Here is a 72,089-nt window from a genome sequence, read left to right as displayed (position 1 = left end):
CTCCACAACCCTCACAAGATTACATATTCTGCCACTGTGCTGATCACAAATTTTGCTAAAATTTTTAATCTGTGTATACAGTGGCGCTGACAACATCTTGATTCTTGAATATAATTATAGCTTCATCTGTCAAGATTCCAGCAAGACTAGCAAAAACAGTCAGCTCCCTCCATCACAATATGTGCAGGATATACATATCAGTCACACAAATAACATCTGAAACACAGCGCTGCATGTTATCCAAACCACTCAGCACAATACATCACACGAACAGAACTGGCAGTACTCTTGATGTAAGATGAGGGTATAAAATATACGACAAACCCAAAGCAACTTCCTGGGGTACTTGAGTACACTGTGGGCCAGACTGCGGCCAGAATGAAGGAGAGGCTGGGCCTGAGGAGGAGCAGGAGGAAGGCAAGTCGAGCCCAGGAAATAACAGAAGAATCAGTGGGGAGGGTCTGAGTCATCCAGATGGAGTCTCAGCGGGCAGAACAGAGAAGCAGCTCACACTCTGCCTCCCACAGAGACCACCTCCCACGGCTTACAAAGCCAAAGGGCATCCAGGGTTTCGCAGTGACAAGTCTTCACAGACGGCGAAGCACGACGGCCCGTAGGCTGCTACAACTTGGGTTATAAGGCTTGGAAGGAGAAGGAGGTGCAAGCGGTAACGTTTCTTTTCCCTTTTCTTGTTTCTGACTTTCCAAATGAATTATCCAGTAGAGACATTGAGTGCTTCCTGCTGCCTCAGCTTATTTCCTGAAGGAGCAAGAACATCCATGTGTCTCTGGAACTAAACACTAGACCGCTCTTTTAAGTTCGTCCTTGTTTAAAGCAGACAACTTAGGCAACAAACAGTAGAGACAGGGTATCACAGTGATGAATGATTAGTTCCGCTGGCAGAGCGGAGCGATAGAATTTATTAGTAATTCCATGTTACAAGCGTAACATGAAATCATTAAACTCCTCCAGTTCTGCCGGCTGAATTAAAAATTCCTCCCAACCCTTTTAATAATCATAATTTTTAGAATTGGGTGGGTTTGCGTCACTCCTCCATAATTTGCATTTTTCAAACCTAGATGACAGAACATTGAGATATATACTATCTTGGGTCCCTCTGGGGCAAAAGATTGAAGAGCTGTTTGCAATGCATTTAACTGAATTGTGTCTTTCCTTCCACAACAGATTAATTATGGTGTGCTGCGCAGCACCTGAGGAATATTGCTGTTGTTTTGTGTAGTGTTTGTCTTCGTCACACCTTTCCCTAAAACATCTTTCCCATCCATTCATCGAACCCCTAACCCTCTTCCCTCAGGCTGTGTGGATTATTGCGGAGTGACTTAATTTTGCTATTATTAACACTAAAGTATCACTTGAATATGAGGGACTCAAAGTAAAAGAGAAAGTTGCTTGCTACACCAGTACACTACACCTATAGTTGTGGGAAAGGAAAAAATAAATTTTCTTATATATAATCCTCACCCACTCTAATCGTGGCATGCTTTATCATCAGGTTCACCCTGACTCCTAAAGGTCAGGGTGGGCTCAACCATCTTCCAAGGAGCTCTTCTCAGTTGATTAGACAGAGTGCATTACCTTAAGATAAAAATTCCTGATGATAGGACGTGACCAAGATGGTGGCTAGTGCAGGTGCCTAAAGTGAAGCTCTGCATCGAGCGCAGCAAATATCCTACTTATATCCACCCACCCCGCCCCCCCATCATCGCCCAAAAGTGCCCCTGTGCACCCAACAATGTATTGCCATCCAACAATGCTCTTGTTTCCCGACTGGGAGCGAGGAGTGTTGTTCGCTGTTACAGCCAATGATTGGCCGGCTGCTGAGGCCGCAACGTCAGTCAAGAAACTTTAACAGGTGGTCTAAGCTTCAGACATCAACTGCAGCGCCCACCAGGGATACGTGCCCGCTGCCGGGTAACCATGGCCCAAAGTCAGGACTGCTTGGCAGCACATCGGGAGGGGCATGCTTCACTGCAAAGAAAATGGGGGCCGCAGCAAGCTGTTTGTGACCTAGGCCCATGCATGAAGCCCCCTTGACTCAACAAACTCTGCAACACTTAAGGTGAGCGGGTGCCGGGGGGCACCAAAGAGAGGCGTTTGAATGGTTTGCCTGCTCTCTGGGTGGGCACACCTGGCTGTGAGTCGCGAGAGATCCACACTGCGCTGATTGGGTGCAGAGCCTCCCTTGTGGATTCCAAACTCTGCTGTGACAGAAGATTACCCTGGAAGTCCCTAGGCTGCAATAACACTGCAGCCAAACACAAACCTGTAAATTGCATGCTACAATGTGACTGTGCTCCAATCAGGCCTTTTTCTTCATTCACTCCTTCATGAAACTTTAATCATTGGAGCTCGCTATATTCAGCAACACTGGCATTCATGGCTTTCATTAAGTCAATTGAAATGGGACAGTTGAAGTCCTGGGACCCCAACTGTCTGTCATTGCTTTCCCCTGTTACAGCATGATCCCATGATTATACTTGATTTCCTCGTAGCCACCAAACTATGCTAGAGGCCCCCTTATAGGCAAATAATACAGATCATTGGATCTCTCTCCAGGGGAAGACACGGGTCCCAGTGCCCGCTCTATGAAACAAGACCTGGATAAATTAGCGTACACGCCACTCACAAAACACTGCTGTGGAACCTAAACCCTAATTGAGGGGCTCAGAGGGGAATTGTGTAGCCAAAATTCCTCCTGTTGTGAACTCTCCCACCCAAGGCTTGCAATATTAATTACTGACACTCCATTCTCACCATAATGAGTTCAGGACTGTTCTACCCACGTGGGGTAGTCCTGTGCAGATAATTGTCGCAGTTCAAAATGGTGAAGCCAAACAACACAAACCCCTCTATGCCCATGACAAAGTTTCTGGTGTCCTAGTCTACATCCTCCTATGACACCGCCTCAGCCCTCCAGCAACTGGATGCCACTCTCCATACATACTCCACCTAATTCAAGGGTATTATAGTCTATTGTGGACAATAAAACTTCCCTGGAAGTGAAAATCGATGCAGTGATACAAGACATCAACCTCTTACGAGCAGATCACCAAAAGCTGTCGGACAGAGTGGAGGAGATTGAATCATCTCTTGTCACCATGTGCCTACTGTCCAAAAACTGCAAATACAAATTAAACAATTGAGCGAAGATGAGACCTCACTATGCCACAGGGTGGAGGATGTGGATGGGTGCTCAAGGTGCAATAATGTCTGCTTTACAGAATTTCCTGAGGGAATGCAGGGCCCTAGTAAGGAACTCTTTTTTGAGAAGTGGCTGGGAGACAATGTACTTGAAGACATAATGCCAAAATTATTCTCGATTGAAAGGGCTCATAGGATCATGGGCAGACCACCTCCACCCAGCGTCCCTCCAAGACCACTTATAGCCCGCTTCTTCAATTATCGGGTCCACGATCTGATAATCCGTAGCTTCCGTGCCAAGAGACCTTGGAAATTTGAGCATGCCTCCATCACAGCTTATCCCAACTTTACAGCAGAGGTATTGAAGCTGCAGATTTCTTAAATTAATGTTAAACACCAACTCTGTGACCACAAAATAAAGTATGTGCTACTGTTCCCTGCAAAACTTTGTGTGGAAGATGGTGAAATAACCCACATCTTCACTACGCTAGAAGACGTCTCGACATGGCTACGTGCCAAAGGCATAGCCCAGCTGTTGCAGGAAGAAGTCGCGGCTGAAGGGTGGCTGACTCTTTGCCCCAGGTGGAAACATTGCAACATACTTAGAGCAAAACCATCTAGGGCCCAGGCTGACGAAGGTCAAGCTAAAGCCTTGCTGGATACCACCCACTTCATGGCGAACTCCTAAATGGTGATCCAAGATGAACACATCGGACCCTGAATCTAATGTGGCGGAATCCAGTAATTCAATTACTGATTCCACGAAAGGGTGAGCGCTCACTCCGCGTACCGCCATCGACCTTTGAGAATTTTTCACATGTGTCTGCTCTGTCTGCAACTTTTGGCGTAAACATCTCACCCCTCTCCTGCCATCAGATGCCTCCCAACTCACAGACTGACATACTACGCTAGGCTGCTGTGCCCTGACAGCCAGGAGGTGGTGGCAACTTTGGGAGCGTCTCTCCTGGTACCTGTGCATGGTTGAAGATTGTCACAAGTCCGTGACAGAGACTAAGTTCTCCTGATCCACCTGCTCCTGCAAATCTACCACCGACAGGAGGTAACCAATAATTATGAGGGCACTGGTTGTGGTAATATAGCCCAAGCTAAGGGCCAAAGCTATGAAGTGAAACATTTCCAGAGAATCCACACCCCACCAAGAGACTTTCACATAGTCAAGTTTAACACCACATATGGATGTAGTTATGAAAAATGTTACTCAGGGGTAACTGGCGACAGGCCTGTTTGCCATCAGCCTGGGGAGATAATTATTAGAACTGTTTTACGTATTATTATATGTTTAGTATTGCAGACTTGGGGTAGGTTGGCAGGGGATGCGGGAGGCTGGGTGAAAATGGCGTCATCAAGCCTACACAGCGAAGATGGAGGGTGAGATGGGGTATACGAGGAGTGCGTCATCCTCTATATAACCTATTGTTCCCATGTGAAGTATCATGGGCACCCGAACTATCACAACTGCCCTGCAGTATGATATTCTAACATGGAATGTGAGAGGCATAGTGATTCATATTAAAAGCTATTGGGTTCAGGCTTATCTTCTTAAGCGCCGCCATACAGACATAGCAGTATTACAGGAAGCTACCTCACAGATACAGAGATCTGGAAACTCAGGGCTAAATTAAGGGGTCAGGTATAAGGCACTACTGCATCAGCGTTTGCCCGAGGTGTACTGATCTGGAAAGCCCCATGAGTCTCATATTCAATGACATGATCTTCTGCAGATGTTGGAGGTCGATATGTGATCCTAGAAGGCTATTTAGATGGGATGCCTTTATCACTGGCAGATATATATGCACCTAATGCAGGGCACAGTGAATTCTTTGCAGCACTTACATTTGCACTCTTCTATGACCCAACAGCTGCTTGTCTTTGGGGGGGAGACTTCAATTGTGCACCAGACACAAACATGGATGGGTCCCAACCATTATTACCTGTAGCATTAAGCAGGAAAGTCACCAAGGGGTTCGGCTCTTGAATGACAGACAGGGTACTTCACGATCTGTGGTGCCTCAAACATCCTACAGAGCACGAATATTCCTTTTATCCTCCAGTACACGACTTATACCCCAGAATAGATCTGTTCCAAGGATCAACACCCCTAGCCCAGTCGGTCATGAGAGCGGAATATCTAGCTCGCACCCTGTCGGATCACTGCCCACTACAGGGTGCCTACAAACCGATGCACTGTCTGATCCGCCGTTTCAACAGGAACTAGCAGAGTGCATAACCCAATACTTCGACCACAATAATGGAACCAATCCCCTTCGTGCCACAGAATGAAATGCCAAAAAAGTTGCAATATGGGGGCCATTGCCTTTCGGCATCATAGGGAGACAGGCGCACATTGTTTCGCAAGCTGATCTCATTGCAGTCCGACCTATGCAGGTTTGAAAATAAGGTGGCATTGCTGACGCCCAATCCTGACAGCCTACAGGAACTCAGAAAAAACATAGAGACACAGACACATGGTTATGCAAACACGACTACAGGCACCACCTGAGCAGGCAACAAGCTGAGGGTGACCATCCAGGCAGACTGCTGGTGTGGTTGGCTCACAATAAATACCACTGTACCCCGGTTGGGCCTATCAGGCTAGCCTCTGGCAATTTGGTTAATACACAGAATGCCATCAATGATGCCTTTCGAGATTACTACCAATCATTATATATGGCCGGGCCTGCACACCCACCACTGAGCAAATGGCTGACTTCATGAATGATCTCCCTCTGACTCGTCTTACCTCACTGCAGAGGAATGAACTTGACAAACTGATTTGTTTCAAAGGAATTCAGACAGCACTGGGTCAGATTGCTCAAAACAAGACATCAAGTATTGATGGACTCCTGGCAGATTACTATTACACCTATTCTGCCCATCTTACCCAACCATTGCTAGAAGTGTTCAATGAGGCAAGAGCTTGTGGCCAACTTCTGTACTTTCAATGTGAGGCGCTCATAGTGGTCCTACCAAAACCTGGTTGAGACCCACTCGACGTACACTCCTACAGGCCTCTATCTCTACTCAACTTAGATTGCAAAGTGTTAGGCAAAATACTCGCAAACAGCGTCTTCCCGCTGATATACCAATTGGTTCATGAGGGCCAATCAGGCTTTATTCCTGGACAGAGTACCTTTCTAAACATAAGATGTCTCCGACACTTCCTCCACAATACCCCAACATTGGACTACAATAGGGTGGCAGTTTTCTTAGATATAGATATAACATGACTCCATGAACGGTAGTTACCTTAACAGTGGTCAGTGGCTTTTTTTAGGGACAGATCCTTATTATCTTACAACAACATAATGGAAACTTACACTATAGGCCCTGGGCAGTTTTTAACATATTGTGGAATCTGACAGTTGATACACGATATATGGAAAGTGGGAGTTGCTGAGCCGCCCTTGTCACCCATTCTTAATACATTACTATTGGGAATAGGCCCCAAGAAAGCTATTTCCCTGTTATACGAAACAATAAATGCAAGTGCCACTACATGCATGGAGAGAGCCCTCGCCCGTTGGAATACAGTCCTCCCCAGCCGGCTATGGCAGCAGTCTGGTCCTCCTGCAAAACAAACAGGCACTGGTACTTCATACGGAACAGCTGCCTTATTTCTTGATCCAAGCAATTATCCATTCATCTTTTCATTGTTCAGTTCACCCTTTGATACCCAGAATTAAAGCTTTACATTCTCTCTCATCCAATCTTCACCATTCCAATCCATCTATTCATATATCCACCCATCCAGCCATACACTCACCTATTCACTCTTTCAACCATCTTTTCGCCCATACATCCATCCATGTATCTGTACCATCCACTCATCTTTTAACCCGCACCAGCATCCTTTTAGCCATCCACCCTTCACCAACCCAGGCATTCTTTCACCCATATAGACTTTCATCCATCATTTCACTCACTCATGCATCTCCTATCACCCACTTTTGTGTCCTTTCACCCACCCACACATCATTTCACTGATATACCATTTCACCTATCCTTTCCTTGAACCATCCATCCTTCTTTCCATTTTTCATCAACCCATCATTTTTAGCGTTTGTAATGAGCTTCTGTCTGCTGAGTTGCAGATAAAAGAGACCATTAAGAACTCAGACCCAACTGTAGCTGCTAAAGCAAGGGGTTCACAAGCAATGCCCTTGCAGTGAGTATACTAGTAATTGTCAATAAGCAAGCAATAAGGCTTACCAATGCCTGTTCCTGCTGCTGGTTCTCTCCCTCCGCCCGCAGCCATGTCTGGAGCACTGGTGCTGTTGCTGGCCTGGAACTAGTGGTCTGAGTGGCTGAAAAATACATTATACATTTTAAATGACTGATACTCCTCCCTTTTTATTTTCTAAGTATTCATTCAACAAAATAGAACCACAATAGATCACTACAGTTCTATCTTCTTCTATCTTTCACTTTAGGTATTTTGTTGTTTAACTATGTTAGAAAAGCCAGGTTGTCAAGTCAAGTCAACTGCAAACGTTTTGTAATGGAGGGGCAGAGCTGAGTCAATGAAGCGCAATGAAGGGCTTCAATAATTGGTCAATCAAGGACAAATAGGCCCTCATTATGACCCTGGCGGTCAGTGGTAATTTGGGGAAAGGTATTGCCACAGGCTGGCAGTACCTTTTCCCAAATTCTGACATTGGCGGTTTGGCTCAAGCCACCTGATAGGGGCACTGATAGGGGTCTCCCCCGCCCCTCTCTCCCCGCCAGAGACCTCCTCCACCTTTTCCCTCCCTCTCCTGCCAACCGCACATTTACACACCCACATGCGCACACATACACACTCATACACACATGCATACCCATATCCACCCACGCATGCACACATACATACCCACACACCGCAACACACACCAACATTCATTGTCGCATTCACAACACACAACATACACGTACACTCACATTCAGTCATTCACGCACTCATTCAACGTGATTCACACCCACATGCACGCATACAAAAACAGACACATACCCCCACACACACACAACACCACCACACACACCACCCCCCTCTCCTATCGGAGTACCCGACTTACCTGTTTGCAGGGGGTCCTCCTGCAGGAGACGGGATGCTGCGCTGCTGCTGGCAGCAGCGCCTGCCAGCAAAACACTGCCAGGCCATATCATTGCTCATGGTACGGGCGGCGGTGTTTTGATGGCGTGGCCCTGCTGCTGACAGCAGCGCCACCTTACCACAGTCCACCGCCATGACCACCGACGGTATTCCGCCAGCCTTCTGGTGGACTTCTGTCTACGGTTATAATGACGGTGGGTGGCTGGTAGCCACAGCGACGGTATGTTGGCTGCTGTCACCGTGGTGGTAGGTGGTCAATACCGCCAATGTTATAATGAGGGCCATACTGAGGTCTTGCTTCACAATTGCAATGGGACAGTCCTCAAACTACTATTCAGTCATGCTGCACTGTTATCAAAAGTGCTTATATGGTATACTACTGTATAAATTATTAATACATACACAGAAAATTGGGGGGGTCCACCATGACCATGGCCACTCTCGTGTTTTACTGTTTGTTCATAAGCAAGGAAAAGAAAGTCTTCTCAGCAAAGATGCTGACTTGGGCATGCAATCTTCTTGATAGAGTACCTGTCCTAAAATCTGTTGTATTAGTCTTACTGTACCAGTCCACTAAATATATGAGGGGAGAAGGGAAAGCCAAGCGTACTAACAAAGCAGATGAAAGCTTCACACTAGTACAGACAGGAGGCCATTAGTTACATAAAGATGAAATATGGAAAAAAACAGGAAAATGGAGGAATAACACAAACTTAACAAAGTTTAAATTGGACGAAGATGAGTAGGGAAAAAAGTAGACAGGCACAGTAAAAACAAAAGCAAAATTATTTTAAATGGGTAGAAAAGAAAGTAAGGGAAACTATAATAATATAACAAGAGGACATCCTGGGGCCAGCAGATCATCCAGCTGCCATACTGGTGGTTGCACTCTAGTATCCCTGACCTGCCACAGGACTTGCCCTCTTCTTCCCCTTGTGTGCTGAAGTAAGAAATAAAGAAGATTAAAAAAAATAGATGGGTAGTACAGTTAATCTCCCCCGAAATATTCTGACACAGTAACATTGTACTTTTCTAAATCAGATCGCCTATAGTAGATCGCCTATAGTATTAGTTTCAAGTTGACCTATTAATTTCCAAAAACCTAAGCCCTATTAAAAATGTCCTACACCTAAACTACATTTGCAACTACTAATGCATTGCAACGAATGATCTTTGCTTCTCAAACACCTTTGATGGACCATCTCAGTCTCCCTTTTAAAGGCATAGATGCATACTACCCATCACTGGGAGATTATGATTGGGACTGTATAAGCTACATAAAAAGAGGCACAGAGAAGAGAATGCTAACTCACTGATATTACTTACTACTACTACAACTATCTTAGTGAGAGAACAGAGGGGTCTCAGTCTGTATGGCTTCTTAAGTAATCGGCCCAAACAAGCGCTGACAAGTACAATTAAAGAAACTCTGAGCACCTGGCTAGCTCAAATTGTATACCATAATATTCATCGAAACGTAAACTTAACTTACCTCCGAGAGTCAGCACTGCTATTTGAAACAAATTAGCATTATGAAACATACGCAACAAATATATAATTATTTACTCACTGAGCCCCGATGTTTCAGTGCCGAGCAGGTCAAGTTGGTCCAGATCACGGTCTAAAATGTCTCCTCAGCAGTGCGTTAACTACTGCTGGGTGCCCTGGATTCCACTGTGCCAACGCACACACTGGCTCACCCTCCTCCAAAGCATTCAATGCTCCGTCAGGGCAAAAAATGCTCCTAGGCCTGCTGCCTGCAGCCAGCATGGAGGGGAGGTGGAGCTGCAAAAAAATCACAATTGCTGCCACCTCCCTCTCGGGTCAAGGCTGCACTCCATGGTGGAGCTGATGACTTCAAGGTGTGCGACTAGCAGCCACACTTGCGGCACCACTCCATTTGCCGCCCTGCTCTTTCATGTGGGTTGGATGAAAAAAAGGCAAAAAAGAAGAAAAAATGAAAAAAGAAAATATAATGAAATGAAGAAGTAAAGGGAAAAGCTAAAAAGTATCAAAAGTCATGAAAAACCTAATAGAAATGTAAAAAATGTAAAAATGCACAAAGACGCACACTGATACAATAAAGGAAAATTAGTGGTGGTTGAATTAGATAATGGTGGGATTGAAAAGATTAAGGTTGGAGCACCATGCAAAGAGAAACAGAAGAAAACAAAATGTCTGCACACACCTCCCTCCTCGCTGCTCATCACCAGAAGCCCTCCCCCACACTGCCTGACCTCTTCTAGCCTTCAAGGCCACTCCTTGTACTTGCGAGTGGCCCTGATTTCCTACCTGGGCTGTCTGATGCCCCCTGGCTCTAAGACTTAGCAGGGAGCCTGGCAACAATTCAGCGGCTACCCTGACTGATGTGCGCCACCCCAGTTGAACTGGCATTGAAGCCGCATCTCCCACCAACAAGTCTAGGCACTCAGCTTCACTCAGCAAGCGGAGCGCCTGTTGAACTCTGTCATCTGCCATCCTGAAGAGAGGAAAAGGAACTGACCCACTGCACTGGGAGCTGTGTATATAATGTTGGGCTCCACCCTTTAATGAATGTAGCCCAAACAGAGCACAGATCTTTGGACTGCTCCATTTCCACAATAACCCTGGCAGACAAACGTCCCTCTGGTCAGTTGTCCCCCAAACGCCTGTTCCAGAGCTTGTTTCCTACAACAATGTGCTCAAATGTATAAGGTTGAGCTGGTAAAATTCATGGTATAGCGAAAAAAGTGATAAAAATAGGGGTAGTCTTGGAAGGACCATGTAGGTTGTGTGTGTATAAAGTGTCCTTACACTTGCTTTTGGGCTACTTAGTATTATTACTCAAATACATTGTAAGTGACTATGGGGGTCATTCCGACCCTGGCGGTTTTCCGCCAGGGCCGTGACCGACGGAAAGCACCGCCAACAGGCTGGCGGTGCTTTCCTGCCCATTCTGACCGCAGCGGTAAAGCCGCGGTCAGAAAAGGGGATCCGGCGGTTTCCTGCCGGATTTCCCCTGGCTGGGCTGAACTTCCATGGCGGCGCTGCAAGCAGCGCCGCCATGGAGATTCCGACCCCCTTCCCGCCAGCCTGTTCCTGGCGGTTTTTACCGCCAGGATGGCGGGAACGGGTGTCGTGGGGCCCCTGGGGGCCCCTGCTCTGCCCATGCCACTGGCATGGGCAGTGCAGGGGCCCCCTAACAGGGCCCCTGCATGATTTTCACTGTCTTCCTAGCAGACAGTGAAAATCGCGACTGGTGCAACTGCACCTGTCGCGCCCCTGCAACACAGCCAGCTCCATTCGGAGCTGGCTTCTGTGTTGCAGGGCCTTTCCCGCTGGGCCGGCGGGCGCTCCCATGGCGGGCGCCCGCCGGCCCAGCGGGAAAGTCTGAATGGCCTCCGCGGTCTTCTGACCGCGGAGCGGCAATTGGCGGTTTCCGCTTGGCGGGCGGCACCCGCCGCCCGCCAATATTGGAATGACCCCCTATGTCTTCAAGAGAACAGGCACTGTGTATGTGATATATTGCGTACAGAAGGTTTCCAGTAAGTTGTAGTAAACTTTTGTAGACAAACATTTGTTTATGGTGTAGAAAACAAGCAAAGAAAAACTGGTGCTCTGGACTGGAAGTCAAGGGATGGTAGTTCAAAGCTGTAGAAAACTTCATGTTAAAACTTCACCTTCAGTCTGTAAGTCAAAAAATATAAATACTGCTGTAATGGCTTGCCTTGTAATGTACGTGGTTCAAATCAGGGGTACATTAACATAGCAGTCTCCTAAATATGCTATCACAAAAACTGATTTGTTGTCTGACTTGTGTCATGTGATTGGATATTGGAATTTTGTAAAAATTTGGGTGCCTACAGGGAGTGCAGAATTATTAGGCAAATGAGTATTTTGACCACATCATCCTCTTTATGCATGTTGTCTTACTCCAAGCTGTATAGGCTCGAAAGCCTACTACCAATTAAGCATATTAGGTGATGTGCATCTCTGTAATGAGAAGGGGTGTGGTCTAATGACATCAACACCCTATATCAGGTGTGCATAATTATTAGGCAACTTCCTTTCCTTTGGCAAAATGGGTCAAAAGAAGGACTTGACAGGCTCAGAAAAGTCAAAAATAGTGAGATATCTTGCAGAGGGATGCAGCACTCTTAAAATTGCAAAGCTTCTGAAGCGTGATCATCGAACAATCAAGCGTTTCATTCAAAATAGTCAACAGGGTCGCAAGAAGCGTGTGGAAAAACCAAGGCGCAAAATAACTGCCCATGAACTGAGAAAAGTCAAGCGTGCAGCTGCCACGATGCCACTTGCCACCAGTTTGGCCATATTTCAGAGCTGCAACATCACTGGAGTGCCCAAAAGCACAAGGTGTGCAATACTCAGAGACATGGCCAAGGTAAGAAAGGCTGAAAGACGACCACCACTGAACAAGACACACAAGCTGAAACGTCAAGACTGGGCAAAGAAATATCTCAAGACTGATTTTTCTAAGGTTTTATGGACTGATTAAATGAGAGTGAGTCTTGATGGGCCAGATGGATGGGCCCGTGGCTGGATTGGTAAAGGGCAGAGAGCTCCAGTCCGACTCAGACGCCAGCAAGGTGGAGGTGGAGTACTGGTTTGGGCTGGTATCATCAAAGATGAGCTTGTGGGGCCTTTTCGGGTTGAGGATGGAGTCAAGCTCAACTCCCAGTCCTACTGCCAGTTCCTGGAAGACACCTTCTTCAAGCAGTGGTACAGGAAGAAGTCTGCATCCTTCAAGAAAAACATGATTTTCATGCAGGACAATGCTCCATCACACGCGTCCAAGTACTCCACAGCGTGGCTGGCAAGAAAGGGTATAAAAGAAGGAAATCTAATGACATGGCCTCCTTGTTCACCTGATCTGAACCCCATTGAGAACCTGTGGTCCATCATCAAATGTGAGATTTACAAGGAGGGAAAACAGTACACCTCTCTGAACAGTGTCTGGGAGGCTGTGGTTGCTGCTGCACGCAATGTTGATGGTGAACAGATCAAAACACTGACAGAATCCATGGATGGCAGGCTTTTGAGTGTCCTTGCAAAGAAAGGTGGCTATATTGGTCACTGATTTGTTTTTGTTTTGTTTTTGAATGTCAGAAATGTATATTTGTGAATGTTGAGATGTTATATTGGTTTCACTGGTAATAATTAATAATTGAAATGGGTATATATTTTTTTTTGTTAAGTTGCCTAATAATTATGCACAGTAATAGTCACCTGCACACACAGATATCCCCCTAACATAGCTAATACTAAAAACAAACTAAAAACTACTTCCAAAAATATTCAGCTTTGATATTAATGAGTTTTTTGGGTTCATTGAGAAAATGGTTGTTGTTCAATAATAAAATTAATCCTCAAAAATACAACTTGCCTAATAATTCTGCACTCCCTGTATTTATCCTCAGGTCTATGGTAAGTTGCACTGCATGTGAGGCAGCGGTGCAAGGATCATGTTAAGTTGTAATGTTTTATGATGCGCTGGTTGTTTTCTGCACTTGTCCAGGACATGAAGTCGAGTTCTGTGGCATTGCACATGGTGTCAGTGCTAAATGCTGGATGTAGATATGAACTATTACGACACCTGATGACTGATAATAATAGCATCAAACAAATAGATGGGTGTTTTGTAGGTGATGGAGCTCTCTGTTTCTCACCAAGATCAAACACAGACTGTATATATTCGGTGCTCCTGGAAGAGGAGATCCACCCTACTCCCTCAAATTTCCCCTCTAAAAGGAGTTGACAATTTGAATGAAATCCAAGGCACATGTTCAAAGTCAAATTAAAGTAAATGTCATCAAAATTACCTATACAATCATACTTATGTAAGCAGTCTTCTCCTTTGTCTTATTTACTTGTCAATGTGAGTGACCTCTATCGAATCTCAAAAGTTTATTCCCCCAGAAAGAATTCAAGTTTGTGGTTGATGATTGATTTGATTTTAAGGAGTTAAGAATATGGACCGTACTAAGATAGCGGAGGAGCTATTCAGTAGCCTAGAAAAAAGGTAATGATATGAATGCAAAAGGTTGGAATGGGAACCAGAAACCCAAGGATGGTTTGAGGGATAAATTAATCAAGGTGGAAAAACTAAAAAAGAATGAAATATCGATATGGTGGGATGGAGCTACTTTACGACAATATGTTAAACCTAACAGAATGCAGAGGGGACTAAGATCATGGATCTTTCCCACATTTGACGATTTAGACGATGACCTTTTGGGCACATGGGAAAAATAACTTACATCAAGCTCTATTAGATATGGATTTTCTGACTGAGAATGCAGGCAGAAAGGTCTCTAGCCTACAAACAGAGATTTTGACCTTAGAAAATGAGATAAAAGAATTGGATTTAGAGGAAGCAATTAGTAAGAATTATGCAATACTGGATGAAATAGTCAGAAGACATCAGGATGAGATTCCAGAAAGGAAAGCAAAGAAACTAAAACTGGATGAAATAGATTATAAAAGTGGTAGAATATTTACTTTCTCTAAAAGATGTGATCATCTTATAAGGGGTATAACAAAATACAGTCAGCAGAGACAGGATCTCAAAGTTCTGAAATGACCTCTCTAAGTGCTCCACCAACTAGCGAAAGTGACTCTGATATGGGGGAGGGAACATCGGCTCACACAGAGGTCACAAAAGATAATTCTCAGTCTTTTTTAAGGGAGGTACAGACAATCAAACAGGGACACCGAGAACAAACTTGGAGAAAGGATATCCCTTCAAAACACAGAGAGGAAAAAGAGGAGGGAACATTAGGTGAAAAGAAAAGAATGAGAACAAGGTCATGGGACAAAAGGAAATAGAAAGTGTTCCGGTGGAAACATTAACTATGGTAAGCTTGTCAAATAGTACTTTGTCTCAGGGCACCATGTCTCTAGTAAATATAGGCTTAGGATTCTGCCCAGAAAATGCAGGTGAAATATACTGATCAAAGATTGATTTATTTAAGTTTATTAGGCGTTTGAAACTGAAAAAATACCTTGAAATTAATATTACAACTAAGAAAGACAATACTTCTAGTAAAACCAGAATGGAATATAGTCCACTCACTATACAAGACATATATGATACTGCCACCCTGATTTCCAAGACTTGATTACAATTCCTCAGGTGCTCTCGGAATTGGATATACATTCCGATACGGTTGCCGGTGGTTTGAAAACAAAATCGAAATGGACACCAAACCTAATAAGTGGGAACACATTTGCCGTTTCATAAATTGGTCTATAGGGACCTAGCTAAAGGGGAATGAAAAATCAAGACACAAAATCATGGCCATAGTAGAAATCTTAGTCATGAGAAGTGAACTGCCCTCAAGGATCTACAACAAAACGGTGATGTGATCATAAAGGATGCAGACCAAGAGGGAAATATTGTAGTCATGGATAGGTCAGACTATGAACGGGAGGTCTACACATAGTTATGAGATCCTACATGTTATGAGAAACTACTTTCCAATACGATACTAGATCTGATGAGCAATATTATTAAATCATTAAAGGGCTGGTTTGAGGAAGGCCTCTTAGATGGAGATGACTATATGTACTTGTGGGTGACACAACCTAGATATCCATGCTTATACACTCTTCCCAAGATTCATAAGAACCTACCCTTTCCACCAGGCAGCTCTATAGTTTCGGGCATAGGAGGCCCTACAGAAAGAGTGTCTGAATTTGTGGGCGTATTTCTACAACCATAGGTACGGAATCTTCCATCATATATAAAGGACACCAAACATATTTTGAGTATTCTTGCAGATATTCAATGGGAACCAGGGATGACTTTAGTTACATTAGATGTCATCTCATTGTACACAAGCATTAAACATGATTTTGGTATTTCAACATTAAGACATTTCTTGAACCAAGTCTATGGGGATATACAGAAATGCTATTGACCATGACCAAATTGATTCTATACAATAATTACTTTTTATTCAATAATGAGTGGTATAAACAGAAACAAGGAGTAGCCATGAGATCAAGACTCTCTCCTTCCTATACAAATGAATTCGTGGGACACTTGGAAAAGGAACTCATTTGGGGTTTGGAAGGTGCACAATGGAACACCTCCATATTATACTGGGAACGATACATTAATGATTGCCTCATGATTTGGACTGCAGTATATCGGAATTAGACACATTTTGTGAATATTTGAACTCTAACTTGGCCAATTTAAGGTTTACATGTCAACATAGTCCAACTAAAACAGTTTTACGAGATGTCGAAATGTTTATGGCGAACCACCAGATACACAGCAGATTGCATCGTAAGAGTACTTCATGGAACTCAGTACTGCATGATACCAGTGCACTCCCAAGACATCAAATATGGCCATACCATTTGGGAAGATGATGCGGACTAGACGAAGCTGTAGTAAGGATTTGGATTTCCAGCTTTGTTTTAAGGACATGGGAACATGTTTTGCACAACAAGGTTATGACCAACATACCTTTAGAAAAGCCTGTGAAAAAGTAATGAAAATGCCTAGGGGAGATACACTGAAACACACTAAGAAAAGTAAAATTGAGAAAGTTCGATGTATTGTGGACTTTACTCAGATGTCCGGTTTGTTATTGAAACTTATGGGCAAATATTTGGCATGTATTATAGGCAGATATCAGTTTGAGGAAGCATATTTCCCAGAGACCTACTTTACTTACTGCAAGTGTAGGAGCCTTAAGTGTATGCTATGTCCCAGCTATCTAACTAAGAAACCCATTGAAGATTGGCTAACAGCACGAACCAAGGGTTTTTACGAATGCAGTCATTGTGGGATGTGTAGATGGGCATATGATGGCATTCAGACATTTGAAAATAGTATAAGTACAACATTTCATATACTTTTCAATATTACGTGCAACAGCCACTGTGTATTATATGTGATCATATACAATTTGCACCTGGACAGTTTGAAGGGGCTGATGGGAAGCTTGTTAGGACCCAACACTAAGCTCTTGAATATGATTGAAGATTCCCTACGCATATTTAGAATGTGTCAATCTTGGGGCAATGGATGTGTGGATTTGAGCCAATCAGGATCTGTTCACAAGGCATCTACCGTGATTGTCAACAACACGGATGAAAGGTCAGGCTGTACTAAGGGTCTAACGATGGGTGACAACCATTTTGTTCCTCCACTGTGGCAATTGAAGCATCAAGATTATCTGATGTAGGTGTACCATGCCCAGGGAGGGAATTTTATCATGTGCCAGGTAGCTGGAGTCCCAGCTGGATTTCCCAGCTACTGTGGGACAGAGAGGTTAAGTTAATTGTTGGGACGTGACCCATCCTGGCCCTCGCTTACACACCTTGGCTAATGGAAGAGACAATGAAACTGTGGAAGGACTGAATGATGTAACTATTAACCTATCCTAGCTTGCTACCACTTTGTTGCAATAATGGTGAATGTTCCACCCTTGGCCCCTGGTGCAACTGAAACCTCAGACCAGTTGTGGAACAAAGTTCTACAATGGCGCACACTCAATTTATCTTCCCTGTTGCAAAAGCCAACCAGTTGATGTTGAAGTGAGTAGGATGGATTGGCCCTGCTGAAAGGACATTTAAGAGGAATTGTATTATTATTCATTTTAGACAACCAAGTCAAGCGGAAAAGTTGCTGGCAAGAGTGGTGCCACTTACCCCTTTTGGCAGGAATATTCTCCCCTTCAGTGTTTTTCAGGCATATTATTTATGGCTCATATTATTGTCCGCATCAAATTTTGCAAAATTATCTTAATCCTAATTAGAACATTGGAACGTTGGAAGCTCCATTGGAGACAATGGAGTGTTGTGGGTTTTTACTGGCTGGTAAAAGCCCTGAGGTCAACATTCCAATGTTCTTTGTTCACAGCAACAACTGTGAACAAAGGCCTCTCGGAGCCTGAGGGGATTTTTATCCCCTTGGGCTACATGAGGACTTTGTTTTATTTATTAGAACATTCTAGTGGCAGAATGTTCTAATAGCCTTATAGACCATTGTATACTGGCAATTAAGTTCCTGCTCCCTTGTTAACGCTGGAGCGGGCCTTTAATGGCCCGTATAGCCTGCTACGGCGGGCTCTAAGGCTATATTCTAATCCTTCTGGCTCCACTATCCCACTATCAACCAAGTTTCATGTCTTCAGCTCCTTACAAAAAATTATTGACTCCCAGTAACCAAGGGCCCTGCCTCTCCCAGGTTAACTGGCAGTGACGCAAACCCCTATAGGGTCCAGGAGAAAAGGTCTTAGGAGGAGCCCTAGTAGTGGTCCTTTACCACTAGCTGACACAGGATGTTGTAATCCTATGGTGATTGGCAATTTGGTGGGTTCAGGGTCCCTTGATATTGTGCAGATTATCCAGGAAGAACTACCCCAATCTAATGTCTGCTTGGAAATGCAATGTTTTGGGCAGAAGAGGGCATGTAATTTTACATCCTGGAACATATGTGGGCTTCAAAGTAAAATGAGCTCTCCGGACTGGTTCATTATCATTTTGGGTTTCAGTATTATTCGTATTCAAGAGACTTCGGGGCATATTTACAAGCCGCTAGCACTACTGGAGCATCACTTTTTGTGATGCTCCTGTGGCGATGTGCACTGCACCATATTCACAAGACGACGTTAAGCCACTTTTTGTGGCTTAATGCCACCTTGTAAATACAGCCCCTTCACAGGCAGTACTTTGCGTGGAAGGGGCATGCAATGGGTGTTGCTGTGGGCATTCTACTGCAACACCCATTGTTTTTTGACGCTGTCCCAGATTTAAGGGATTTTGTAAATCTGAGGCAGTGCGAAGAACTAACACAACTCCAGGAATGGCATTAGCATGGCGCACATAGGAGAAATGTTTTCATTTCTCCTTGTTTTTTGCTCTTTCTATGCGTGCCGCAGAAAGAGCACATCATCATTGAAGATTGTTTATGTGCAGGATGGTGCCCCTTCAGACACAAAAACAATCTCCCCCACAACACAGCCATCCTTGCACCATGGTGCAAGGATGGCTGCGTTGGCGCTCGGCAGCAAATTTAGCCCTGGCGCAAAGGGAAACACAAGAGTTCACTGTACTCTTGTTAATACGGTGCATCCCTGCATTTCTAAAGTGATGCAGCCCGGGACTGCCAATTTTGGCGCAGTACAGGGCTGCACTACTTTATTGTAAATATACCTCTTGGTGTACTAGTCCATACCATATAGAAGGGTTCACATAGTTCTTCTTAGGTGCAACTCCTTCTCCAGCTGGATGGGCCAAAGGGAGCCTACAGATTTTAGTTTCAAATTTCCTATCAGTTGTTATAAGGAAGGTGGTACCTGTTTTATTCCTTGCATTACTCCTTTGGCTGACCCCTAAGCAAGATCCAGATCTGGTTGTGGTTAATTACTATAACAATGTCTTTGATGCTACACGCAGCAATGTTGTCCATGCATTAGATGCAGGAATAGCTAAATTCTTAATCTCAAGGCATACTATCCTTTGGGTAGGAGATTTTAACATCCAGAAGTGCTCCTTTTCTGCTAGTCGAGTATGTGATATGAACGATGCTATGGGAAACTGAACCCAGCATTTCTGTCATGACAAATGTGGAAAAGTCTTGAATTAATTAATTTTTAAATATGATCTCATTTTTTGGGAAGTAGTGATATAGATAATGGTAGTTGTGTCCCAGTATTTACTGGCAGAGAGGTGCATGCTATTATTGATCATGCATTGGTGTCTCACTTTGCAAGGAACATGATAAGGTCCATTCACAGTGTCCTGACAGCGGTTAGTGACCATAATCCTTTAGTTTTTAGATACATTTAGTTTATCAGACCGAGAGGTATGGAATTAATCCGGACAGACTATTGCATGGACTGCTGACAACGAACCGTGCTGGTTTTAACTCTTGCCTTGGAGAATGGTGGACCTCGGTAAAATGCTGGATGCTTTTACAATGATTGTTGAGTCATTTACCACACTAGGTACATGGCTCCTCGACATGGTAATGTCAGTAAATGGGGTTTGTTTAATCTTGCATGTATCCAGGCATCAAACAGTTGAAGAATGTATGACACAGCTCCCCCGGGGACCACCATCTTATCACAAATCTAAGTACAAATTATAAACAGTTAATTGTTATTAGGAAAAAAGAATTACGGGAGGAAGCATGGTCAGATTTGGTTAAAGCTGCTGAAACAAATGATTTGATATTGTTTTGGAGTACTGTCAATGCAGCCTTTTGCAGGGACCACTCGATATCAGATCTCAGCTCTTATGTACCTTGCGAAGCATGGGTTAGCCACTTCTCTGACATTTTTGCTTCTTCTTTGGATGTTGTGCATTTAGGGAGTGGCCAGGGAGAACATCCTAGGAATCAGCCCCCATTGTTTATTCCTCCGGAGAAGGTACTCCTTGCTATTGACATGAGTGCTGATGAGAAGGCCCTGGGACCAGATGGGGCACCTGCTGATGCATTCAAAGCCCAAAAGGAGCTGTGGGGCCCCATTCTAACCAGAGTACTTAATGCGGAAGTTGAAAGCTCGATCCCCAGTCCTTGGGCTGTTTAAATTATAATCCCCATATGTAAAAAAGGCAACAAAGCAGACCCTAAGTGCTATTGTCCCATTTCCCTTTTGGAATTCTCAGCTAAATTAATGGGCAAGGTGCTCTTGCGTAGGTTGGAGGAGTGGGTTGAGGATAATTCCATAATAACCAAGGTGAAATATGGGTTCAGGAAAGGCTTGGGGTCAATGGAACAGTGTATTAATCTTGATTTACTCATAGGGAGGTGCACTAAAGCCAAGTAAGGGTACCTTTATTTATGCTTTGCTGACCTAAGTAGTTCCTTTGATCTGGTAGACCACTGAATTGTTTGGTCCATGTTGACAGCTCTGGGAGCCCGAATTGATAAAGTTAATTTCCTTGCACAACTATATGAGAATTTATCCTCAAGGGTTTGTTATGGCCCAAAAGGGGAGTGTTCCACATTGTTTAAAATCAAGAGGGGAATCAGGCAGTGCTGTTTATTGGCCCTGTTCCTTTTTTCACTGTTTATCAATGGGGTGCACAACTCCCTTTGGTCTCTGCAGGTGCCCATGGTGGTGGTTCGATCGGTTCCAGCTCTATTGTATGCAGACAATGCTGTCCTATTATCAAGGATGCCAGTCAGCCTACAGAGGCTGATGGACGCTTTTGGGAAGTTCACGGAATCTAGGAAGATGAAGATCAATAAGGCAAAAACGTATATACAATGGCTTGTGGGAGAAAACTTAAGAAGTGTAAGCTGGTTTTTATTGGGGATACACCGATTACGAACGTTAATGCCTTTTAGCCATCTTGGAATCTTATTTAGTAGTACTTGATCCTGGAGCCATCAGATTTTAAATACTCAACTTAGGATGAGTGAAATTTCTGAAGGGTCCTTTAGATTTGCACATAAAGTAGATACCCGTCCAGTCAGAGAAATGGTGGTAGTATACAAGGTGAGAGGGGTGGCCACTGTTACATTTGGCGGGAGCATGTGGGACTACGCTTCGTGCAATCTTCTACAGATAAAGGGGAATGATTTCCTTAGGCGGCTATTGTGCATACCAGCCTCTACAGACTCATTTATGATATATGAGGTGGGGATGGATTTTGCAGAAGATACACTAGCATTGAAACCAATATTACTATATCAGTCTATTTGGTTAAAAATGGAAACTGGTTTTACCAAATCCATAATTATAGATTGATTAGCATTGGAACATGCTTTTAGAATCCCCTGGCTTGCTTATATTGATGAATCACTCACACATGTCCAAAAATCTTTCAGCTTGGAGAAGAGTGTCATTAAGACATCCTTTTTAAGATCCCGGCAGGAACATAGGGTCTGAAAGAAAGTGAGGAAGCATATGGCAGCCTTTTAATTGACATATGGCTTTCATTTACAAGAATCTGATGCATTTGCTCTGATGCGTCAGATTTCTTGCGCTACCCTGCACCCTCCTAATGACACAGTGGTAGAAATGTATTTACTATACAGGGCTCCATTGTGCACATTTTCCACAGATGCATCAGAAATTCTGACACATCTGTGGCGCTGTCACGCATTGCTAGACTAGTGTTCAAAAAATGATACTAATCCAGCATGGAAAGCTCCCATTTTAAGAAGCCTTGCTCAGAGCAGGCGTTTTGCATGAAGGCGCAGAACGACGCTGTGAAATCTTGTGGAATTTCACTGCACCAGTTCTGCGTGGCTTCTAACTGAGGAACGCCTAACTTGCATACATTATACCTGGTGCAGGTATAATGTGGCACTAGGCTTTACAAACAGGTCCCATTGCGCCAGTTTGTAAATGTGGTGCACTTTAGAGGACTTCATAGCACCATGCAGCACCAAACAAAATAATGCCACAGTGGCTCAAGGTGCTTGTAAATAAACCCCACGTCTTTGAGGGTTGCAAAACTTAATTGAGCTGGGTGACCAATCTTCAGCATCGTTATGTCTTAACTAGACTATAGATAGGTACTGTACATTACTTAGTGGCCTTCTCTGAAATGAAGAAGCGAATGCCAGCCTTGATCCCTTGCCCTTGTGATGGTGTTTCAACACAGAGAACACAGCACTTTGGGCATGATTACAGCTTTGGCGGAGGGGGTTAATCCATCCCAAATGTGACAGATATCCCGCCCACCGTATTACGAGTTCCATAGGATATAATGGACTCGTAATACGGCGGGCGGGATATCCGTCACATTTGGGACGGATTAACCCCCTCCGCCAAAGTTGTGATCAGGCCCTCTATCTTCTTTTGTGGTTTCTATAAAGGTTTGAAGAAGGGCATTTTTAAAACCCATCTTCATTGCAAAAACATAAGGAGCTATAAGGCAGCTATTAGCTATATTTTTGCACTTGAAAATCAATTGATCTTTTTTAACACTGCACATTATACCTGGGGAGCGATATATGTAGGAAAATGTTTACTGCTGGAAGAATTATGAATTTGGGGATTTGGAAAATGTTTCTATTCTTTTATGTGATTTATTTGTTTACTATACTTTTATTGGTAAAGAGCTTTATGTACTTTAATGGCCACTCTAATATGCTGAATGAAGAATTGAACTGCACTGAACTATAGCAAGCATTCCTTACATGCTGATGTGTTACAGGCAGGATACATTTGATATAGTTGTATATGTGCTAAATCCAAAGCACTGGGTCTAGCATGCCTAGCTTTAGATAGTAATCTAAAAGTGTTAAAAAGTCTAAAATACATCAGTTATAAATATGACAGTGCATTAGTCCATCATAGAACCAGGCATATGTGTGTATATTTGAAATTACCAATTCACCTAAAGAAGTGCTAACTTAGATTTAAGGGTACATTTGCAGACTGGTTAATAGTGCAGGCATTCAGGTTTGCATACTCTTTGTTAAAGAAGTGTGTATGTACATGGTGCATATTCTAAGTAGTGCATTAGTATATATTGTTATGCAGATTTGTAACGAACACTATCACCATAGAGGGTATTGTAGTGCTGAGCAGGTGAGTCTCCAGCGAATCTATGGAAGGAGGGGAAGAGAGGCTTGATGGTCCAGTAGACATCCTCCCAAATATACAATGCAAATAAAGGTAAAGTGTGCAGTTCCGAGGAGAATTAAGAAGTTACGTTGTCCAAATCATATATAGTTCATACATTTCTGAACATATCTTAGGCAGAATAGTTGTGGAGCACAAAAGCTCACCCTCCAAATGGTGGCATGCTTCATCATCAGTCTGTGCTGCTCGTTGGGTCGGTGCTGCAATGCCCAATGGACCCCTCTAAAGGGTCTTTGCCTGAGATAACTTTCACAGAAACCTAGAGGGCCAGGTTAGTGTGGCCCTAGTGTTTTCATAAAGTAGATTGGTCAATTAAGTGATTAGGAAGTGGAAAGTGGAAAAGGTTAAAATGAACTAGATATTCCCTAAAACATGTTTTAGTTATGGGAAGCCTTTGTTAAGATTGAAAACAAAAGTAGACCACTGAGAGTGTCAATATTACCAAAGATCTAAAAAGATCAACTTGTTTCTTGCTTTAAATCGTCCCCAATAGGATATGGCAATTCCTCAGGACCAAAATGTGTGCCTAATCTACATAAGAAGCTCATAGATTCAGAAAGAATGGATAGAGAAACAATTACCTGATAAGTAATGTATGCAGTTCTGTAATAATACCCAAAGGTTGTTGCCCCTGATGGAGCCTGGGGCCCTCTCTCTATTTTTGACATCCAATGAATCTTTTCTTCTCAGTTCCGAGGGGTACGGAGTAACAGTTATCAAATTATTTAAACAATGTCTGTGCAACCCAATTGCCACACAATAATATTCAAAGCAAAATCTGAGATTCATAGGGGCTTTATTACAGACTCAAGGTCAATTTTACATAAATGAGACTCAAAACAATAGTATAGATATATAAAATCACCAAAGGAGAATTAAAGCGTCGTACAAGATTAAACTTAGTCAGCATATACAAGACCAAAACATCGATTGCCACAATACAGAAAATCAGAAAAATTATGTAGTTTGTGGTCACCAGAACCAACCTCTCCTGCCTAACCATTTAAACTAAACCCTAAACTATTCTAATTATATTTAAATTAGTTGAGAAAGGTCAGCAATCAAAAGTTCTGTGGAATATTCTGTATAGAGAGGTGCATGTGGCATGAAGCCACATAAAATTAAAGTATGAGGTCTGTACTTCTGAAGGGTCCTTTCAGCTCTGAGGGTAGGAAAGGACGTGATCTTTTACTAACTAAACCTTCTTTAAATCACAGTTTGCCAAGACGATGACATCACAGTCGAAGGTTCTTGATTGAACCCCCAATCATTTTTAACTAAAAGTTACAACATTCAGAGACCTCACACATCCAATCTTGATACTTTTTGGTCTCTGCTAAATAAAAAGATTACAGCTGTCAACTTAAATAATTCACACAATACACTTCTTGTTAACTCTGTATCAGCTCCTAACACCTGCATCTCAGAGAGAAAACATTTAAGAAAACAAATTCCACATTGAAAGTTATTTGTGAAAAGAAAGATATGGGTGTAGGCCTTCACTCTAGCCAAGTTAATAAAACATGAATATATTTTCAGATTCAATTAATTCTAAGCATTACATTTGAGAATATACAAAATGATCATTCAGAATAATACGTTCAAAGTGTTAGTTTCAAATAGATATGCATGAAACCTTACTTAAATGTTATATCCAATGGTACACACCACTCATATACTTTGCAGTGCAGTAATTATACAAAAACACTTCATCATGTTATACAAAATGTGACCACCAAATTTTGACCACTAGAAAGTGACCATCCTTTGCATTATTATTTCAGAGATGCAGTGGCACAGCCAAGCTACACTCCTTCACCCCTATTCAGGAGACTAACATTGGTGTCACTATAGCCTACGAAAAGACAAACATAAACATAAACAAATGGTTACATGTATAATAATGTTGATACCCAACAGCAAGTGTTCTTTCAGTGTATTGACATGCTGAACACATTCACATGGAGATCTAATGCTTTGTATTTGAAATGCATGCTGATAATGTAGATCTCACACAGGTGAGCAGTCCGTGATTATGTGCAAAAGTGCCACAAAGCAAAACTTTCCTAAAAAGTACATTGGTCATGTCCTTCAGCTATCATCGTAATCTAAAAAATCCTCATAAGAAGAGGACCCCTTGGCAACCCACAGATTTTCAGACCTTAATATCGCTTGCCTATAAGGAGGTCAGAATTAAAGTAATAAGGTAAAAATGCTCAAAGGAATAAGGGGTTTTATGCTGTGACTGCTGCAGCATAGGAAACACTTACTTGTGGCTTGAAGGGTTCTCGCATGTTAACCTAAACTTCTCCAGTGGTCCTAGGCACAAACAGATTCTTGGAACAAGCCATGACCTGTCTTACTTAAGATGTCCATATCTATTATCTATGCTTTTAATAACATGGGGACATAATTTAAAACTCTCTAACTTACGTTGTTGAAGAAATGTCTGACCAATTGTCATTCCTTGGGATACCAATCTTAATCTCAGTGGCAAAGAACTGCCTAAATAAGGCCAAAGAAGGGATAATACTTCTAGAGAAACTGAACCTAGTTAATCTCATTGGCTGCTTTTACCATGGTTTCCCTGTTAGTGATACATTCAGAATTGGCAAGCAAATTGCCCCAACTGAGTATTATTTTGTTTCATGTGAACATTTTAAGTTTGCGGAAACGTTTACCATGATAGACCTTGGAGTTAGTGATCATCTCACTATAAAGGACATTTTAAGGGACAATGTACTAAAACTGTGAATTCTGATTTACATCTAGATCTTGTTTATGGTCTCAGTCAAAATCTCTGATGATAATTCAGGCAAATTAAGATTAGAGCTGAAAATAAATTTGAATGCTTTTCTGGAACGTTTAGCTTTGAATCATGCAACCTGCTCATTAACAGAGTACTCATGTGATGGGGACACTCAGTACTATAACCTGAGTAAGGAACTAAATTCAGAGTACAGTAAATTGATTAAAACAAATTGTCTTGGTAACATCTGTGAGCTGAAGAGCAGGAGAAACAAATTTCACACATTTCGAAAGAAAGTTCAGTTCTACTAGGTCAGGTGGTCTAAAATGAAAGAAGCAAATGTACAAGAAAATTAAAACACATCTGGCTCCTTTGAAATAATGTGCTAAATGTATAAACCGATATAGCTTAGAGTACTCAGTGCCTGAGAATAAATTGGTTTGGTATATCTCTGCTTTATATAAAAAAACTTAGAAGAAGCACATTATTCTAAGGATATTCAGTATTGTTTATACCCAGCCCAATTTCAGCTTTAGAAGGTGGGATTTATTACAGAGACTATTAAAATTGTGAATCGTGTTCAAGAGGAGGCTCTGACAGCATTCCTACCACAATATTCTATGCTGACCACATGTACTCTGCCTCAGCGTTAAGCCTCTTTTTTAGTGTGTTATAATGAAGAGTGAAATCCCTGATTTGAACTTTATTAAACCAATTTATTAAAACAAATGATTGTCATGTTGACCTAATCATTGTGTGATTTCATTGCTTGATATCTCCTAGAAAATTGCTGGTATAACCCCCTTTAAATATTTAGAATACTGCACCAAGGCATTGCTTTGATACAGTGGGTTTGTGGCAAATTATTTTAAAATAGACCACTGCATGGTGCTTTTGGTCTCTGGCAAGAAAAACCATAGTAAAAACTGGCAAGTTATGCTGCTGTTTTGTGGTTTTTCAGGCTGCTTCTGACATGGTGGACCAGAACCTCCTATGGAATAAACTAAAGTTTTATAATATTCCATATGGTCTACTGGTTATGATCCAAGAGCTGCGCTCAAGTAATCCAGTTCAGGTGGAACTAAATGGAAATAGCACCTCATTTGGCATAATGTCTGTAGAGAATGGATTGACATACAGGGCATTTTAGGATATTGACTTCCTAAATCCGACAGGTCATGATCAAATTTCATAATATTTTCAATGAAACTTGACACACATTTGGGGGCATATAAAAATTAAAACATACAATAGAACAGCAGGCATTTCGAGAATTGTTTAACAAGGTAAAACTTACTAAAATCCAATTTTAAGTTGTTTCAAGGATTATAACAATTCTAGCAAATGCGCACTCAGGGAAGTGCACAGTGCACTCCCCCAGTCCCATCACCCCCAATGCCTTCCCCTTTAACAATGAAAGGATAATAAACCGAGTTTATTATCCTTTGATTGTTAAAGGATTTACAGCGGTTGCTGCTGGTGGGGGGCGGCGCTCCTCCACCATAGCGGAGGAGGCGCCACTGATACACATGATAGAATACTTGCCCAACTTTTCTAGCAATATTTTTTAATTCAGCACTGTTCTAAAACCATGAGCATTCCATATCAGGATTAGGATTTGTGGACTGTTTCTCCACCTAGGAACAATCACTCAATCAATCATGCCCCATGGGCTGCTCTCATGCCAGATATTAGGCCTGGGAGGAGAGGATCTAAAGTTTGAAGCATTGTCAAACATAGGGCCAGATTTACAAGAAGGTGGTCCACTTGCGTCCCCTAATGCCACCATGGGATACGGCGCACCATGGTACTATTGCTAGGATTAGCGTAAAAAAAGTGATGCTAATCCAGTATAGTATTAAGAGGCCCATTGAAATCTGTGGGAACCTCATTTTAACGCCTGCTTTGAGCAGGCTTTAAAAATGATGCTAGAAATAGTGCTAGAAATATCTTGTAGATTCCATTGCACCATTTTTAGCGACCCTCTAACGAGGGAATACTCTCTTTGCATACATCATGCATATATTATGCATAATGTGGCACAAAGGGTTTGCAAGATGACGCAAATCTAGTTTGTGCCACCTTGTAAATATGGCGCTATGGTAGTGGCTCGTTAGCATCACAGTTGCGGCAAAACAATCTCGCAAATGTGGTGCTAAGGGGTGCAAGGGCTTTGTAAATCTGGCCCATAATTTCTTACTGTGACTGTAATTGTTTCTCTAGGTAGGTGTAGCCAGTCATGGGATACTTCTCATTTTATGACGTTGGTGCCAGGGGGTGTCATGTTGCCCTATTTGGGTGGAAACTAAACAACCGCGCTTTGTTAAAAGAGGAGGAACAGTTTTGAGTTTTTAAGTTTCCAGCCTCTCTTAGCCCTTCCCATTGCTCAGTATCAATTGTGCTCAGCTCTGTCCTGTCTCTTTTTATTGGTTGCTGAGGCAACAAATGTTGAATGGAACAGGCCTTTTTCTGACCTTGCACCCTTTAACAAAACAAATACCCACTACATTTAGAACTCATGTCTATATGGGCTTTGTGACTTGAAAAGTCGCAAGCAGCCTTCTTCAAGTCAGGGAACAAAATTTAGATTTCCACTTCTCCTTGTTTTTGGGCTTAAAACACAGGAGGTCAGTAGTGTTCCGCAGTGGTGGAGAAATTGTGATATGGGGATCTGAGGATTCACTGAAACTTGGCTGTTTGCTTATTTACTATCCCACGGGCTTTCCATTTTCCATAATGATTTGTGTCGGCTATCCCTTATCTTGGGTGAGGCTTGTGTTACGAAGACTTGGTCATTTCTGTGAGGGGTTGTAAGTCTGGCAATTAGAAGCAAGACCTTTCTTATCTCTAATTATTAACTTAGGAAATAAGGTGTTGCATTTCTAAAAACTTTAGCTGTATTTGGAGACATAAGAGTTCCATGATTCATTTGGATCCTTGTCTCCTAGATGTGTTGCTGTGTTTGGAGCTTCCAAACTCCCCTTTATGCCATTGTAAGATCCATGAATAATCCCTGATGTCATGGCCCTGTGTAGAACAATTTGTTTTGCTTTTTGGATGTTTATTAATAACATGGCCTTCAGCATATCTGCAAATGTTGTCTGCACTAAGGATAGCATTTTAAGCCTGGGCAGCTTAGGCATTGCTTCCACATTTAAAGAGCTCTAAATTGATTCACCTTTTTGGGTACCCTTTGAGAGCACTGAGTTGTCTTTTGAATGGCCTGAATTAAAACAAGGAGAACAATTGTCAATATCATCTGTAGATATACTTAAGGTAACATTTTCATTAGTAGTTAGTTCCAGACAGAGATATGATGATGTTTTCTCACGTCAGCATGGCTAAAGGAAAGGTCTATAACAGATCTTAAAGTAGTTTCTGTTATTTTTGTTGGTCCCAAATTTGAGTTACATGTTGCAATATCTAGGTCAGGATTAGTTACAGTCTAAGGGTTTGAAACAAAGTTTCATAATAAAGTGTTAAATTCCAATAGAATCTGGGTTAAAGATACACCTACTCTCTATACATCGCTACTCTCATCATCAAAAAGCTTTAGTACGAAGTCTGCCTTACAGAATTCTGTTTTCAGGAACTTCTTGGTTGACCTCTGCTTTCAAGATGGGGTTTAAAGCATTTTATATTCTAGGCTCCTGGATGACTAAGGATCTGCCTTTCCATTCTGATATCGGTAGACTTGTTGATAATCAGGTAGAGCTGAATGAGTGTTGCTTCTGTCTGAAATGAAATGGGGAGGCAACTTTTGCAGGCTTACCCAGGCCCTGTTTACATAGTTGTTGTGGGTAGTATAAATACTTTTAACAGTGATCTTTGTGTCTGAGGGTTTAGAGAAGTTTGGTTATCTAATATTTAAACCTTTCATCCATCAGCTATGTTGGTAAACCTGTGTTTATCAGGTTACAGTAATCCAGTTGAACCATCACTAGGGACTATCTCAGTTCAGTCTGGTGTTTGTTTTGTAAGAGATAGAGACTTTTTCAAAGTATGGACAACTATAAATTTAAGCAAGTACATTTGAAGAAAGCTATGAGTCATTGCAGTGGTTGAGGATAGTTATAAACATAGGTTCGGCCAACCTACAAAATCGATATATTTCCATGTTCTTAGCCTGTAGTTGTTGAACAAAGAAACTGAGTAGGAGTTTCAAGTGACTCTGAGAGGTTTACAGCCTTGATGCTCTTCCTATCAAAATATACATACAGACTCATTTAATGATAATTAAGATTGTGGCTAAAAAGCTTCGGTGCTTTAAGTCAAAGGGTCAGAGTAGACCTTACAGTTTATTTTCTAATTGTTCTTGCTTACAATGAGCAGGAGGCACTCACAGACACAAAGTCATGGTTTCATTTGGGGCCTTATTTCATAATCAATTGGGTTTTAAAGGCTAAATCATTATAAAAAGAACACACTTTGGAAAAGTCAATTGGCCTTGCCTTTAAAAGATTATTGTTGAGTTTTAGACTTTGGCAGCACTTGTATGCTTCGGCATTAACAAAATGAAAATGCATGTGCGTGCATGTGAATGGACGGATGGTCATCTTGAATTTTTTTTTTAATGAGAAAACCATTCCAGGGTGCTGCTACTGAGGTACATTACATGTGCACACATGGACGAATGTCTCAGAATGGTCTTTCCAATAAAGAAAATATATTTAAAGATGACTGCTGATGCGTGTGCGTGCATGTCCATAAGCCATGATGCCTCAGCACCTCCTTTGGATATTAAAAAAACATATTTTACTGTTCTAAGAAGGATGAAGAAGCATTTTAGAATATTAATTTAAAAAAAGCAGACAATTGATGTCTTGCAAAGCTTCAAATTTTGCACTGTACTCTGACTGCCGCTCAGACCAATCCTGATGCTGCTTGCGTGCAATGTTTAGCATGTAAGAAGCGCCAAGATTGCTGTTGGCCTGTACTGGGGTCCCAGCGAATGCTGGGCCACCACATGGAAGGAAGAGGAGCGCGAGGTGGCAGGAGACAGAGATGGTGGTAAGGTTAGTTGTTTTTCTTAAAATTTATTTTACACCCTCTGTCTCTTTATCCTTCCCCTCGGTTCCCGACCCTCCTCATGAGATTTGCAGAGCCGCGGCTGTGGGGGCATAGCTTGGTCAATATGTTTGGGAGGGTGTGAGCTTCAGATTTCCCAACAATCATGCTGGGACATCTTGTTACAAACACATTACATGAGAAACAGGCCATAAGGGAGTTCAAGGGGCAGTGGAAAGCAAAGGCTGCTCCTTCGCAAGGGCGAAGGAGCATTGCCCCCCTGGCTCAGCCAGGAGATGAAAGATAAAACAATATTTCACTATTGTTTTATCTTTCAGCTGCTGGCTCAGCCAGCAGCATGTGAAGGGAGGCGGGAGGGGGGAGGAGGAGAGAGTGCACCTAAGTACGTATAAGTGTTTGGCCGGCCTCAGACGGCCGGCCAAACACACATGTACACAGCTGTGCTGGAGAAACTGCACTGATAAAGTAAGATTTTTGTTTTTTTATTCCCCCATCCCTGCCTGCCCCTCCCCTTGATATCTGCTGCAGCCGTCATTGGTGAAAAGAGAGAAAAGTGCAGAGTGTTAGTGGTACTAAAAAAAAATATTTTTCAAACTATCAACATTTTTAAGGCTTTCAAAACATAGAAGAGAGTGTGTGTTTTTATAAGCATAGGCATGTAAAATTTCCAGGTGAAATCTGACAGACACTACACATAACCCAACTGAAAGCACTTGTACCCAACTATTTACTACAGATTACAGGGTGTAACACCCCAAACACCACCTGAAGCTACGTCGCTGATAAGAGTTAGGAGTGAAGCACAATAGTTAATTTAGATTTATGTACTCCTTGGATTCTCAGTCAGATTACAACAACAGTCATAACCTTTCTCTGGCATTACTCACACCTATTTCTTACCATGGACTTTGAACAATCTAGCCATAAACAAGCTACAGTGCTACTGCTTTTAAAAGTCTAGCAGTAACCTCACGATGGTAGATAGTGCCAATTAACCTCAGGCCAATGTGTTGGTTCACTTTCTCATCAGGGGTTATGGAATGAGCATTTAATTGAGATTCAGCCTTCCTCTGATGACAACTGCTGAACTATCAGGGCTCCACCCAGTCTACGTGTCTGAATCTGTTCTAGTAACAGCTCCACATATTGCACGTTGGGCTTCGGTATCACTCAGTGGTCTGCTTGCAGCACAACACTTTTCAATGTATATGTAGCGCCTTGCCAGCACTTGTTCCTAACAGATTCCTTTTCTGCACATACACTGTTTGGGGGACGAGTTATGGTTTTCGTCGAGTAACTGCAAGTTACAGTTTGTGTAGCAAACCATAGCGAGTGAATTTCTGGATTTTGTAGGACCTGATTCATAACAATAATGCCCATTTAACTGTGAGAATCAGCTAATTTTCTAGATGTTCTCCCAGGGGAATGTTACAGGATCATATGTTTATTTTAGGCGTGTTTCTCTCATTAGGGCACAAGTGTCAATTTGAAAAGATGAAATCTACAGGGTTCTGAAGGCCTAGCCTGGCACTTACCTAATCTATTGTGGCTGGCACTAGATCACTTGGAGTACTGGACCTTACTCTAAGGTATGTAGATGGCTACACTAATGAATCTCTTTTTCTCTTCACCCAACGAAAGTAAAGGCGGCGCTAACTTTTCATAAATCAGACCCTCAGTACTAATGAAAGAAGTAACATGGAGTGGAGGCAACAGGTATGCCTGTTGGAGGTTGCACAGAGGAGCTTTTCAAGGTAAAACTGGCCAAACTTTCCCCGTTCCCTGACCCAACAATTCCTAAACTGGAATAGGTTTCTGCTTGTACATCTTCACATAGCCCAAGGCAGGCATATAAGCAGTCAGCTTTTCGCAAAAAAATACACATTTGAGATTAGGATAACTTATACTTCATTGTTAAGAGAAGCTCACACCCCTCCCTCCTATACCCTGGATAAAGGTGTCACATTAAGGGGTGTCCCCCCAGCAACTGCTACAGCAGGTACAGTACATGGGCCCCCATAAGCATTACATTTTCCCCACACTTTCCCCCACTACGTATTACAGACTCTGCTTTCGTAGACCATCTTTTCAGCCACCATGTACCAATCTATGTCTTATTTCCTCTCAGCTACTAGTGGTGTTAATATGTCCCCCCCATGATCATGCTATGTTGCGTTTGGCAAACACCCTACCCAATGTCATCCAGATTTGATCCATTCTATTTAAGTCTGTTGCATCCCATATGCTCAGGAGACACCAAATAGCAGAAAAGGCGATGTTCAACTCAATACTTTGTTCATGCACATCACCACCCTCTCCAAGAAGGATTAAATCGTGTGGCAACCCCGGCGTATATGAAAAAACTTTCCCTCCCACCCGCACTGCCTATGACAGGTGAAGTCCTCCTGCCTTCTCATTTTGACCAATCTGTTGTCTGTGTAGGATTTGGAGCTGTACCAAATGGAACCTTTCCCTAACTGCCACCTCCTGAGGGGATGCCAAGGCCTCCAACCACTCGCCATCTGCAAGGCCACCAAAATGTTTATCCCAGTGTTCACATAGTTGTAAAAGTGTATCCAAAAGATTTTTTGTTGAAATTGGGAACTCTTAAAGGTCATTTTGTCCTGTTGCTGGATACCGGTTCCTTCCATGCCAATCCTGCCAGTTGATTCAAGAGTAAGGAAAATAGAAACTGAGAAGAAAAATACCTTATTGGGCAGCTTAAGTCTAGCCAAATAGATTGTACAGAACATTTTGACTAAATCCTACTTCACCGTAGAAAGCAGCTTCAACTGTATAGGATGTGTAGAATGCATGTGGACTGAACAGTTTAGCGGCCCTACACACCCTACTCTGCCAGGCACAAGTCTAGACAATTGTGCACATTACTGGAGTAGGTTTACCAGGGCAAATTTAATGAAATAGATCCAACTTTTGCAGTGATTCATACTAATTTGCTCTTTACTTTGGTGCAGGTTCTTCACACGATCATTAGAACAAGCGATGTTTGCAGTGGGCAGCAGAGTTATATCACTTATGGTAAACAATTATTCCACTCTTGCCCTAAAGAAGTTCTAATTATATATGGACAAAATGCTTTGGCTGAATGATGGTGGATGTGTATTATAACTGTAGCTTTATACATGCAAGAAGCTGAAGATTTGGCTATTCATATAAGCATCTTGGGGACCACAATCTACACACATGCCCAAGTGCCTGGATACCCTCTTGGGTGATTAGTACGTTATACAAACCAATATAACATAACATAACACAATGAAACTAGGATTATTAGACTCACAACTGATTAAACTTGATGTTTTAAATGTTTTCATAAATGGGCAACCCACATAATATATCAGCTTTTCAGAGGGTGCTTAGTATTTCCTCCATAGATCCTTGCCACAAAGTCTGCCTTGCACATAGATGTACGTCTGGCACATTATTCACCAAGATTTCTTGAGAAACACATTGAGCTCATCCACGAGCCAAGTGAGAGAACTGAGATTCTATGTCACAGCCCAATGTCAGATTCATAACTCTTTAAATTGTGCTTTGCTGTGGTGAAGGTGGTAGGGTGTCCTGCCATCCGCCAAAATGTCAACATCCTCTGAAGGCATGGTAAAATTTGGATACTCAGTAACCCTGCACCATTGACTAATAGTATGAAGGGTTTTAGAACTCTTGCTCCAATATTAGGAGGTTCCTCTACCATTCTGAAGAAAATGTAAGATGTTAGAGGCAGCCTTGGCACAGCCAAATGGCATCACCAAGATGACACCCTGAGCCGATAAGGTACTAGTGCACACATGTAAGCCAAGAGTCATAAAATCATGTGTGCATGCGATTAAGGAGAAGGGTAGGTCTTTTCAATTTTGAGAAGAGGATATATTTTTATGACTTTGGTACATTTATCAGACGTTTAGAGGTTTGGAACACAGGGAAAAGTTGAACATTGTGGATTATTTTAGGATAATTTCTGACAGGGAATGAGTCCTTCTGGAGGAGCCTATATGGGAATTAGAAGCACTAATGACAATCATAACTCTTAGATTCATTAAAACACTGTGCCTGAAAAGCATTTCAGATTCCTTTGAAAGGTTCTTATAAGTTCTTTTAAAAATGCTATTGGGTATGTCTTCTTATAGAGTTATTTAATTATTTGGTGGAGAGAGAGGCAGTATCTTCGTCTACATGAGAGGCCAATATAACAGCCCTTTCAAGAGGATATTCAGCTTTGCTGCTTGTATCTCAATACTGATGTCGAGATATTTTGAAAGATGTTTGCCAAAAACTGTGATAAAATATGATTATAGAATATGCCACGTTCAGTTACGGTGTGGGGGTCATTAGAAGTAGAGAAGCCACGGGTAGAGATAAATGTAATAGATTTTTCTAGAAGGCAACAAATTCCTGTAATATTGGTTAAAAGGGATACAGCGAAAGCCTCTGACGTTTGTACGGTCATATTGGGTTGGGAGCCTGAGTATATTGGGCATGGGACTCAGACCTGTCAGAGCATTACTAGATATTTATTATGCCCCATGACAAAGGTATACTGTAATGGGTATTAATGAGGGCTAATGTCACTTGGAAAGGGAATGAGAAAGTGGGGTCCTCTCTCTTCCTTGCTGTTTTCCAAGTTGGTAGAGGTTTGCAGGGTGAAGCCTTGGCACAGCCAAATTACATCACCAATATAACACCCTAAGCCGGTAAGGTACTAGTGCACACATATAAGCCAAGAGTCATACAAATGTGCGTGGGTGCAATTAAGGAGAAGGGTAGGTCCTTTCAATTTTGAGAAGAGGACATATTTTTACGACTTTAGTACATTTATCAGAATTTTAGCAGTTCAGAAAAGAGGGAAAAGTTTAACATTGCAGATTATTTTAAGATAAATTCTGACAGTGAATGGGTCCTTCTGGGGGAACCTATATGGCAATTAGAAGCACCATCGGCAATCAGAGCTCTTCGATTCATTAAAACATGGAATCAGAGCTTATGGAATTGTTTAATTATTTGTTGGAGAGAAAGGGAGTATCTTTGTCTTCATGAGATGCCAATATAAAGGTCCTTTTAAGATTTTAAGAGGATCCTCAGCTTTGCTGCTTGTATCTCCATACTGATGTTGAGATATTTTTAAAGATGTTTTCCAACATGCATAGTAAAATATGACTATAGAATCTGTGAGGTTCAGGTGAGGTTGTGGAGGTCATTAGAAGTAGAGAAGCTATGGGTAGTGATAAATGTAATACAGTGTTCTAGAAGGCACCAAATTCCTGCAATATTGGTTAAACAGGATACAGTGAAAGCCTCTGACCTCTGTGCAATCATATTTGGTGGAAAGCCTGAGGATACTGGGCTTGGGATCCAGACCAGTCAGAGCTGCAATAGGTATTTATCATGCCCCATAATAAAGGTACACTGTAGTGGATATTTATGAGGGTGAATGTCACTTGGAAAGGAATGATAAAGTGGGGTAATCTCTCGTCTTTGCTCTTTTCTATGTTGGTAGAGGTTTGCAAGGTGCGGAGAAAACTGACATAGATGGATAACACACTTGCATGTCAAGCATAATATTTGCTTATTTTCTGTTGGCATACAGGCACTGATAAATGATCTTCCTAGTGAATGACCTTGCTGGTGAATCTGGTACTTCTACTTGTCTGCTGTCTCCTTGTAGGCCATTTACCTTAGAATATACTACACACAAGCTCATAAAGAGTTATCGGGTTGATCACCTTATTCATCAGTACTGTTGGAGGCCATCACTGGGATAGTCATGTAAATAATCACATTCTAATAGTGTAAACTTTTTTTGTAAATGCAGCTCCTTTTCCTTAACCCTCTGTGTGCCTGTGGCCAGGTGGCCTCGTCCTTGGCCACGGTTCCCATGTACCGGGAACAAGACCAGCTCATCCTGCACCCAGCCCACGGGGGGAGTGCTAGTGGGATATCATTGGTGATTGCTGTGTCCGTGCAAAGTAGCTGCTGGAAAGTGAGTGGTATAGGTTTTGAGTACATAACTCTTTGTGATAAAGCCATACTTTGTTTATTACTTATTTTAGACAGTGATTGGTGTTGTTGGCGCATTTGGCAAGTTACACTTCTTAGAAGGGATCATGGCTAGCCGCAGAGTGACTGCTCAGCAGATTGTTGCAATGCTTTTTGAGTCATCTTCTGACCATGATTATGAGACTAACTCTGCATCTGAGGCAGAGGAGGAAGTGAGAGATTCTGGCAGTGAGTTTTCTGTCCGAGAGGAATCTTCTGATGAGGAAGCGACTCTCAGTGCAGATGAAGGGCCTGTTTTAGAGAAGGACACTGTTGTGCCAATATTGCACCAGCCTGGGGCTGAAAGGTTTCCTAATGGAAGACCTGACACCTGGGTTGCCACAAACATGGAGTAGCCACAGTTGCCTGATTTTACTGGTCTCCCAGGGTGTAGAGCAAATACGGAAAACTTTTTGCCTGTCAATTTCTTTCCGTTGTTTATGAACGATTTATTTTTTGCAGAGATTGTTGAGCAGACTAATTTGTATGCGGAGCAGTATTTGAGGGACAAAGCTGCCAGACTTAGGCCTCAGTCTAGAGCTACCCAGTGGATTCCCACAAATCTGGTAGAATTGAAAAAGTTCCTGGGTTTGACCTTTTTGATGGGGTTGATAAGGAAGCCGTCACTGGCCTTTTATTGGTCTACTAGTCCCTTGATGGCAATGGCTATATTTCCTGCAACCATGACTGGGTGGATCCATGCGAGTCACATCTCCATGGACTCCTCCAGGTGTCTAATTTTCACAACTGTCTGGGTTTGGTAGGTTTCCCTGGATGAAGGCCACACCCAGGACCAAAAACGCAGGTGCCCATTCCCACCCCCACCCGCCTGGAAAACGAGGTAGTTTTATAATAGATCATTTTGATGTGCCCACTTTGTGTTTTGGGGCATTTTCTGTCGTGGGCACTAGGCCTACCCACACAAGTGAGGTACCATTTTTATTGGGAGACTAGGGAGAACGCTGGGTGGAAGGAAATTTGTGGCTCCTCTTAGATTCCAGAACTTTCCATCACTGAAATGTTTGAGGTTTGCAAAGGATTCTGGGTAACAAAACCTGGTTCTCCCCATCCTGGATTCCCCTAGGTGTCTAGTTTAAAAAAATGCACAGGTCTGGTAGGTTTCCCTAGGTGCCGGCTGAGCAATAGGCCAAAATCCACAGCTAGGCACGTTCCAAAAAACACGTCTGATTTCAATGTAAAAATGTGATGTATCCATGTTGTGTTTTGGGGCATTTCCTGTCACAGGCAGAAGGCCTAACCACACAAGAGAGGTACCATTTTTATTGGGAGACTTGGGGGAATGCTGAGTAGAAGGAAGTTTCTGGCTTCCCTCATATTTCAGAACTTTCGATCACCGAAATGTGAGAAAAAAGTATATTTTTTTCAAAATATTGAGGTTTACAAAGGATTCTGGGTAACAGAACCAGGTGAGAGCCCCACAAGTCACCCCATCCTGGATTCCCCTAGGTGTATAGTTTTAAAAAATGCACAGGTTTGGTATGTTTCCCTAGGTGCTGGCTGAGCTAGAGGCCAAAATCTACAGCTAGGCACTTTCCAAAAAACAGGTCAGATTTCAATATAAAAATATGGTGTGTCCATATCGCATTTCCTATCACGGCCATTGGGCCTAGCCAGTGTTATTGCCCCTTGTCTTTCTCTACATTTTTCCTTCCAAATGTGAGACTGTGTGTAAAAAAGACGCCTATTTGAGAAATGCCCTGTAATTCACATGCTAGTATGAGGACCCCAGAATTAAGAGATGGTCAAACAGCCACTGCTTCTCAACACCTTATCGTATTCCCATTTTGTAAATACAAAGGTTTCCTTGATACCTATTTTTCACTCTTTATATTTCACCAAATTAAGGCCCATATTTATACTTTTTGACGCAAACCAGCGCTGGCGCTGGTTTGCGTCAAAATATTTACTGCCAGCTAACGCCATTCCAACGCACCAGGCAGGCGCCTTATTTATAGATTGACGGTAGCCGGGGCTGCAGGCTGGTCAGAGAAAAAAATAAATGACTCTAACGAGGCAACGCCGGCGTCGGGAAAAATGGGGATTGTACATCAAAAAAAGGTGCAAGTCAGTGTAGAGTAAAAAATCATGTCTCTAAACGGACTTGCACTATTTTTTGACGCACACCCACCATTGAAATGATTCCTGTCTTAGCAAAGCCAGGAGTCATGGCCCCCTGTGAACATCAAAATCCCTCTGTGTGTGTCATTTTCTGGATGCGGGAAACCGCCTTGCCTTAATGACATGCAAGGTAGGCATTCCCATTCAAAAAATGACTTTAAGGCCTGTGCGCCTTATTTATACTCCTGCGTTATTTTGACGCACAGGAGGGGGCGGGCCTTAAAAAACTGCGCACAGCCTGATGTGCGCCATATTTTAACGCCTGGGTGAGGGCAGCCATTAAGGGACATGTGGGCCCACTTCCATGGTCTCTGATCATGGAAGTAGTCCAGAGGTGCCCTTCCCTGCCCCCATGGACACCCCCTGCCACCTTCGCCCACCCCTGGAGGACACCCATGGATGAGGGGACCCATCCCAGGTAATTACAGGTAAGTTGGGGTAAGTATTTTTTTTTTTTTTTTTAAGTGGCATGGGGGGCCTAACTTGGGCCTCCCTACATGCCACTGTGCCCAATGTCCATGCCCAGGGGACAGAAGTCCCCTGGGCATGGCCATTGGGCAAGCGGGCATGACTCCTGTCTTTGCTAAGACAGCAGTCATTTCAATGGGAGTTGTGAGTCAAAAAATGGCGCAAATCCGGTTTGAGCCATGATTTTTTACTCAAACCTAACTTGCACCATTTTTTGACGCACAACTCCCATTTTTCCCTACGCCGGCGTTGCCTGGTTTGAGTCTTTTTTTTTTACTCTGACCGTCCCGCAGCGCCAGCTAACGTCAATCCTTAAATAAGGCGCCCACCTGGCGCGTAGGAATAGCGTTAACCGGAGGTAAATGTGTTGACGCAAACCAGCGCCGGCGCTAGTTTGCGACAAAAAGTATAAACATGGGCCTACACCCTTTGTTGATGCCATTTTCAGGGAAAAAACCACAAGCTTTCTTCTGCAGCCCTGTTTTCCCATTTTTTTTAAAAAACGAAATTATTGTTGTATTTTGACTAATTTCTTGGTCTCCTTCAGGGGAATCCACAAACTCTGGGTACCTCTAGAATCCCTAGGATGTTGGAAAAAAGGACACAAATTTGCGTGGGTAGCTTATGTGGACAAAACGTTATGAGGGAATAAGCGTGAACTGCCCCAAATAGCAAACAAAGGCCTGCCACCTGAGGGGAAAAGGACTGGCAGCAAAGGGGGTTAAAGGAACGGGGTTTCATTAAAAAAGATTTGCATTTTTAATTTGTTTGAGAGTTTGCAATATTCCCACAGATCACTGCTTACTACTTAATAAACGTTACTCTTTCCCCTTTGTGAATGTGTTTTCACCACAACTGGGGAGTCAATAACTTGTCACTGTTTTGTGACTCTAACAAAACAATGATACATACCATAACGAATCACTGTTCCAAAATATGCCCCTTCCAGATAGTGATTTGTTATGCCTTTCTAAACCCATTTTGTGATTCTGTAACCTTACCAAATACCAAAATGGGTTTATTACATTTCAGAATGACATTTTGCAGTTACAATACCCTGCAATTATGCGAACTGCAGGCTTTGACACCACAAAATGGCTTAAAACATCAGGTCTCCAATTTGTTTCACAGCAGAATGTCTGGGTCAGTAATGTATGTGCATTATTCTTCAGCAGCAGGCAATAATAATGTAGAACACAATTCACACTCTACAGTTTACTGTTGATTTTTCTGTCATAGCATTTAGTAATAATAGTGTTACACAGAAATACCCATTCTAGATTTCACAAGTTAATTATTCTTTTACAACATTTAGGTCATGGAATGCACATGTCTAGACATTCTACACCTCAGGGGGAAATTACTTCCTCAACCCTATTTCTAGTCCAAATACTTACTATCATGAGATGTTCCACCTCTACCCAGGCCCACTTGCCCTGGCCAGAAAACAATCAAAAAAGGTTTTAGACCAAAGACCCCCCCTAATCCTGAAGTCCAATCACCCTTCACCAAACCCAATGATAAAAGGGCATGGAACCCATTTCCACTCAAGGTAAGCCTTGGGAGGCTGGGCCTCTTGGACATGGATGTGTGGCTTACTTGTACTTGTCTCCCTGATGGGGTGCTGTGCTGGACACTGTGTCTTGGGTTAGGGTACTCTCCCTGGCTGTCTCCCAGTGTTTCTTGGGATGGCTGGGCCTTCCTGGTTTGGGGTTGCTTTTTGCCGTGCCATGCGATTTACGAACCAGGGGGCTTACCTGCTGGTCAGCGAGCCTTCTCTGTGTCTTTCTTGATGTGGGGGCTGCTGCTGTGAGGTCGCTTGCCTGAGGCTTTTCTTTTTTCTTTGCCCATGGTAGCAAGTTGTTCCTGTGTTAATCGGGACGCCTGTTCCATGGCACGCTTTGACCTACCTGTGCGGTGGTTGGATCCACTGTATTCTACTGCTGGTGTTTTCCCCACTGCGTGCTTGGTCTGAAATGCATGCGGTATCTGGATGCCGCTGTCTTGTCCGGCTGTGGTTTCTCTCCGCACTTGGATCCGGCAAGGTACAACGCAGATTTCAGTTCAACAGGGGCTGGTTTCGCATACTGCTTGTTGTGGTTGTTTCCAATGGTTCTGGTCTCTATGGTCGCCAGGGTGGCTAGGGGTCTGACTCCCTCGTGTGGCAGGAGGTCAGAGCTGCTGTTGGCAGGATGTTCGTCCGGCTGAATCTTTTCACCGTCTGGCCCCTTTGGTGGGTCTTACTCTCTGGCCTCTCTTGCATTTCCAGTGGGAAGTTGTGTAGAGTCTCACTGTCTGTCCCTCTCTGCAATGTATATTCCGGGGAAGGACAAGGTTCTAGCGGACATACTCAACAGATTTTCTCCTTCTTTCCTTGACTTCTGCCTGGCTCCAAGTATTTTTGCCCAAATATGCCGTAGTTTTGGCACTCCTCTTGTTGTCCTGTTTACAGTTGTAACCAATTCCCTCCTTCCTCGTTTTTTCTCGAGGTCTCCAGTGCTGGGTTGTTGGGTGGTGGATGCTGTGTCCCTGCATAGGCCACAGAGGCTTCTGTCCGCCAGTTCTCTCTTCTGCCCTAACTGTTGGACAGGCTTCAGAGGGAGTCTGTCTCTCTCATTCTGGTGGCACCCCTTTGGCCACAATTGGGTTGGTTTCCTCTGTCGGGATTGATGGCGGAGTTCTCTCTTCTGCCCTAACTGTTGGACAGGCTTCAGAGGGAGTCTGTCTCTCTCATTCTGGTGGCACCCCTTTGGCCACAATTGGGTTGGTTTCCTCTGTCGGGATTGATGGCGGCGGCGCAGGAGTAGATCCTCCCATTTCTCCCATGTCCACTTCGGTTGCCCATTCTTCCCCCAGCCACTTCCCGCCGGCTGTGTCTGCATGTATGGCTCTTGGTTAGAGGGAGCTGGTGTTGCAGGGTTTTTCCACAGGTGGCGACTTTCATTCAGCACTTTCGGAAGAGGTAAACCGAAAAGGCTTACGATCATCATTGGTCTTCCTTTGTTCAATGGTGCATGAGTTGGCCTTTGGATCCTGCCACTTGTCCTGCCTTCTCAGTCCTTCAGTTCCTTCAGGATGGTTTCCAATATGGGCTTGGCTTTGTTGTGGGTCCAATGGTGGCTATTCGGGGGCTTTGCTTGCCTTTTGGTGTCCCTGAATGCCTTCCTCTGGGATCCTGTCTTCTTGACCACCGCTTGTGCGCAGAGGTTGGGTGCGTTGAGGTTTTTGTCATCCCAGCCTCCCTATTTTCAGTTTTTTTTTGACTGGCTGGTCCTTCATTTGGGTTCTGGTTTTCTCCCCAAAGTGGTTTCCTCCTTTCACCGACGCCAGGAGATTCCTCTGCCTTTGTATTTTCAGAGCCTGATACTCCTGAGGATGAGCTGTGGGCAGTGTCAATCTCTCTCTCTCTCTCTCTCACATTTGGGTTTTTCATCATTATAAGGGCTTCTTTGCCTAAAAGGTTCTATGCCCACTTTTGAGTCAATGCATTCACTCTTTGATTTCCCTGCATGTCTGTTTGCCAGGTGGTGTTCAGGGGCAGTCCGTGAGGGGAGTGGCGACATCCCGGTGGAGGCTCATGGTGTTTCTCCCTCTACCTTTCTCTCCCATTACAGGTTGGCTGTTAGGGAGTTTTTGTCCTTTGAGTCTCAAGTTTTGGCTGCTATTCCTCAGTGCTCGACTTGATCTCCTGCCTGACGCCTTCTGGTTTTGCAGTACAGTTATTTCTGCAGCATCCAGGGTTTGTGGCATTTGGTTTTGGAGGGATCATGTTGTTCTGAGTTTGCTTTGGTATAGTCTCATGATAGTAAGTTTTGGGACGAGAAATAGGGTTGAGGAGGTAATGAATTAATTACTGACTGGTAATTCTCATTACTCTGAATACACTGTTTCTTGTACCAATACTTACGCCCCACCCTCCCTGTTCCTTCCCGGGTTACAACCAGTCCCCCCTTGGTTTTCGGGCTTGGGAATGTACAGGATGTTTCCTGGGCTCCATGCCCTTTTGTCACCAGGTTTGGCGAAGGGTGATTGGAGATTAGGAGGGGGAGGGTCTTTGCACTAAAGCCTTTTTTGATTGGTTCTGGCTAGGGCACGTGGGCCTGGGTAGAGGTGGAACACCTCATGATAGTAAGTATTGGTACGAGATACAGGGTATTCGGAGTAATGAGAATTATTCCTAAGTAATGAATTCATTATCCTACAACACCATGTAAATCAATAGTCCATACACATGTTATACTTCGAAGATTCTTTACTCTGTAATAGCATGCACTAATACATTTCATTGGTTCTTATTTTGATTCTGTTAATGATGTCTCTCTGTTTCCATATACTGCTGGGGAAAATATTTGGCATGATTGCAATGGTGTTTTTGTTTTACTATGAATAATATTTGTTTGCCCGGCAAGGGCTTCAATACAATCCCATGGTTCATCCAGAACTGATTTTTGTTTCACTTCTAAAGTATTGTTGTGAATTCCGTGAAATTATTTTGACTATTTTAATAACAGCATAGCATCAGAAGATTTATTTGAACCCTTTCGACTAGCTCGAATTTTCTGTCTTGTGCAATGTACAACACAACACTTTAGAAAACAACTTGATAACACAATTGGAGTTTGTGACATATGTAGTTTAATAGATGTATTCCAGTTACAGAAAATGCCCCAAGACTAAACGCAAACCACAGACAGAGGTTTCGAGTCTGTAACAGACATAACAGTTGAAGAATGTCGAGTTGACGGCAGTATACAGTCCAAGAAATGGCAGACAGTGTGTACAGAGTGGGTGTAGGCAGTGGTGTACAGTACAAATATGGTTTAGGTATACACTACACAGAAGGTTATAAAATCTGCTCAATAGAAATGACCTTGAAACACCCTGGGAGACAAGATATTGCACGGAAGGAGCGAAGATTACCATCCTAGCATCGACTGACATCTATAGCGACCTGAGAAGGAGATTCTGCGATGGAGACTAAGATCTAGCAACATAACCCAGAGTTCTGTAAACTATGGTTTGTTTCCAGGAGTCGAATTCTTCTTTTCTTCTCCGGGACAGGATTTGTTAGGTGGACTTTATAGTTCTGAGTAGCACCTTTCAATCTCATAAACAGGGCTTCAGGTTCTAAACATGTAATACCCCTTGTGTTTGAACTGGATTAAAATGGGAATTTAGAGACGTGTTTTGAGGTTGTTGGTAGGGAGAGAGAGGGTTGTATGCAGTGACGCCATAAGACAGTGAACTCATTTTAATTTTGGTGAGCAGTCATTCACCACTCTACATTTAATACATCTTTTGCCTTGAAGAACTATGTGAGGTTGTTTGGACAATAGCCACCCCAGAGCTGCCTCTGCCTCCTCCACCTGATCCACCAATACTTCCCCCACCCCCAGAGCCATATCCTCCACCACTCACAGAGCCATATCCTCCACCACCAACGCTGAATCCACCACTGCTGCCTCCCACACCATATCCGCTGCCACCACTAGCGCTGAATCCACCGCTGCCGCCTCCCACACCAATTCCGCTGCCACCACTAAATCCACTGCCTCCTGCAGCATATCCTCCGCCTCCTCCTCCTCCAGAGCTGTAACTTCCACCACTGCTGACCACAGCTGCAAGAAAAAGCACATCAGAATTATATTTGAGCATTTCTGGAAACCTACAACAGAATGTACAAAACGCAGCATTGCTCCAGAAACGGTTGAGATACTTACAGATGCTCACTGCATTCTGAATCTCTCCAGACATCCTATAGGAGAAAGAAAATGAACATTGGTGAGAACAAGAGGTTGAGCACACAGACCTTTGAGGATCATCTTTTTGGTTGTGTGTTTTTTGTTATATAATATCCCAGAGGTCACATCATAACAGCTATACACACCATACTAAAAACACAGTAAAATGATAATAATTCGGATGAAGTGTCATTAAATTATTGGTTTGGTACAGGGATTATCATACAGTTCAGAGAGATATGGTGCATAGAGCGCAGCTACATATGAACTAGAGATTCATGACAGAGTCAATATGCAAGGTGCATTGTTTAGCCTTTAAGTACACCGAGTTGTATGAGGTGTATGTCATTGAAAGTAAATTTACTAATTTAGATCCAAACTTCATTCAGAGTCCTTTGTGCAACTCCCTTACACATTGGTTCTTCATACTCTTTCAAATTTAATAAAGGATGGATATTTAATTTAATTGACCCAGAAATGGTTTCCTCTGCCAGTTCAGCCACTCACTTTTAAAAGGGTCGAGCATAGCAGCGCGCAAGCGCTGCTTTTCAACCTGTTTTAATCTATTCTGTGGGCTTTAACCACCCTGGCCTGTCTTTCAAATATCCCTTGATGTCATTGAAAAACCTTTTATGTGTGTCCCGTCTTGAGGCTGTTTCGTTTCACCTGCAGACTGACCCTGTTGCATGTTTTATTGCACGATCACCCATAAACTTTAGTGTGTGCTCACCTCTTTTTTCTTTCTCTCTCCCCTTCGCGCTCCATGGCGGCCAATGCCGCTTTGAAGTTCTAACAAGTGGTTTATGTCCTTGCCGCTTTTAAAGCGCCAATGACAATGTTAAGATGTGTCATGTTTAATAATTTCTTTAAACTCTTCATATAGGTATAGAATGTGTTTTGTTTCTCCTAAAGACTGGAATGTATCTTTTCCAAAACATTTAAAAGCGTTACCTCTGAATGAAATAAATAGTTACTCCTCTAATATATTTACATGTTTGTTACATTTGAAGTATTCATGACTGAACTAGAATATTATCAGGCTAATGAAAACATAGTTTGATTAGAGGGATTTGTTTTTAGTGTATAAGTACTTCCAGTATCGTCTAACCTCTCCTGAGTCCTCTGTAAGCACTAAAACGGACCCTCTTTCCTCAAGTGATGCTCAGCTGTCTGCTAAAGCATAGCTCCGTGCTTGCTGCCCTCCTCTCCGTTTATAGCCCCATCTAGACTAAGCTCCCAAGATACGACCTTGTATAGTCTAGAGTCCGAATATATTAAATAACGGCAATATTTTAATTTTTTGCTGCAGATATAGGAAGAAGCTAAAGGGAAATGTTTTAGTTATATGCAGGGCCACTGGAATTATGTGCAGAGAGGATCAAGTTATGTGGCAGGGTTGACCAATTTATGTGGCAAGAAAAGTCCAGTTATGCATTTACAACACCAATAACTCTAACTCAAGCAAATGCGAGGCCTATTACATTACAAATGCTTGTTTCTTTTGACGTTTGCTTGAAGTTTACCAGTGAGAGGAATCCTTTCACCTCTTATTCAGGAAGTAATAGTGACTTATGTGCATGGATGTTCATGTATTCTTCTTGATGATTCCCTGCTATTAATCATGTGCTAGCTTGAAAAACTCAGGTCAAATGACTATTAATCACATGTGAAAATGAACGCTTCTACCAGCACAAGGCCGTTCTGGGGCAAATGTGTGGTTTTTCTAAAGTCACCTGACTTTTAACATATTTTTCATAAGCAGACCACAAGGAAAATCTTAAAATACAATTTAATTGATCACTTCCACGTTGTCACAGTTCACTCACCTGTGTTCTTCTCCCTCCAGCAGGGTCTTATAAGTTGCAATTTCAATGTCCAGGGCTAGCTTAGCGCTCATCAGCGCCTGGTGATCCTTCAGCTGGCGAGCCATCTCCTCCTTGGCCTTCTGGAGTGCTTTTTCCAGCTCCGCCAACTTTCCCCTGGCATCCTTCAGGGCAAGTTCACCGCGCTCCTCAGCCTCAGCAATACTAGTCTTCAGTCTGGCAATCTGGACAAAAGTAGAACACATCAGTTAGAGTACTCCTGCTTTTAATGTTATCAGGTTGCTACCACCTTTACAACTAATATCTGGTAGGTGTAATTCCTGAATACATAAGTTTCATAGTACAATGTAGCCAATGTCTTATCTGGAGACTTCCTCTCACTGTTATGAGTTCCATGTATGATCGGCTAGGGTTGCACAAGCCTGATATCCTCATTCTTCCGCCGCTGGATGAAGTTTAGTGAATCATAGTTCTAAACACGTGCCCAAGGATGGACAGTATTACTGTGATTCCTTTTTTATCAGAGGCAGAGGTAACTAGAAAGGCCTGCACTTGCTATTTCCTTCTTGGTGCATCTTTTTTACCCTCCAGTCAGGGGCGCTCCCTATAAATGATCAATATTCATTTAATATTCTAAAGGAACTTTTTTCTAGTTGCTTATTGAGCTCCATCATTTGACTGTTTCTTCTTCTGTTGGCATTCTAAAGGTGTGAATAAACCGTTAATCTGGAACTAATAGAAAGTTTTATCCTAAAGAAATGGACCTTTAGATCTCTGAAGACGTGCAGCCACTTGACAAGGCTTTTAAGGACGGAGTTAGACTGCCCCAGTGTATTCTTTAAAGTTATTTCCACCGGAGTCAACGTATGCATTTGAGGAGAGCACCTTTCTCTGCCTGAGCAGGTATTTAATTAGTGCACAGGAAAATACTCACATACTTGAACATGTAGCATAATATGTGCAGAGTGAAGTCTTCTTCATCAAAGACTGTAAAGACTGCTATGAAAATGGTGCATGTGATAATAGCTAGGCAAGACATATATACCTGTTTTTTCACGCTGTCAATTTCTGCTTTCAGTCTTTGGATTGCCCTGTTCAGCTCAGAAATCTCAGTTTTACTGCTCTTCAGATGGTCCCCGTGCTGACCAGCGGCTGCCTGAAGCTGCTGAAACTGTGGAACACAACAACAGACAAGCATTGGCATGCTAATAGCTCTGGCTCGAAAGAAATGTTGTATGGTCATGTGAAACATTACAAGTAAATGGGATGTGGAAGAAATTTGAATTTGTGTGTAATGAAAGAACTGTAGAATACATATTGGTGTAGGTTAAAAGGGCAGGTGAGAGTTGCTCTGTCAAGCCAGACCTAAACATCCAAATATGTTAATGACTGTCCTGCTCCTATCTATGCTGCTGCCAGAGAAAAACACCATACAATATCTAGTCACCTAAGACACTTTAATGGCATAACAGTGTTGAATGTGTGCCACTGAAAGTTTGAATTCAGGCAGCTGAATAAATAAACAAAATTATCACAGCTGTGTGGAGAGCAGGCACATTTTTGTGTGGATGACAAGTACATTTTTGTAGAAGCATCCAACTTCTGCCCAATCAAAACAAGTACTTGTGCCTTCCAATATGTGGGTGGAGTCAAAGGCTATCGATAGTGATGCTCACATAATTGTCTGGCGACAGTTGCACTGCCGTACCATACCACAAAAAAATGAATAGAACAAAAGCTTATACTTACAACTTTCAAACAAAGATGAAAAGAACAAAATTTTATATTTTGCCTGGGCATTCACTTTTATCCATCACCATCTTCACGACTATGATTTGCTCCAATTTACAACTTATTCCGTAGCCTTGGTGTGCTTATGAAATAATATGTGCTTCCAAAATACCCCTGATGCTCCTCAGGGCTGAAAATCTGGCATTTGCTATCATCCTGAACTTTGTGACTCAAATGCACGGGAAGCGTTTCCGGGGTGTTGATGCTGTGTTGTTCAAAGGTGTTTTTCTAATGAAGCCATCAAATGATTTGGAAACATATAAAAATTAATTTAATGGCTGACACAGGTGTATTTCATAAATGATGCAGGCTTATCTATCAACCAAGAAGGCAACGCTTTGAAATATGCATGGCAATTTTGATTTGTCAGGCATGGCATTGCACTGGAGTTAGTGATGCTCACATAATTGTCTGGCGACAGTTGCACTGCCGTACCATACCACAAAAAAATGAATAGAACAAAAGCTTATACTTACAACTTTCAAACAAAGATGAAAAGAACAAAATTTTATATTTTGCCTGGGCATTCACTTTTATCCATCACCATCTTCACGACTATGATTTGCTCCAACTTACAACTTATTCCGTAGCCTTGGTGTGCTTATGAAATAATATGTGCTTCCAAAATACCCCTGATGCTCCTCAGGGCTGAAAATCTGGCATTTGCTATCATCCTGAACTTTGTGACTCAAATGCACGGGAAGCGTTTCCGGGGTGTTGATGCTGTGTTGTTCAAAGGTGTTTTTCTAATGAAGCCATCAAATGATTTGGAAACATATAAAAATTAATTTAATGGCTGACACAGGTGTATTTCATAAATGATGCAGGCTTATCTATCAACCAAGAAGGCAACGCTTTGAAATATGCATGGCAATTTTGATTTGTCAGGCATGGCATTGCACTGGAGTTAGCAATTCGGGTTGGGATAAGCAGGGTTTGTAGGGTTAATTATTGATCCCCTTGCATAAGCATCATAGTGCAGGACTAGCTTTTTAGAGCAGTATCTACCTGCACAATAGATGCCCTGTGTGTTTAGGGGGGGTCAATAAATATATGATGTTAATTTGCAGTTTCAAAGTCAGTAGGTTCCCAGAAAAAAGGTTTGAAATGCAAGTATTTCTGAATAAAAGGTGGCAGGATGGCAGATGACATTTGCAGCACTTTATGTCTGATTGAAAAGATCTGTGGTGATCAAGGGAAGTGGATAGCCGATAAAAAGATGTGCAGTGATTTCGGTGGTCATATGAGTATGATCAGAGACCTAGGTTAAAGAGTGATCATTTTAAATATTTTACACATCCGAGGTCCCATGTTGTTATGGATTTTGAAGGTTATAACCATATTTGTGAAAGTTCCTCTGTGGTAGGTTCAGAAGATGATCTAGGACACCCTCCACTGGAGATAGCATCCTCCGAACTAATGAGCAAGCACTCTATTATTCTCTAATACAGACTACTGTTTTTGCAAACAAATGTGATCTTCTACTTTCACTTTCCTGGACCAAAACTCCCTTTTGTGCTATTTACTGAAAACAATTGTGTGCTACTTTATCAAGCATGCTCACCACTCAGCATGCTCAATCCCTCCCTATGCCCCACATTTTTTGGGTAGTTCCCTTCATTCACTTGGATGTGGACTGGAAACTGCAATATGTCAGAAAATGGACAGTAAAAATATCATCAGACATATATAATTTTCCCAAATACCTAGTACAAAAATATCACTCCTTTGTCTGTAGATTGTCTGTTATTAACTTTGTAAGGTAATATTTTTGTGAACAATATTTATCACACAATAGGTAGGTCTCAACAATCTAGTACCATTCCCTGTGCCTGAACCTTTCACTAGCGTGCACCTCCTTGTCTCATGTAGGGCCTCATTTACAACAAAATGATGCAACCTGGTGCTGCAAACAAGCGCCACACTGAGCTATTAAGAAAGTGCAGGGATGCGCCCTATTTACAACAATATGATGCGTCCCTGTACTTTCCTTAGTACTGTAGCACAATTGGCAGCCTATCGCCAACGCATGCACCCTTGCAGCATGGTGCAAGAGTGCCTGCATTGCAGGAATGTTTGTTGATGTGCAGGAGGCGACTCCTTGCTGTGCATAAACAATCATTAATGGAGTTTTCCTCTTTCTATGTGTGCTTCAGAATGCAGCACACATAGAAAGAGGAATAAAATGAGAGAAATAATATTATTTCTCCCGTTGCACCATTTTTACCTCGCCCCTGAAGAGGCTTAGGAATTTGACACATTCTCGGACTTGTAAATCTAGGAATGCATTAGATTCCTCCCGGTTCTATGAGTGTTGTGTGGGACAGCAACACCCATGGAACACCCCTTTCATGCAGTGTTATGCTTGAAAGTGGTCCCCATTTACAAGGCAATGAAAAGCCACACAAAGTGGCTTTGTGTGGCCTTTTAAATATGGCTGGTACACTGCGCCACCGGAGCATAAACAAATGACGCTCTGGTAGCGTTGTGTGCTGCTAGGTCCTTGTAAATGAGGCCTGAGGCTGGAGTTCTTTCTGGTTTTCAAATGTAGAGGTTCTTAGTTTACATACCTGGGACATGTACTTGGTACACTGTTTCAGTGTATAAATAGATTACAGGAGGTGATGATTGTTAGCTGGTCTTCATTTGGCCTGCCCCACCTGCCTAGGTGTCAAGTGCGCCATATATTTCCTAAAGATGTGCAACAGTACTCTGTTGCATACACTTTTATAGAATGTCCAATAAACCTGGGAGTGAGCCTTCAGCTACATCGTGTTGCTGTCCACCTTGCCTGCACAGAAAACGTCCAAACATCCTCAACACAAATGTGCAATTACTCATATCAGTCTGTTTGCTACCATGGTCAACTTCATCTGTCATCTGGTCAGTTCCTGAAATTGCAGTCTCTGAAATCCCAGTAGATTCTTTCCTGGACAGTTACCTGTTATCTTTCCAATGATTTACACACCCATTTACCCACTTTAAAAGGGAATGCATCGTTTAAGTCAAATACGCATGTAGTGCCTTTAAAAATGAAAATCCCATTGAATTTTGCGATTTAGCAGATAGAAAACAAAACATAAATTTTTGATATTTGCCTTCCTGCAGTTGGAAAGTTATTCAGAAGTTTCAAAGTGGTTATAACAGTTATTTAAATTTAAAAGCCCGGATTGGACATGAATGCTTTGGTTTTTTCAACCTTTGCATCTCATGGAGATAGGAATCTTTGATTTCTCATCGAAGAATCTAACTCCCAAATTTTGTCCCTCTCTGAGCTTCATAGTTTTTTTTTTTTAAATAGATTTCCCCTGTCTACACTCTTTGCAGTTGAGCTTGGGGGTTATTTGTGCCAACACTGAGAATCCTGCCAGAGTCACATATTAGCAGAAGTGTCTCATGTTCTGGATATGGGCTCTGGAGAACAGCAATGAGCCTATTTACATTTTTGGTTAACAGTACTCTGTCAATTTTTCTGTATTATGTGAAAGCTAGTATTCACCTATACCTCTACAAACAAAGCCTGCTTCATAGAATTACCCGTACAAGTTTTTTTTGTTCAATTTGAGCTCAAATACTACTTTTATAGACTTTTATACATATTCCCTCCTGTCAGGGAACTTTCCCAACAGTGGAATTTTAAATTTCTTTTAACTGCAATGATCAATAAAGCCTTCCCGTTAATTGCTATTTGTTAATTTAAACGTACCCATTAAAAAGTGGCCTTGTATGTGGTAATAGCATCAGATTGGAGTGACAGTGAAAGCCAAGCTTTATTTCTTTCAATCAAAGCCACATCCTTTCTTTCACGAGATGGACCTGTGCATAAACCCTTCATTTATTCCATATGTGCACTTGGAGTTCCACCAGAATCAAGAATGCATAATGTATGAGTCATTAGGTATGTAATTTAGTGAAAACTAAGGGCCAGATGTACGTAGGGACAGGTTTGTGATTACCAAATACCACATTTTTTCAGTTTTCTGTTTGGTATTCACAAATGCCCATGTTCTAATGTGTGTTCCCCACACTGTACGAGTCCCAGTGGGTCGCAAATAGACCTACGTAATTAATATTCATGAAGTAGGTCTCGCTTTGCAACTCATTAGAAATCACTAAAATCACAGGGATGATGGCCTACTGGGGTCAGCAGACCACAATGTTTGAGACTGCTTTTAAATAGACCAATCTTTTTTTTTTATAAGGAGCCCGTTTTCCTTGAAGGGAAATGGGATCTGTTTAAAAAAGAAATATGAAAAGTTTTCTTTACAAACTGCATTTCAGTTGCAAAACATTCACACATACCACTGCAATTTGGTACTAGGAAGGGATGCCGAAAACACACCGCTTCCTAATACTGAATTTCAAACCCACTTTGCGAGTCGGTAATAGATCACTGAATCACACATATAGCCTGGAACATCAAAAAATGTTTTTTTGCAGTCGCAAACGGCCCAATTCTGAAAACGCTTTGTACATCTGGCCCTAAATCCAGTAAAGCAGAGTAATGCACATACCCAAAAAAATAAAATAAACATCTTTCTGCATTATTTCTGTGGATTTTCTAACATTTGACTGACATATTTAGTAGTTTGGAAATAGGGAGCCATTCACCAACCAATGAAGCCACCAACCGAGGAAATAAAATTCAGAAATCCAAGAAGCCAATCGATCATAAAGTAATTGAACTGACCCATCTAAGCTATTGCAGAGTGATAAAGTCCGAAATGAACTAGGTTCATTATGTATGTCTAATAAGAATATGTTCTGACCCTTACAAGTTTTAACCATTATGTTAAAAGACAGATGCTGATCAGGTAAATTACACATTTCTAATGATGGCCACTTCAGAGTAAGTGACAGTGCTGAGGTATGAGCTTCCATAAATTTGAAAACACACACGTTTCTGAAATCAGTTTCCCGGGACTTTTTTTTCATAATATGTCATTTTAGATAGTAAGATAAAAACGGTAGCATACAACGCTCAAACCATTTGTAACAAAAGACTAAACTGAGTTGTAAGGTAAGCTATCATTGCCTGGGTGATAGGTCCCCTTTTTTGCACAGGGCTATTAAATCTGAGAAAAACTATTTTAAGTAAAAATGAGAGATTGCCCTTCGAAGTAGTTTAGCTATGAGATGTTCACATAAACACTGAAGAAACCGGCAATGCTGTGACCCCCTGCCTGGCTCTAGGATGCCCAGCCATGCCCTGCACGCCCCCCTCATGCCCTACATAATATCGAGGTTCTGCAGTCTGACAGCTATAGTGCACATATACCCAACCGCTTCCTGCCACAGTCTACATACCCCTGGTCATGCACAGCCTTCCTACGGCCACGCTGTGCACCTCCCGAACTACTCCCTGCGACCCCCTGCAAGAACCTGTGAAACTTAATATAATACCAGCCACTTTCTGCACACTCACAGCAATGCTTTACATAACCCCAGCCAGACTCACCCTTGCATCTAGTGGCTAGAAGAGAGGACCTTTTCTGCCCGAGGCATTGGGAAACCTGCAGTGGGAGGAGAGCTGTGCCCATACAACAAGGCTGGATGTTGTGGGTGGGGCGGTGGAGGGTGTGTGGGGGGGGTTGTAGTAGTGGAGGGGGGTGGAATGAGTTTAGGGACGCTGTACTACTGTTCATTTTGAGCCCTGTCATTATTACAAAAAGTGTAAGATGAATGCAGCTGGACTTTGTTTACTTTATGGCATCATTTTCACCTCACCTAATTTGTTTCTGGCATAAAGGTGTCTACATCTGCGCAGTTGCAAGTTTGTCAGGATGGCTTGGTGAGTTATAGGCTTGATGTTGACATATATTATGATATGCAGGTCACCCCAGCAGGTCTGAATTAGTCTTCTATTCTTCTATTCTTTCATGGCCAGTAAATGGAATGCTACAGCATTTGGTAATAGTAACATCTGAATGTACCACCCTACCAACCTTATAAACAAGTTGCTGTGCACATCTTACATGTATGAGTTTTAAAATGTTTAACGTATTCATACTCAAACTAGTGATCGTGTTAATTATTTTACCCCATCTTTTGGGGCTGTGGTTCTCATTTCACCATCTACATACATACATATGTAATTGTTGTAGCTGATTGTTCTGTGAGGAACACAATGTTGTTTACACTTGAAGTAAAGTACTTAAAGTCTGACTTAGACCCAGCCAGATGTACACTGTTTAGCCACTGCAGAAGAGGGATGACATCTGCTGCCCTAGTGGGCCAGAGCCTGCCATATTCAGAAGTCACCTCCTACCTGATGGAGATCCCTGGGCTTTTAGAGGAGCTGCTGCTATGGCACCTGCTCTGAAGGCACTGAAATACTTCGCCTTGCTGGTGCAATGATCAGTAAGCCTACACAGCAAAGATTTTTGTTTTACAAACACAATCTGTCAAAGTGGAAGTGTGTTTTAAAAAAACATATATAAAGGAAACGTCTTTGGGACACTGGGAGTTTTCTCCCAGCATGTGTGGTCAATTCCGTGTTTTCCTGTCAGGCTTTACTTTTCTGTCTCAAACAAGAACAAATGATGTCAGAAGGGCTTCCCTAAATAGGGTGAGCGTTCTGAGGCATTTAGGCTGACAGCCTGTTGTATGTTGGCTGTCTGTGAAAGTTTCCCTGACACTAAATAGAGCGGGCAAACCAAGAGTTTAGCAAAAAGGTACTCTGCCAAGTTTGTAACAAAATATTGTGTACACCAAATTCAAAATCTGACCCTAGGTTCTCGGGTAACAGACATATTTATCTTCAGCCCCCATTCTAAAGAATATCTCATGTTGCTGATTGTTTTACAATTGTGAATTCTGAAATATCTCATTCTTGCTTTTAACAAAAATGAAATAAGTTAGTATTGCCTTGGTATGTGTGATATGTTGGTTGCCAATGAAGCAAATTATGGCATTTAAATTATGTTCTCATGTGCCAAGCAGAAGATGATATCTTTCCCTAGATTCATTGATGCACCTTATCCCGCTAGTGCCAGATCACGTGTCACATACCTTGCTTGCATAGGCAGCCTCTGCTTCAGCTTGACTCCTCCTGGCGATTTCTTCATACTGAGCTTTCGCACCAGCGATGAGACTTTCCAGATTCAGGCCTCGGTTATTGTCCATGGAGAGAATGACAGAGGTGTCCGACATCTGTCCTTGGATTTCTGCAAGTTCCTGCAGTAAAAGTAGCACAACATTGAGCAAATTTTAAGCTAACCCTTGGTTCTCCCCCATTTTGCTGTCCTTGCTACTGTTAATCATGTGCTCTCTATTTGTCTTCTCTCAAAAGCACAGATACTGCACCTTTTATGTTGTTTCATTTCTGGACTTCACAGTGGTTCATTGCATGGACCCTTCATATTGTACAGGCATTATTGCCCTTTAGTTTTATGGATTCTGGATTTTTGTCAGGCACTTTGGGTGATATTACACATATACATAGACTTGATACATTACAGACTTTAGGGCTACAAAGCCGCCCCTGAACGAAAAGGCGACGTGCCACGGCTTGTTTAAATATATAGGTACCCAAGGATTCAACAGTGGGCAATGCAATTGTGCTGAAGATTATATGACCGATTATATGACCATATCTCTTTCATGGATCACCACTGGTAGCTGGATCCATCTGCCCACTTTAATTAGGGACGATCCGTTCTATGGGTACGGGAAATCCCTCTGCTATTTATGCTTATTGAGTATAACTTCTATAGGTGTTAAATGTTGCCCTGCCTTCTTTCATTAGGGGTTCTCAGCTCTTCGGAAGCTGGAGGTTCCTCTATTCTCATTAATAATGTGTGAACCGTTCTTTAACAGGTATAAAAACCTTTGCCCTTGATGATCAAGGTAATAAACAGAAAACAATGGCTCACTGTAGCATTATTCATAAAACATTGTTTAAATGGTCACAGTCGTACCTGCCTTGTATTCTAACGTGGCCAAGCGTCCCAGTAGTCTAATGCAAAACAAGCCAGTTGAACTCTACAAATTAATTTACAGTTTAAAGTGGTTGTTATTGGTTCTATTGGGTCTGTCTTGTTTTCCTTTTTATGTGCACATTTATCTCATATTCGCTTATACGGCACACTAGCCACAATTCCTGCTTATATATTACATTGTTGTCCACAATTAAACACATTTATGTGTGCTTTATTCCCTGCCCTCTGCTTATTCAGATATTAATTTTTTCAGAAGAGCTGACTTATCAGTCACACGAGGGATGGCTCACCATGATTGTATGCCTATGAATAATGCACGGGTAACACTCCACTGAACAATTGTTGCCTATTCCCGTAGATTATATAGTATGGGTCCTGTTGTGATAAGGGATCCTCAGTTCTGAATTAGAGGTGCCTCTGCCGTCTTTGATTCTGAGTTCTCCGTTTTAACAAAACATACGTTCTCTCACATATCTGGTTAAAAGCCCCTACTTATATAGAAAATAAAGTTTCCCTGCCCTTCTTGAGTTGAGGGTAGTTCTGTAGGAGGTGGTTGCTTTTCTGACCACTTTCTAGATGGGTTTTCTGTTCTGAAGCAGCTGTCACTTTGCCCATTGGATAGGCATGCCACCCTTTTGAATCCAGAAGTGCCTCTAACGCGATTGATCCGGTTTCTCTAATTTCTATCAGAACTGCAAGTTCATAGTCCCTCTTTGGCTAGGGGCTCTCAGTTGCTGAACAACAGGATGCTGCCCTGCCCTTTGTCATTTGGGGTTCTTAGTACTAGAAGAGGTGCATACCTTCTCCCTGTGTACCTGTGCTTCACAGCATCATAGGAGCTGGATGCTGCCCTAACTTCTTTGGTGAAGAGTGCTCAATATGAGTGGAACTACAGGTTACTCACCAGGTCAAATAGTCTCTTGAGGAACTCAATCTCATCAGTTAGACTATCCACTTTAGCCTCCAGTTCCACTTTCTTCATGTAGGCGGCGTCAACATCCTGAGAAAGAATCACAATACGTTATTAGTGCATTGGATGATAGATCTAATTAGATTGCTCCTTGGTGGCCTTTTCAGGGCAACTAAACACTGGCTCCTACTTCAGAAACATCGAGAGGATTTCCCCTTTAGGGACTTGCAGGAAATCAGGTCGAACCTCCCTGCTCACATACATTATAATATGTTCAACATACTCAGGTGCTGTCTGATGCAATGGTGCTGACCACGTTGTCCCCCGGCATGACACCTGCTGTCATATTTCTCTATCACTACAGTCATTCGTAGGCTTAACCTCCCTCTTTCTGTGAATTTGCACTTTTGTTTTTGATCCCTGAGCCCCAGCTGTTGCATGTTGAGGGCTTCCATTGTCCTGAGCACTGTTTTTCCCTTCTCTGGTACCTATTCTCCTCTCTACTGTTCTTCATCCTGGACACTGCCAAGATACTGTCCTCACAGGAGGATAGGGGCACAGAGCACTCCTAGTCAGAAGACTCAGACTCATGGACACGGTGCAAGAAGACCTAACATTCCAGATAAGGAGAGCAGACCTTGTGCCCCTTTGGACCCCTGAACATCACAACACAGCCTCGGGGCATGCACACAGCGTCCCCTGTCGCCATTGCCTCTCAGACCACTGACCTTCTTCAGCACCACAAACTCGTTCTCTGCGGCTGTGCGCTTGTTGATCTCACCTTCGTATCTGTTGGAGTAAGATACAGATTGGGGGGGTTAAGTCATGACAGATTCGCACCACGAGCTTTTTTTGTAATGTAGGTATCAGCCAAAAAGCAAGACATCTTTGTGTTCGCCTTTAGTGCAGCACTTCATTGTCAAGACCCCGATTCTGTGCACGATCCCAAACCTGACACATGCACTGAACACAATTACCCTTCCATATTTACTGTATGAATCTGATAGCAAATCAACTACACCCTGTCTGCATTACACGGAACACTTTACTTCTTTGTTACAATCTAAAATATGCCATTAACATTCAAAACAAATTTGCACACCTGATTCTGAATAAGAACAGGGTCAAACTGTACAATCCATTTCCTGTTTGCTATCTTTCCAGTGCACACCGACCAGAACCTCTTTTGTGTGCATTTCTGCTACCGGCGCTGCACTTGCTGCTTGACAATGAATTGAGCTAGCGGCCTGTCCTGATTTCCAAGGAGAGTTCCCCATCTCCACACTCGGCCTACCGCGCAGGCGCGAGGCACCCCCCGCCCCCCTCCAGACAGCCCCTCACATACTTCTTCTTGTAGTCCTCGACGAGATCCTGCATGCCCCGCAGCTCGTTATCCAGACGGGGCCTTTCATTAACCAGCTGATCTAGGTGCCTTCTCAGGTTACTAATGTACGTCTCGAAGAGGGGCTCAAGGTTGCTCCTTTTGGTCCCTTTTTGGCCATGTTCCTGCAAAAATTTCCACTTGGTCTCGAGCACCTGGTTCTGCTGTTCCAGAAATCGGACCTAAAAGTCACAGGAAAGACGATAGCTAAGTCTCTGTGCAATAGATGCTTCACTTGACCACGACGATCTCTCATTTCATCACTTTCGCTACCTGTTTCCATTTACAGTGGGAGCACTTGGGATGGGGAGAGTTTCTATCACACTAACCACAAACATTTGCTTGTTCATGTGTGAATTTTTCACCTAGCGACATATATCAGCCATGAAGACTTTTCAACATCTTCGAACAACATAATGGAGCCAGCTGCCTTCCCAGTTCGGGCAGGGTCTGTGAGTTTATGAGTGACAAAGTTTCAGGAACTACTGTGAGTGAGCACAGTTTATTAAAACCTTCATTGCATACACACATACAAATTAGGGCATTTATGAAGACCTTACATCCCAGAATCGAGGCACAAGAACATGTTCACTAAGCAACAACCATCAGCATCTTTTCGAACTGAAGTATTTACAAATCCAAGAAGAGTTTTCAAAATCAACAGTCCCTACTGTTTAAACCTGTTGTATTGCTGATAGTAATGTTAGTCCTTTTGACTGCTAATGCATTTGTATTTTCAACGTTATAAGTAAAAAATACATCTTTGAAAAAACAGCCTCTACTAACTAAAAAGAGCCTATTTCATTATTTAACATTATAGTGAACCACAAATTAAAATATGTGTCTATAAGAACTAAAGAAATTAGGTTCTTGGCTTACCTTGTCTATAAATGAAGCAAATTTGTTGTTGAGCGTCTTGATTTGCTCCCTTTCCTCGCTTCGCAACTTGGAGAGGGCAGGGTCAATGTCCACATTGATTGGTGTCAGGAGGCTCGGGTTAATGGTCACTTGTTGGATTCCACCAGGAGGACAAACTGGGAAGGCAGGAGCAACACCTCCAAAACCTCCTCCGCTGCCGAAACCTCCACCACCAAGACTACCACCTCCACTGCCATAGCCCCCTGCTCCTCCACCTAAACCACCCCCACCCCGAACACTGCCTATGCCGAAGGAAATTCGTTTAGTTCCCCCTAAGCTATAGAGGCTTCTGCTGCCAAAACCACTTGCACCACCAGCTCCACCGCCGCCACCAACACTGGTACGCCCATAACCACCACCGCCTCCACTGTGAGACACAGAGGTAGAGCTAAAGCTGACCCTTCCACCTCCTCCCAGAGAGGCAGCGCTGAAACCCTTGCCTCTTCTTTCAGACTGAGAGTATGAATGTTGAGAGTAACTCATGGTGAGCTCCTGAAAGAGTAGCCGAAGCAAGGAATGATCAGTAAAGGTACGGTGCACAAAGGAGCCGAAAGGAAAGGAGACAGTTCCCCTTTGATTATTAAAGCAGGCATCTGCTTTTATATGTTTTGGCAGGTAGGCTGGGTCACAGGCAGCTAAACAAGCCAATTTACTCATCAACAGGGGCTTGGCACATTTGGCGTGCCTGGGAGGAACCATTCCTTCACAACCTGTTTAATGGGGTGCTAAAGGAACACGCCTATCGCAGAGTACACGAATTAATAAAAGGCATTTGCTTGCAGGCTTCGGCATTATGAAATACTTTTATGCACTATTCCCGCAGGGAGCAGGGTTCAGTTAAGGTATGCAGGAAAATGTAGATCTCTGTGCGACTCTTTATCTTATCGTTTTTGTCTGCTGTGTCTCACACAAGATGCATCTCCTACATCTGTGGGGGCAGTTTTGTCGTGGTTTTTTTTGTAACAACATGCATATTGAGATCTGTCTGCTTCAGAGATTCACACTCGGCATCTGTTTCACCAGGGGTTAGTGAGTAGCTGGCAAAGATGCCCTTGACTGATGTTTCAGAGAAATCGCCAGGAACGACAAGCATCAATTTTCAAATCAGCAGAGTGACTGGCAAAGGACCATTAATTTCTCATAATGTGGTGTGGGAATGACATTGTTCTCCTTCAGGCTAAGTTTCTAATTCGATGAGTATGGGCTGTCACTCTACACCGATCAGGTTCTTTGATTACCTGTTTTGCTATTACTGCTGTGTACCTGAGAAGAAGCTACCTTGGGATCTGAATGACTTGTAGCTGAGGAATGTGACTCCTTGGATAGGCTCTTGATCGTTCTTAAAATCCCTGCATCTCTAGAAAGAGTGCTTTGGGAGCTTAAAAAGCTGTTTTTTAAAAAAGTATTTGTACAATCAATTGATCAGTGATTTGTACAGCACAACTAACTACCCATAGGGTCTCAATGTGCTGTTTGTGGGCATGCTGCTTCCTCGAAGAGGCAGGTCTTGAGGTCCTTCCTGAACTGTCAAAGTTTTTGACATTGAGGCTTGGCTCTCTTAATCCATAATATGCAACATGTATTTCAAGCATCTGCGCTGTGTTTGACTTACGAAGAGCAGGAGAATTTGGGTACTGTCTGGAAGTATACCTGAGTGCAATACATTCATTGATGTCCTGGTTTCATTGCCTTTAACCAGATCCTAATATAGAGACCTTCTCTTATTTTTTCATTGGGTGCTCAAACATTTCTATGTAAATAATGGAGGTGCTAGCTGTTGCGCAGATCCTTGTGCATCAAGCCTAGATAGCTTCTATGGTCTGACTTTAAGACTCCTGTTTTAAACAAAGCAATTTACACATTCTCTCAAATTCCAGTGCATGTATCATGTCGAATGGCTTATGATTAAGAAGCACGCCTGAAACCAAGGGTTTTTAAGCCGTCACCCTCCTTTTGATATATTGGCCCTCATTACAACCCTGGCGGTCGGTGTTAAAGCGGTGATAATAACACCAACAGGCCGGTGGTAAAAAAAATGGGATTATGTCCCTGGCGGTAACCGCCATCCAATACTGCCACTTTAACACACCGACCGCCAGGGTGGTAACGGGTGCTGGGCTGGAGACTTGGGTCTCCAGCTCGGCGGCCATCACAACCCCACCCTCGGGATTATGACCCGGCATACCGCCATGGTTTTTGTGCCAAACTTACCGCCACAAAAACCATGGCGGTAGGCACTATCAGTGCCAGGGAATCCCTGGCTCTGATAGGGGTCTCCCCCACCCCTTTCCCTGTCCCCAGAGTTCTCCCCCACCCCCCTCCCTCTCCTGCCCACGCACATATACACACCTGCACGCGCACCCATATACACACATGCACACAAGCATACCCACCACCACCCACGCATGCACACATCCATACCCGCACACCGCAACACACACCAACATACCTTGTCACACACATGCATTCACAACACACAACACTCACAATGACTCATTCACGCATGCATCCATTGCAACTCACACCTGCATGCACACATTCCAAAACGTACTAACACACCCCCCCCACATACACACAACACCCCCCACCCCCCTCTCCGGTTGGAGAACCCGACTTACCTGCTTGCAGGGGGTCCTTTGGCTGGAGACGGTCCGCCAGCAAAACATCGCCAGGCCGTATCATTGGACATGATATTGTCACTGGTGTTTTGCTGGTGTGACGGTGCTGCTGTCAGCAGCAGCGCCTTACCACCGTCCGCCGCCATGACCGTCGGCGGTGTTCCACCAGCATTCTGGCGGTATACCATTGCCGGTCATGATACACGTAGACGGCTGGTAGCCACGGCAGCGGTATGTTGGTGGCCATCGTCGTGGCGGTAGTTACCGCCAATGTTGTAATGAGGGCCATTGTGTATGCCTAAGATTGCTTGTTTGCAGCTTCCCCAAGGCTCCACTCCAGAAACGGGGATAAACACTTAGGCCCATAGTTATACTTTTTTAGCACAGCATTTGCGCCACTTTATGATACAAAAATGATGCAAACTTACAAAATACAATTGTATTTTGCAAGTTTGCGCCGCTTTTGTGTAAAAAAATTACGCAAACGCGGCGCAAAAAAAGTATAAATATGAGCCTTACTTGGTAAATATTTGGGAACATTGATACAGTGGCAGGCAGTAATTCCAGCAGGGCGAGAGGGGGTGGTCACACACATGCACACTCACTCACACCCATGCATTCATACGTGTGAACACTTACATCCACCATTCACAAGCACATAACACACACACATGCACATTCACGCCCATTCACAGCACACACTCACAAAAACACATACATTCACACATACAAACATGCACACACCAAACATGTTAAAAAAATACAGCAACGATTTTGGGGATTGGGAAGGGCTAAACCTGGAGGACTTCTGACCATTAGGATTGCTGCCTCATCGCACTGGCTGCCTTGTTTTGGGTCAGTCAGTGAGCAGAGAGGGCAGTCCCTTACTGGCCACAGAGTAGGATGGAGTTAGTGAGACTGCTGACCCCTCCCTCACTGTGACGAGCGAGAGTGATGGACACTTGGCCCTGGGAGCTTCAGGGCTTAAAACTGAAGCACCCAAGTCTGAGGCTATCAGTGACACTCCTCCTCCAAGTGCTTTGTTGGGCTGAACAAGTCATGCCCACAAGGCTGTGTCATCTTCAGCTCACCAAAGTTCAGCTCTGCCAGCCAGGTCCCTGCACATTTAGCACAACTACAATGGTTGACTGTCTGGCCTAAATATGAAGAGCATCTGTCAAGGTGACCTTTGCTCAACTTGACAGACGTCTTTCACCTTTCCATCCTTCATGACGGGCCACAGCTAGTTTGCTGTCATTTCACTGTAGACATAGAAGTCATGGAAATAACAATGTAGAATGTGACAGTACATGATCCTTGACCACACAGGCAGCCACTTTATGTTTTGTTAATCAATCTTTATTGTAATCTTAAGCCTAATTGATAACAGACATGCACAACTTGCTAATACATCTGCAAATAACTGGAGCATATTTATTTTTTATGATCAGGGGCTTGATGCACAAAAGAGGCGTGTCCTATTACTATACAGCTGAGTGTGGAATGTTTCTAGTGCTATCCTAGTGCTGTATGTAGGGATAAATACACAAATCCTTCACTGACCAACGGAGATGTGCTCAACAAGGCACTGCAATGTATCAGAGGTGATGTTTCAAAGAGAAGGAAGTCTTCCGGGGCCAGCTGCTTTCTGTGCCTGCTTTCAGTAACATAATGCACTAGCTCTGCCCCCTGATGTGTCAGAAAGCTACTGTGAAAGGGGCACTGGGGGAGGCTGCTGTGGTGTTGGGGTCTACTATGGATGTTAATTCAGCAAGATGGTGGGAGTAGTGGATTTGACATTAAACCCCTTTGACTATCTCTAGCGTCATAGAGTTGAACCATTGTTCTACACAAATAATTCCTGAGTCTGACATTAATGAGAGCAGTGCCATAGGGGCAATTGTGTCGTCTCGTGAATGATACAAATTCAGTGATTGCTAGTGGTTTAGACCAGCTGTTCATAATCTGTGATCTGCAGACCACTGGGGAATTCGTGGCACATATTCAGGGGCTCTGCAGACACATGTGGCCTCTAATATTTTCTGTGAATAGACTAAAACAATTTGTCATAACAGTTAACTGTATTGCCTAGTTTATGTATCTGATATATGCATTATTAGAATGAATAAACAGATGTTTAAAAAAATAATCCTAAGTATTTTTAAAAATGTTTTTAGTCAGAAACTAGGAGCATGAGTGAATGCACACGGATACTGTTCACATTCAAACACAATCCAAACTGAACTTGCAATCAACTTCTGGCTAAAACCACTTTTGAATTGCTTATAATTTTTTAGAGAATCCTATGTGTGCCCACTTAGAAAACTAGTGTTCTAATCACTCTATGCATCTACCCCCACGTAGACTGGCCAAACAGCCCTTCCAGGCTGCAGTGCTGCTTTACGTGGGCAGGCGGTTATAGACTCCATGCACCCACACTTCATTAGAAAGGTGTCATGCTTGTACTTTTCACTAGAGCTGAACTACTTCCACAGGCAGAGTACCACTTCCCAGCAGGCAGCATGTACTCTGGCATAATATTATTTATATAAAGTTGGTCTTTATTACCTTTTACATATAAACATCCTGCATGATCTGAAACACTGTCCATATGAAGGCCTATTGCTACACTGTGTCCTAGGGCAATGTCAATCAAGTTATTACTTCTGTCTCATCACTCCTGCTGAGAGCTGTGATTTCATTTGATTACCTTTTGGTTTGTGAATATGGCCTGTGTCTTATACAAGTATACAGTCACTCTCATAGTGAAACATGCATTTGTACAGTAAAATGGGTGTTTTGTTATTTATGTGTATTGTTGAAGTGAAAATTGTGGATGTGGCTTGTGAACCCCTGTCTTGCAGTTGTGATTCAATGGATGAAGTCCAAAGGTTTGGCCCCGGTTTAGGTTATTGGAAAGCATTCTTCCCATTATCTTTGTGTATTCCTTATACCATTTATCTGATAGACACCTCTAGCTGCAGATTACTTAAATTTGAATTTCCCCAGGCATCAGACCTGATTTGGAAGATTTTTCGTGAGCAGTACCCCTGTGAGCCGGTAGGTGGCATCGGTCAGCTTTGTGCGGTGTCCGTGCTATATAGGTTCCAAATTGGTACGCTGACATCAGTTCTTTTCTTTCTGCACCAGTGATCTCTGATTCAAAGACAGCTACACTCTGTCACTTTTTGACAGGCTTTTAAAAAAAAATTTATTGACCCCTTTTTTTAGGCTTTTTTCAGTGTGTCAAGGGAATGTCTTAGAGGAAGACAAGTTTTAAACAGTGTGGTGTCTTTCACTGCTCCATGTTGATTACAGACCCACACCTCATGTGTCTGTGGTGTCAGAAGAGCGGCCATCCTCGGACTGCCAAGCCATGGCACTGAATGCTTTGAGGGAGCGGTCCCTAAAGCTTCTAACGTCCCAGCCGGTGACTCCACATCGCGTGACTCCAAGGAGGTCTCGGTCCCAGTCAGGAGGAAGGAAACAGGACTGCTCCCTGAGCCCCAAGTCCTCTTCATCCAACTCAAAGTCATTGGGTCACTCGGGTAAGAGGCACAAAAAGCACAAGAAGTTGAAGCATGCTTTGACATCTCCACATCCTTCGGCCAACGTGATGAAGGAACATCGGCGATTCGAGGCATGGCTCTTCAGAGCTTGCTCCAGTGCTGACTCCACACCTCCCCACTTTCCTGGGAGCCGGAGTGACCCCTGCCGAACTCAAGGAGTTTTATGAAGCCATGTGCCTCGTCTTTGAGTGGGGAGACTCCTCCGGAGCACCTTCGGGCCCCACAGGGCAGGGGCGGCCCATCTGGTTCTGCGATGGCGGCCTTGGCTCTGATGGGCCCACGTGGATCCGATCATAGATCCTTCTCTGATGCCAGTCCCGATGCTGATGCTTCTGGCACCACCGGTGCCCACTTGCGGCACCAGTCCCATTCGGATATCTGAATCCGACAAGGGGCTAGGGCGGAGTTGACTGACTCCCAGCCTGGTGCCAATAGGGCCCATGTGTCCTAGGTCAAAGCCTCAGCATTATTCTGAAGGGCTAGACTTCAGGACAGAATGGGAGGGGTCACTGGATCCTGAATAGCAGTCAGAAGATCAGGAAAACATGACTGGGTGATGCCAGTGAACAGGACATGTCTCCAGATACTGGCATGCTCTCTCCTCCTAACGTGGCTATGGAGGAGTTGCATTTGCTATGGTGGTGAAGCGGTTGGCTGGGGTCCAGGACCTTGAGTTGCCCTCAGTTGCAGTCAAAACGAACATCTTAACAGAGTGTTTCAACCGGGAGCTTTTTCATCTGAACCCCTGCTACCCAATGAAGCCCTCCCGATGTATTTCTGGGTATCTGGTCTAAACTTAACACAGCTGCTCCTGTGAACAGGATGATTTCCCGCTGCCATTACCCCACACTGAAGGACCCATGTGTCCTCTCCCACACCCTAACCCAGACAGATTGGTCGGGCAAGCTTCTAAATCCCATAGCACATTCCCTACTGCTCCCCTGGACAGGGCTTCAAAGAGACTGGATAGCTGTGGCAAGAAGATGTTTTCTTATACCAGTCTTGCATTGTGGTCAGTGAACAATGCATGCTTATTGGGCCGCTAATCCCACACACTATGGAACACAGTTGCACAGGTGCTGCCACCGGTTCCGAAGGATCATTTGTCCTTGCTTTACTAGAAAGCCATGGCTGTCTTGGTCAAGGGAGATATAGAGAGGGTTCCCAAAAAGTACAAGGTTCTTTGTCATATTCTAGCTCTCCAAACCCTCAAACTCTTCTTCAAAAAGGAGAAATTCAAGATGCTCACATTGGCTCAGGTCTTGTCCTCCCTTGACACAGGAGACTGGATGGTATCACTGAAGTTGCAGCACACTTATTTTCACATCTCCGGCCTGCCTGCCCATGCGTATTGGCGTTACCTGCAGTTTAAGATAGGCCACAAACATTTTCAATTTCTCATGCTCCTCTTTGGCCTTACCAGCTAACTCGGTGTTCACCAAGGTCATGGTAGTGGTCACAGCATATCTGTGGAGATCAGGGATACCAGTCTTCCTCCGTCTTCACGATTGGCTGTTGAAGGCGGGCTCACCCTAGGCTGTTGTCTCCCACCTCCACATTATACCAAACTGCCTGCATTCACTGGGGTTCACTATCAATGTGCCAAAGTCACACCTGACTCCCTCTCAGACGCTTTCTTTCATCAGAGCTGTTCTGGACATAGTGCAGTCTTGGGCTTATCTGCCCAAGCAGTGAGTCCAAGATATTCAGGCTATGATATGGAGTTTCAGCCTCTATCCTGGATTTCGGTGAGAATGACTCTGAGACTGTTGGGCCTCATGGCCTCCTGCATCATGCTAGTGACACGCGCCAGATGTCATATGCGGGCTTTGCAGTGGGACCTGAAGTTCCAGTGGGTGCAGCATCAGGGTAATCTCTCCAACATAGTCCAGATTTTGGAGGGAACTATAAAAGGCCTGCAGTGCTGGCTAACGAACTGCGATTGGGTCAGAGGCAGACCCTCTCCCTTTTCTAACAAAATCTCACAGTAGTAGTGACAGATGTGTAACTTCTGGGATGGGGAGGCCATCTGGGAGAGGTGCGGATCAGAGGACTCTATTCTATGGCAGAATATGGACTCCACATAAACATGTTGGTGCTTTGTGCGATCAAACTGGCATGTAAAACCTTTCCACTCTCCATCAAAGGAAGGCTACTGCAGATGTTCACAGACAACACCACCGCCATGCAATATTGCAAAAAACAGGGCAGGGTGGGGTGTGGACTCTTTGTCAAGAGGCTCTGCGTCTCTGGACATGGCTGGAACAGCTCGGCATATCCGTGGTGGTTCAACATCTGGCAGGTTCCTTGAACGCCAGGGAGGACAAACTCAGATGTCAATGCCTAGCAGATTACGAAGGATGTCTCCATCCAGATGTGGCGCAAGGTCTCTTTGAGCAGTGGGGAGAGCGTAGGTTAGATCTGTTCACCTCTACCGAAAATGCGCAATGTCAGCAGTTTAGCACGCTGAAGTTTCCAACGTGCTCTTGCTCAGAGACGCTTTTTGTCTTGAGTGGAGCTCAGGGTTCCTATACACCTTTACTCCCATACCCTTGCTGCCCAGTGTTCACAAAAAGATCAGGAACGACCAGGCCCAAGTCATCTTTGTGGCTCCAGACTGGACACAGAGAGTCTGGTATCTCGAGCTTCTGAACATGAGTGTCAATCCTCTGATCAGGCTGCCCCTTTGGGAGGATCTTCTGCTGCAGCAGCAGGGGAGGGACCTCCACCAAAACCTGTCAAATCTCTGCCTTCTTGTGTGGAGATTGAGCGGCGACAGTTGACAGCTTTCAAACTTCCTCTCAAAGTCTGCAATGTTATTCTGGCAGCCAGGGATCTCTCTGCCAAGACTGTATATGCCTGTGTATGGAAGAAATATGTATTATGTTGTACAGAAAAGTTCATCAACCCTCTTTCTGCTTCCCTTTCTGATTTTCTTCTTTTTATTCTTTCCCTTGCCCAGCAGGGCTCTGTTTTGGGCACTTAGAAGGGTTACCTGCTCTCTCTGCCTTCTTGCGTCTGCCTGACCAACCCTCTTTATATAAGCCCCTATTGTAAATAGTTTTCAGAACGGTCTTGTACATATGTGTTATTATGCGTCAATGAAACCTTAATTTGTTTCTCACGTTCCTGATGTTTGCTCCTTTTGAGTCTCTGAATAATTGTCTCATTCGGCTGCTCACGATCGAAACAGCATTTCTTGTGGCAATCACATCTGCCTGGAGGATGCATGAGCTGCAGGCTATATCATCCAGTCCTCCATTCTTGTCCATTTTTCCAGACAAATAGGTGCTTTGCAGTAGGACCACTTTCCTACTGATAGTGGTAACACCATTGCATGTGGGCCAAATTGTCACCCTGCCATTTTCTGTGCTACTCCACATCCCTCAAAAGAAGAGGAGCGACTCCACCATCTGGACCAAACAAGAGCATTGTCTTTCTACCTTGACCAAACACAAGAGTTCCGGTTGGACGACCAACTCTTCATGGAGTATGTTGGGACAAAGAAGGTTGGGCGGTGCAGAAACGGATCATCTCTTGAACGGTTATTCTCTGCATCAAACTCTGCTACACACTGGTCAAGAAACAATTCCCTGAGGGCTTGTGTTCTTATTCGACCAGAGCCAAAGCTGCAACCACTGTATTACTACATGGAATCCCAGTCCACTACTTTCTGGACAGTCAGGTCTGCAGGGATGGGCATTTTTCAGATGCAGTTCTGCAGGACTTCCTATTTGAAATTTGTCTGCAGACCCACCTCCGGGGACGGTATTGCTTGGGTAACTACTCAAAGGTACGGAATCTGCAGCTAGAAATCTCTATCAGATGAACAAGTTACTTACCTTCGGCAACTCATTATCTGATATAGAAAATATCTAGCTGCAGATTCCTGACTGATCCACCCATCCTCCACGCTCTGCAGACAGATTTCTAGAGTTAGGGATGAACCCTTTCAGGGCCCTAGTTTGGACACAAAAGTGTCAGTGTACTTCATGGCTCACCGCTTTTGGAGTAGAAAGTTGTGAAAAGTAACTGAAGTTAGCACGTCGAGGTGGCGCCTATATAGGAGACACAGATGTCACTTCTGGCGCTGACAATGCTGACTCGCAGAGGCGACCAACACCACCTACCAGCGCGCAGGGGTACTGCTCACGAAAAAATCTTCCTGATCCGGCCTGACGCCTGAGAAAATTCAAAGGTAAGCACTCTGCGGCTAGACATTCTCTCAACCAGATAATGCGCTACCAGAGGTGAGTGACTTGTTCTATCTGTCCAAGAGTATGCCCACATATGGTTCCCTTCCTCGCTGTGCCAGAGGATACAAAATAAAGCTGAACAAGACTGAAATCTGCTTGGGGATTCTTGTTTTCCCTTTTGGAGAGGTCTCTCCTGGCTGTTCAAGATGGCCTGTTCCCATGAGAAGAAGTGTCAAAATGTCAAGAAGTATGGTCACAAGGGTCAAAGTGTACTACAAAATGTATGTTGTACCTATATGTATGTGTGCAGAGTTTTCCACCTCAACAGTGGAGCCTATGCACAAGTAATTATGGATTTAGTAGTAATTGTTGGAGGACACAAGGGAGAGGGTGGGAAATACAGGCCTACTCCTACTAAATGGGATGGGATTAGGGATTAGTTGAAGGGCTTTAGCGAAGATTAAGGGATTGTTAAGAAAGGGACATCACCCTCCCAAACAACAGTAAGCCAACTGCAATTCTCTGAGGTGGGAACATGTGACTTACACCTTTGTAGTAGGTGTACATTCAAAGTTTATGAATATCAAAATTAGTAAACTTACTACAAAGTGTAAACTTACACAAAAGTGTAACTCACCTTTGAGAATCAGACCCTTTGTGTGGGAATGCTACCTAGAGTGATTATCAGTAGTTTAGACTATTTGCATTACTATCACAAATGGTGCTTGAGCAGGCACATTAACCTACACTAAGGTTTGTTGTGTGTTAATTGTTCTCTGTATGTGTCTCCGGAAGGGATCCTTAAAAGATCCAAAAGCTAGCATATCATAGCTGGCTTCATCATTGGAACCTCTTCACAGCAGAATAAGTAAATACAGTCCAGCAAACTCAACCATTTAATGAGTTCTTATATAATCTTAATGTGG

General features: G+C 43.2%; 1 protein-coding gene across 1 annotated transcript; it reads right to left on the bottom strand.

Moving 5' to 3' along the window:
• Positions 1-44,888: 44,888 nt before the first annotated feature.
• Positions 44,889-61,494, bottom strand: LOC138292206 (keratin, type II cytoskeletal 5-like). The gene is made up of 9 exons (XM_069230652.1): positions 60,742-61,494; positions 59,827-60,044; positions 59,210-59,270; positions 58,476-58,571; positions 56,643-56,807; positions 48,886-49,011; positions 47,844-48,064; positions 45,997-46,031; positions 44,889-45,894 (listed from the first exon to the last, which is right to left on the bottom strand). Exons 1-9 carry the CDS (start codon positions 61,477-61,479, stop codon positions 45,563-45,565), a joined length of 1,992 nt encoding a protein of 663 aa, XP_069086753.1. The 5' UTR covers positions 61,480-61,494; the 3' UTR covers positions 44,889-45,562.
• Between the last annotated feature and the right edge of the window lie 10,595 nt (positions 61,495-72,089).

The sequence above is a fragment of the Pleurodeles waltl genome, chromosome 4_2 (genome assembly GCF_031143425.1).
Source record: "Pleurodeles waltl isolate 20211129_DDA chromosome 4_2, aPleWal1.hap1.20221129, whole genome shotgun sequence".
Lineage (NCBI taxonomy): Eukaryota > Metazoa > Chordata > Amphibia > Caudata > Salamandridae > Pleurodeles > Pleurodeles waltl.
This window is presented reverse-complemented; position numbering and strand designations above follow the sequence as displayed.

Coding starts and splice junctions, on each gene's coding strand:
- LOC138292206 (XM_069230652.1), bottom strand. CDS start 61,479: ATGGTTCCTCCCAGGCACGCCAAATGTGCCAAGCCCCTGTTGATGAGT. Junction 60,045..60,741: donor TTGCTTCATTTATAGACAAG/GTAAGCCAAGAA, acceptor TGTGACTTTTAG/GTCCGATTTCTGGAACAGCA. Junction 46,032..47,843: donor CTGGAGGGAGAAGAACACAG/GTGAGTGAACTG, acceptor TTTCTCCTATAG/GATGTCTGGAGAGATTCAGA.